Genomic DNA, 72,089 nt, shown 5'->3' on the forward strand with positions numbered 1-72,089 from the left:
TCGGAATAAAAAGAATTTGTTTGGATCCTTTTAAGGAGAGAAAGAGACAGGGAGAGGGAGGTGTTTGTTCCTTCATGCTTCTTGATGCACAGCATGTGTAGACCACTAGGTATGTGTTGCTGGTTTTGTCCTCTGCTTTGATAAGGAAGTGGAGATGTGCTGGTGAAGCATCTCCTCTTTTTCTGGGTTCCAGTTCACATCTCGTGTAGTGTGCCATGTAGAAAAGGAAGGGAAAAGAGAGAAAAATCTGAAAACATACATCCTTTGACTTATTTGAGCTGAGGAAGGTAGACACATGACTTTGCTCTATACCATGTTAGACTTGGCCACGTCACATGCTGTGCTTCACGTGCAGTCACCCCGTGCACACTGATGCAGTCACATCCTTGCTTTCCAGTCTAAAGTGTTCTGTCTTCTGGAACAGGCACTCCAAAGTTAAAATCACTCAGCTGCTTTAGGTAGCTTTGTTTTACAGAATGTAATACTAAAGAGTTTTGTTGCTCTCATCAAAGTTACACAGCTTAACCTAACTTCTGGGAGAAAACACAATGAAGCTGACAGCTTGTTTGCTAATCATGGAATAGAATATTGGTAAAAATGTAGAATGGGTTGTCTTTGATTAGTTCGCTTAAATATCTGCTAAGAACAACATCCAATGCAATGATCAGTCATTTTGTGCTTGACTGAGTCGTTTTGGAAGTGAAGTAAAACTGACTTTTATGAGAAGCAGTCATACCGGAGATAGCTCAATACGTGTGTTTTAATTGTTGCTGTTTCTCTCTTTTTATGAGGTTTCAGAATATTTTGTGTGTTTTTACAACAATTCACTGATGTGCTGGGGACTAAGGCTTTATGTACAAAGAAGAGTAATTGGATAAGAGCCAAAAAGAAAAGCAAATGCACATTGTTAAATTTTTACCCTACATGAAATACATAATTCTCTATTCTGCTTATTAACCTCTTCTACAATCTAGTTTGCATGCAGGAAATGGAATCCCTGACAAGTTAAAGTGCACTGTGCTTTGTAGTGTAGTAATATTAAAATACAAGATGTGTAGCTTGGTGGCAGGAAAAAAAAATACAATCTCTCAAACCCAGAGGAATAATTGACTTGTTGTAATAAACATATCAAGTGCGTGATTTGGTTTAAAGTTCTTCTCTGACAACTGGCAAGTCCTTTCATCCTGTCATCCCCTATGGGATGCATCCTCACTTGAAAAACTTAGGGCCGGGTCTGAAAATATACCTCACTACTCAAATGCAGTGGGATTCAGAGGAGTGAGTGGTAGTCCAGCACAGTGATAATAATTTGTGGTGGGGTTTTTTTGTTTTTTGTTTGTTGTTGTTTTTTTGTTTGTTTGGGTTTTTGCTTGTTTGTTTGTTTTTTCTTTTTTTTAAATTTCCTGAAGGCTAATAATTTTATTTTCATTTTGAGAAATGCATTCACACTTCTGTTCTAACTGTCATTTGTCTCCTAAACATATAATTTGTATGTCAGATAATATAATTAGTATAATATAAATGCCCAGATATCCAGCATGAACATACGGTAATCCTTGCCTCGCTGTTGGTAGATACGTTGATGCCTACAGCTCAAGCACTTGCAGCACAGATTGATGCCTTTGTATTTAAGAGAACTCACATATTTTTCTTTGCTGTGAGTTTCTCCCCAACGTTGTCTTCTCCTGGCATTCTCTCTTCTGGTCAATCAGTTTTGAGAGATGGGGAGTACAAGACCCAAAACATGCTTCCGTCTCTATGGTAGGACACTCACCTCATTACTATGTTCATGAAACAGTTTCGTTTAGAAATAGACTTGTAGCAGATCAGGAATAAACCTCTCTTATTCATTGTTATGTTTACTTAGGCTGTCATATAGGTGGCATTCATGTTTAGAAGAAGGGTTTATTGGGGGGAAAAATATAAAAGTTTACTGACTTCTTGGAGTATTAGAATTAGTTTTGGTTTGGTTTTTTTTTTTTCCCCCTCAGGAAAAATGAAGAACTGGCTGTATCCACATGCTCAATTAAAACACAGTCATTTCTTTTTTCCCTTTTATGAAAATATAAGGTGAACTTATAAAGGCGTTTGTGGGTTTTATGATTAGCTGATGTCAAATGCTCAAACAAAGGAGCTGGTGGCAGCAGAGCTTCTGTACTGGGCTTGGCTCCTCCTAGGGCAGGATGAGGGTGAGGATGAGGGTGAGGATGAGGGTGAGGATGAGGGTGAGGATGAGGATGAGGGTGAGGGTGAGGATGAGGGTGAGGGTGAGGATGAGGGTGAGGGTGAGGATGAGGGTGAGGATGAGGGTGAGGATGAGGGTGAGGGTGAGGGTGAGGATGAGGGTGAGGGTGAGGATGAGGGTGAGGGTGAGGATGAGAGTGAGGATGAGGATGAGGGTGAGGGTGAGGGTGAGGGTGAGGGTGAGGATGAGAGTGAGGATGAGGATGAGGGTGAGGGTGAGGAGGGGTGGCCTTCAGGGCACCAGCTCTGCTCTTTCCAGCTTCTCCTCCAGAGCTGCAGCCTTCTTTGTGAATGGCAGCATGGAAACACGTTCCGATTCTCCCTCGTTCCCCTCTTGAGAATAGATATCTGAGGACACCCAGGAAAGCAACCACTGCTGAAACAAAATGCTGTAGTTAGGAACGAGCTGTCTGAGGGAATTTTGTTTATTTTTTCTTCTGCTGTGGTGCATATATGGAAAGGGTTTGACAGCACTTATCACAGTAGAAAGAACAACACTGTAAAAATTACAAAAGAGGACTTGATAAACATGTAAAGTGATTTTTAATTTCAGACACCCTGGAGCATGATGCATTTGAAATTTTTTAATTGGGAGCTTGAAGTTTGATAGATTTAATTGCAGAAGATAGTGAAGTCCTGAGCCCAATGAGTACAAACAAGAATGTATAAAGTTTTTAAGCTTTCTTTTAATGTTAGAGAGCCACCAAGTGCATAACATGTTTCTTCTTTGTATCATCCATGCCGTGACCATCTCCTTCCACAAGTGACCAAGTTAATCTCTCATTTTCCGAGTCTGTATTTTTGTGTCTTGGAAGCTATAAAATGCACGTATTAAAAGAATATGACTGGGGGAGTTCAGAAACCTCAGGCTAGCCACGTAACCACAGGAGCCGCACGGGGCTTTTTTGTTTGCTGATATGAAGGCTGATCACACTCCAAGCAAGTACTATGTGTTGTCAGCTGTCTAGTTAAAATCACCCTGCTGCGTCCTCAACAGGGTTATAACACATTTCTTCAGAGAAAAAAAAAAATGGAGTTTATATCATCTGTTGGTTGGGATTTGTGGTTCTGGTTGTTTGGGGGTTTTTTTGAAGGGGGGGTTGGTAGCTTTTTTGTCCTTTGTCAGGCTTGCTTTAGAAATACATTTATTTCAGTAATTCTTTCAGATTTACTCAAATTTTCCAGCAAACAAATTGCATATATATGTCATCATCTTACTTAAATGCAGGGTTTGGGGTTTTTTGTTTGCTTGTTTGTTTTTATCATACTGGCACAGTATGTTCAGACACCATTCAGCTACACCCCTGCTTACTCGTTTAAAGAGATAAATGTATAGAATTAATCAGGTCCATCTGTGGGTTGGCAAACTGATGTATTCCTCTGGGAAATGATGTATGCTTTATTCAGAAGGTTTTTGGTTTTTTTTTTTTTTTTTTTAATTATTGTTAGGTACTGCTGTTGCCTGTACTGGTTAAAGCTCGGAGAGCTTAGTGCTGGTGATGATTCTGCCCACAAGCGCATCATATAGGAACGTTTCTCCTTCATCCTGGTCCCTGAAGGTGTCTCTGTTTAGCGGAACATTTTTAATTACTCTTTATAATGTTGCAAAACTTCCTTTGGGCTTTGTGGAGGCAGTTACAGATAAAGAGTCTTATCTGGAAGCCAGGAAAAATTATCAATTCAGGAACTGAGATGAGAGTTAGAAATCCTGATGTGAACTGAGCAGAAGGTGGACAGGATTCTTCCCATGGTAGAGATTGCGGGGCCAGTTGACCCAAGTAAAGAGCTGCTAAAATAAAAGTAGAAAAAATGTTATAATATTTCGTTTGTTTCTTCGTTTTGCTGGCTCTACAATTTTGTATTTTCCCATACTTGTTTGGTTTGGAGCTTAGAGATTGATTTGGTTTTTGTTCTTCTATTATCAAATGTCTCTTCTATTCAAAAAGTCAAAGTCAGGGAGATAGTTGGAAAAACAATTACACTTGTATAACAGAGATAGTTGGCTGTAAATCATGCTACATATAGACCTTCCTCCCGTTTTCCCACATAAATGCAGCCTTTACAGCAAAACTTCAGCGTAGTACTTCACCTTACTTTCGAGTAATTGAGGAGTGAAACATTGGTACTAGTATTCTGGCAATTTCTCGTTCACGATGGGATGCTGAACTCCATAATTTTATATATGCATCATTTTTTCTAATAAATATGCACTCTGGGTGGGTAAAAGTTTTCTCAAATGGTTTGAAAATAGCAATCATAATATTAATATCTAATTCATTTATCTGTTGTGCTTTTCAGAAGATCAAAGCTTTATAATTTGTTGGAAATATCTAAGAATTACGCGGTTAACATAATGAAGTGTTTTTGCTCTTACATTGAGTACAAACATCATTAGTATTGAAAGATTATTATGGAAATACAGGCTTCACTGAGTAACAAGACTTAGTGTAGCTATTTTGTACAATATCCCTTTCAAAATGCAATTAGTGAAATTATTTTTCTCATGAATAGGTCATGTAGGGCTAGTCAAAATAACAAACTGTTTTTTTCAAATAAATGAAATTGTTTCAGTCTACAGAATAGCTTTTGAAGGGTGGGGTGTAGGTTTTTTGGTTTTCTCTTTCTGTTGAAAAATCAAGGCAATGATGGGGGAGTACGTAAAAAGAAATAAGTGGAGAGAGGGGAAAATACTGAAACTAAATAACTGATTTGTTTTCACGTGTTCTTCTGTTAAACTACTGTCTAATTTTGAAAAAAACCCTGTTCACTATGACATGATACAATCTTGCTTCCATTACTTTGCCATTTTTATTGAAACAAGGGTACATATGTTTCACTGATTAGTTAATTCTTCTCTGTTGCCATACTGCCTTTCTTATTCCGTAATTTAATTTTCTTTTAAGTTGAATAGCCAATGAATGTGAAGTATCTATGAAAAAGTATTGTGTGGCTGGAAATGGTAGGAAGGAGAATTTGTCTTCCAGTCAACTGAACACTGAAAAATGCTGCAAGAATTCTCTAAAATTTTACTTAATTTGTTAGAGCAATTGGGTCATACTTTTTCCTTTTTATTCTGATATTCCATTCACTTTTCTGTGGTTTCACTGGACGTAATCAACTGCATAGAGTAAAGCTGCTGTTGAAAAGAAGTAGGTTAAGGATTTAGGTCAGTTTACATATCTCTACCTATATGATATATTTTATGCCCAGGAGGAGATGAGAGCTCAGGTTGCTGTCCTGAGATCCTGAGGACCTCGAGGGTGACCCTTTTGTGTGACAGGGATCTTTCTGAGTTGCTGGGCTCTTGCATTCAGGAGATACAATATCAGTGATGTTTTTTGGGATTCTGGCGTTTTTTTGCCTTTATAAATTTCCTCTTTTGACTGTGACAGCTCTTCCTTGCATCTCATGTTACATCCCTCTTCACACAAATGCAGAAAATTACATCATCTTAATGAAGATTTCGGGCCACTTTTTTAAGGTGTCTGGTTAAAAATTCCTCTAATAAAGAGTTCTATTTTCACACCTTATAAATAGCCATCAAACCCTGGCCATTAGGCACTTGTTATCTACTGGTGACAGTTGACTGTTTCCATTATCAAACTGGGTCATCACATGTCATTTCATTATTGTGACAGTTATGTTGCAGCAGGAATGATGTTTTCTTACTCTCTATTCCCTCTCAAAGGAGAGCGGCAGCTACTCAAGCAGGAAGCTGATGTTTCTGATTTCCTAGTTTCTTATTGTTGATAAGCTGGCACTAGTGGTATTTGGGGACCATGAACACTGCTACATTTCTGACTTCTTCTGTAGATCATTCTGCTATGACTGACATGAGCTAAAGACTGAACTTCCTGAGGTATGTTTGAAAAATTCAGAAAAGCTTATCGTATATTTTTGTTATGTTTGTCATTACTAGGATTAATCATATTCACTCGCACTATTTATATCTTTATGTTCCTTCAAGTAGTCAAGATCAAAGCCATTTCTAATCATTAAAAAGCCAACATACATATATCTCGAACATATGCAGAAAGGAATGCAAATTGTAAAGAAAACAAATCCTAAAAGAGCAGTACTGCAAAACTGTGCTTCCCACACATTCCTTTTTGATTGATTGTCACTTAGTATTTTATTAAGTAACAAAATCTAATCCCCCTTGTGAGACCTCCTAGTCCTCTCTCCCCCTGCCCCTCCTTCAGTACATATAACATGTAAATCCACCTCTCTCTGGTGAAAAAATCTATTTTTAACCTGTTCGCAGTACTAACCTCACTTAACCTGGTTTTAGTATGCATTGGGCAGAAACAACATAATTTAAGAATGATGAGATTTTGCATTGGGACTGGGAAGACAGTAATTGATTCCTATACTTCAGTAAACTATTATTGGGGAAAATATACATCACATATAAAAGAATGGTGCAGTAGGTGAAGCCCAGACTTAGCTTTTCGTGCCAAACATGGCATAAAACACAAAGTGCAAGAATCAGAGCAGTTCACTAGGGTTTATTTTAATTGTCTGCTTCACCTTTGGGCTACGGGCATTAGGGTATTATTATTCCCATGGTGATCATGAATATTTGGTTATAAATGGCACGCTTTTTTTTTATTGTTGGCTGAATGGCAGGAAGGGACCAAAGATCTGGGCAGTGTGGGCTTTGAGTCTATAATCAATCTGCTGTTTGCTGAATTTGCTCTGTATAACTCTTAAATTCATGGTGACTGCAGTACATTGCGAAAAAGATTTTAAAATGAAGATCGTTTTAGGAGGAATGTATCAAATGTATCTTAATTTTAAGAGCTAATCTGGATTATATTTGGTGTGAGAGAATCAAACTTTATCTTCAAAGACTAAAACAAAGGAGAGTTTCAATATGCACTGCCTGTGCTGATGCAGTTCATTTGTTGTCCCAGCATTTCTTTCTGAACATGCTCCCTTTTGGTGCCAAGAGAAGCCAATAGAAGAGCCAGAAGTTACCAAAACTTAAATTTAGTCATTTGAGGAAAACACTGCAGATGGTAGAGGCTTGCAAATAACCACTTGTTCGCATCCCAGGAAAGGTGATGTCAGTGGTATGCAGTTTCTGGTCTTACTTAAGCAGAACAAAGGAAATGACAAAGTTGAGGTGTGGCTAGCTTTTCTTTGAAACATATAATGTATCTTAATTAAAAATATTACAAATGTAGCTGTCCAGTTGTGAAGTAGCTATACAAAAGCATTGGGATACATACAGTGACGCAAACTGGAAGGAGGCGTTATTTCATACCTCCAGATTTAATTAGTCCATTTTCCCCACAAATTCGGATTTGAACACGTAAGAAATATTTTTCTGTCTCTCATTATTCTGCACATACTCACTTTCGCTACTTAATTCTGGGTTGTTTTACTAGGATGAGCTTCATAAAATAAATATTGAATCTCACATAATGAAAACTTTGCCCAAGACAATATGCCTGGATGGGCCAGTTTGATGAGTTTTCCAGCAAAAGAACACGACCAGGGCTATCAGCTACCCGGCGTGAGCTCTGAACTGAAGGAGGTTGTGGTTGGTTGTCCCCTGCCAGCAGCTGAGGACTCCACAGCCACTTCTTCACCCTGCTGGCCCTGCGTGGGTGGCTAGAGAGCAGAAGAGCAAGAAAACTCGTGTATCAAGTTAAATACAGTTTAGAAAGTGAAGGAAAGTGGAAGTAAAAAACAAAAACAAAACAAGTAATGGAAAGGTAATTGCCACCTCCCCCAGGCAGAGTGATGCCCAGCCAGTCTCTGAGCAGTGGTTATTTTGGAAGGACTAACCCCCAGCTGACTGCTGAGCCTGGCGGTGTCTGCTGTGGAACATCCCTTTGGTCAGCTGGGGCCAGATCTCCTGGCTGTGCCTCAGCCTCATCTCCGTCTGTCCCAAAATTAGACCCCTGTAGTGTTCAGAAGTATGCAAACAGTGCATGAAAGAAACGGTACCTTCAGATTTATTCCGTAAGTCCCAGGAAAGATTCTGGTTTGTTTCACACATTAAAAAGCATCTCTATATATATACATTTACTATTATGGGGAATACATAGTTCTTCAAGAAGTAATGGGGCAGGGTTTTGGAATTTTTGTAGTCAATATTTCCCTAAATAAGAAATCCACCTTAAGAGAAAACATTCAGTTGAAATGAAGACAGTATGTCAAATAAATTAGTAAAGGAATGTGACCTGTTTTTTTTTATTCTGCACCCATTGCTGTCTTGTTCCTTGGCTTTGTGTGAAGGTCCATGACTGTAGGGCAGAACTGTATTGGGCATTTAAGTATTTCGCAGCCATACATTCTGTTACAGACAGATGCTATTGTTCAGTCAGATTGTGGACACTGTTGAGTGTTGATAAATGGGATTTGTTCTCATTTGAGAAGTTGCCAGAAAATGTCATGCAAATGAACTGCAATCCACTGCATCTGGGTACAATTAATTGCAGTTTACTCGTTTAAAAGGCTAGGGTGGTTTGGATTCTTCCCATTGTATCTGTAGACAAAACCTAAGGTTTTGATTTTGTTTGTTAAGTTTCCAAAGGAACATTTTATATCAGACCACAAACGTTGTGATGTCGACCCTGTTTTCACTCACTACAATATTTTTACTTTCCAATATTTTCTCTCTTTTAAAGAAAGTCAAGTCTATCAAAACCCAAGCCCTCTCTTCAGTTTCTGTTCCCGTTTACTCTTTAGAATTGAACAATGAATCCGAAGGTTTCTTTTCTTCTAAATCTTTGAACTATGAGACAATTAAATTTTCTGTGGTAGGAGCAGGTAGCAGATTACATGTATAATGGTGCTTTGTTTTCTCAAGAGCTTGTTGAAACAGAGGCACTGTGTACACACTACCAAATGAAAACTTTAAGAAGAAACCATTACAGAAAAAAATATGTTGCTTTGGCTTTAATAACTTTTGCATTTGGTGGAATTAAGGTAAAATAAAATTATTAGGAATATCTTAATTCATAGACAGAAATGTATTTATTAAATGAGTAGCAGAAAAACTACATACAGATCCTTCCCACTTAAGGTCTGTTTCTTAGCTTCTGAATTAATGTGGTTGTAGAGCTTTAGATTTCTAATAGCTTTTTTACTCCTGTGAAGAGATGTAGCTTTTATACCAATGTGTGTTGATGGTTCATGTCCATTAATGCAGAATAATTCAGTGAAACATGAATCCTACACAAGCAATGAGGGTTGGACTTAAGAGTTCTGTGAGGCGTAGGACATCACAGTCATCTTTTTCAGTATAAATAAAGCCATTTGAACATGAAGCCCCCACTTTTCATCAAAACACTTGTTAGCATGCAGATCACAAAGTTTAAGGAGTCCCTGTAGTTGCTGACAAGGCAAGTGCCAGACCAGGTTTTGACCAAGCTCTTTTATTCCACGGCATTCTCCAGGTTGCAGTGTAAGTTGGGGAATGACCTATTAGAGAGCAGTGTAGGGGAAAGGGAGCTGGGGGTCCTGGTGGACAGCAGGATGACCATGAGCCAGCACTGTGCCCTTGTGGCCAAGAAGGCCAATGGCATCCTGGGGTGTATTAGAAGGGGGGTGGTTAGTAGGTCGAGAGAGGTTCTCCTTCCCCTCTACTCTGCCCTGGTGAGACCTCATCTGGAATATTGTGTCCAGTTCTGGGCCCCTCAGTTCAAGAAGAACAGGGAACTGCTGGAGAGAGTCCAGCGCAGGGCCACGAAGATGATGGAGTGGAGCATCTCCCTTATGAGGAAAGGCTGAGGGAGCTGGGTCTCTTTAGCTTGGAGAAGAGGAGACTGAGGGGTGACCTCATCAATGTTTATAAATATATAAAGGGTGGGTGTCACGAGGATGGAGCCAGGCTCTTCTTGGTGACAACCAATGATAAGACAAGGGGTAATGGGTTCAAACTGGAACACAAGAGGTTCCACTTAAATTTGAGAAGAAACTTCTTCTCAGTGAGGGTGACGGAACACTGGAACAGGCTGCCCAGGGAGGTTGTGGAGTCTCCTTCTCTGGAGACATTCAAAACCCGCCTGGACGCCTTCCTGTGTAACCTCATCTGGGTGTTCCTGCTCCGGCGGGGGGATTGCACTGGATGGTCTTTTGAGGTCCCTTCCAAACCCTAACATTCTGTGATTCTGTGTGATTCCTCCCGTGCAAGTTTTCAGGCTTCCTTTACACTTCTTAAACTGACTCCTCCTTTTTCTCAGGAGTCTTTGTAACTCAGTGGTGACTCTGTAATTGAAAGATGTGCTAGAAGTAAACCTCTCATTTCCTGCATCACATGAGAACCCTTATATACATGTTTCACGTGACATTCATATCTCACATGTATAAAAATAACATTAAACTTCTAACTTGCTGTGTTTTTTGAAATAAAGTTTCGTAGCAATTTCTTGTTGCTACTCTGAGCTATGATTTTATGTATTGTAATGACATATCATTGGTGTCATCAAAAAGAGTTTTCCCTTAACTTGATTTGAAAGTCCATTTATTTCCACATTGCTTTTCTTTTCCCTGTAGTCTTCTTGGAGATATTAAAAACTCTTTTTTTTTTTTTTTCCTGGCCTGCTCAAAAATTGCCTTTGTTAATTCAACAGAATTTCAGTACTACTACATGCATTGGTACTTCAGTATATGGTTACAATTTTAGGTTCTAAATTGCTTTGAAATTTTTTACACCACGTAGTGCCATTTAATGGCCTCAGCTTAATATATATCCCTCTGTATTTCACAGATGTGGAGTTACTTTTAAAATATGTTTGGCTTTTCTAAGTGGGCTGTGGAGACTACAGGAACCACAGAGTCTTCTTTTGTCTTTTGTCTTTTTCATTTTTCTTTTTAAATTGCAATATTAGTTTGTTTAATTTGACAAGTTCTGATGACCAAAATGATGTTGAAAGGCTTGAATAATAGCTCAGATGATTTTGTCCTTTTGGAAGAGAAATATTCCAGAGACAAGCTGTCCTCTCTGGCAATCTTATTATAAAGATTGAGAAATGAATGGAACTATTAGAAAACCCAGTTAGAATGTATATCTGAAGAATTATGGCTCTGCTCACAAGAGTGAAAAGCAATGACTCCATTTAGATTTTCAGAATTACAGTTTCTAGAAATGTCGCAGAGGACTAAAGAAGACTCCATCTTCATTGTTCATCACGTAATTGGCTGAAATACTGTCAAGGCTCACAGGACTCCCAACATTGTCATCATTAGTCTCCAGCTTCCAAGCCAAAGAAGATTTTTGCTACGGCATATAATAAAAAAGTTACTACTTTTAAAGGATAAATAGTTAATTCTATTCTCTGATCTGTATCTAATAAACTAAGATCAAAAGCAAGCCTTTTTTTTTCTGTGTCATGAAACGCTGCTTTGGGAACAGAAGTCAAAGCTTATTCTGTTTCTTTACTGCTGCAATTCTGCAAAACTGGCCCTTATCAAAGACTATCGGTCTTATTTCATGACTATGCTTTAGAATTATTAATTTCTGAGAAAAGCACTAAGCAGTTGCTGTCAAAAAATTCAGCACAGTTAGTTTTAAGAGTATGCTGACTTCTTAAGTCCTCATGTCTTTACGTAGATATATATAAAATGTAAATCTTCATTATAATTAAATAAAATAGAAATATATGGCAAGAAAAAAAGGCTTAAATAGACAGTAAATGCCAGTATACTTTTGGTTGGTTTACAGTCTGATAGGACTGTAGGGTGGGGTTATTTACTATCCTTTTTTCTCTTTACTGACCTAGCACTTACACTGAGCTGCTATTTTTTTTAATTTTCTGTTGTGGTTTTCTTTGTGTACTGTATTTATTAATCAGTAAATAACAGATGAACAAACAACATATAATGAATTAGTGGGTTAAATCTAAAACCAGGCGTATTCAAACAGGGAACAACACGGTTCAATGAATTTAATATTTATGATTTTTTTAGGTTTAATGTGTGTGATATATTTTCGTAGCGTGGTTGGAATTGTAGTTACTTTTCCTAATGGTTAACTGATAACAAAGGCTATTGTTCCATGAGGTTGGCGTTCAACCAAAGTGGTTCCAGTACCTTCACACTAGGGCACCGCAGAATCCATTATCTTAGTTAATACTACATCACTTGTTTGTCTTTTGTACCCTTTTTAGCTTCTGTTGAAGCCTGACTGATCCTGAGATTATGGCTCCATTTTTTTCTTTTGCTCTGATTGTCAGTTTCCGATGTCACATACAAAGCATGTTATTACATATCACCGTCGTAATTAATGGGTAAATGATAAGGTTTAATTTTATTCTGAGCCCACAGGGCCTGAATTAGACAATTTGTGAAGAATGCTAACATCTTTCACGTTTTCAAATATGATTTTCTTGATTACTGAAAGCAAATATTATTGAGGCCAGCCATAGAAATGTTTATAGTTCATGATACAGTTTGTAATAATCTTGGCAGTTTGTCTGTATCACTCAGTTTTGAAGTGCACTGGGTGTTCTCTTCTCTCTGCTCATGACATTATTTGTTATGACCAGCTTAAGTCTTGTTGCTAACCTAACTGGAATTTCTTTTGTACAAGGTAGGGAAGCTTATACCATCAATATTTTAGTGTTTAATATATTTAAAGTTTAAAATTGATATTTTAATTTATTTTGTTTCATACACTCAGTTTTAATTATGTTTTATATTTAGTTTTGGATTTCATCTGAGGATAGCTGTCCCAAGACAAATGTTCTCATGGACAAAAGGCATTTTGAATGGTACATTACTACAACAAGGAAGTGAAGGACAACTTCAGCCTAACTCCGGTGTGTAAGTATACTTAGCTTGTTTTGAAACTGTGAATAGGTTTTAGTAACAAGAGTTATGGAATTCATACAACTGCTGTTGAATGTATTGGTTTGGAAGGGCAGAATGGCAATTAAACTTAGATGATTGTTGATTATAATAGAGAGCTAAGTTGTTATAGCAACTAGAGCTCTCAACTTACCGCTGTGCACAGAGAAGCACATACTACAGAAAAAAAAGGGAAAAAAGACTGATCTTTTTCTTTCTCCCAATAGTCTGTAATCATAATTATCATAATTGATATTCAGAATTTTTCCTTTTGCAGTTTCTAGTGTTTAAACATTACTATGCAAATACAATTAATTCTGCAATCATCAGACTTACTTCACTGAAATAATTCTATTTGTTAATACTGGATTTCAGTTCTCTATCATTTTAACAATTTAAATAAAAAATATGTAATTATTTCAGTCCTTTTACAACTTATAGGGAGATCAGGTTTTGTTATTTTTCATTCCTTTTCAAGTGCTAAGGAGGCGTAATGCAGTACTCTGTCATACTGTTGTTAAGGCTTGGTATCTTCTGCTGATTATAAACCATAACAGTGCAATTAGTCAACAGTAGTTAATGGAAAAATTGAGGCAGAAATACTTTCTGTCTGCTCAATGTATTGGATTAGATTAAAACGTATTAGAAATGCAAGTCCAAGACTGCTCTTCCACTTTATGCTGGCTGATGATTTGGATTGGTATGATGTTGTGGTGGGTTGACCCTGGCTGGACACCAGATACCCACCAAAGCCACTCTCTCACTCCCCTCCTCAGCTGGACAGGGAAGAGAAAATATAACGAAAGGGTTGAGATAAGGACAGGGAGAGACTATTTGCTCATTACTGTCATGGGCAAAACAGACTCAACTTGGAGATAATTAATTTAATTTATTACCAATCAAATTAGACTTCTCCTGTGTGGTTCCCCCAGCGGGTCACAAGTCCTGCCAGCAAACCTGCTCCAGCCCAGCCTCCTCTCTCCATGGGGCCACAGGTCCTGCCAGGAGCCTGCTCCAGCGTGGGCTTCCCACAGGGTCCCAGCCTCCTGTGGGCGTCCCCTGCTCCGGCGTGGGGTCTTGCCCAGGCTGCAGGTGGATCTCTGCTCCATCGTGGACCTCCATGTGGACAGCCAGTGTCACCATGGGCTGCACCATGGGCTGCAGGGCAATCTCTGCTCCAGCACCTGTAGCACCTCCTGCCCTCCTTCTGCACTGACCTTGGTGTCTGCAGAGTTGTTTCTCTCCCATATTCTCATTCCTCTCTCTGGATGCAGTTGTGGAGTAACTTTTTCCCCTTCTTAGATATGTTATCGCATAGGTGCTACCACTGCTGGTGATGGACTTGGCCTTGGCCAGCAGCAGGTGCATCTTTGAGCCAGCTGGCGTTGGCTCTATCAGACATAAGAGAAGCTTCTAGCGGCTTCTTACAGAAACCACCCCTATAGCCCCCCCTGCTACCAAAACCTTACTACTCAAACCCAATACGGGTGTTTTTCACCAACTTATGGGTGTCTTGGGGAGTCTTTCAGAGAATATCATAATCAACTGGCAACACTTTGAATATTCTGTGTGTGTGACATAATTGAAAGTTAGGAAATCTTGAATTTATTTCCTGTTCTACCCCTGATCTGGGACTCTAGCTAAGTTATAGATGAGGAAGAGCCATGATTCACTATCCATGGGAACCTTGCATCCTGCCACATGTTTCTGTCCCTTTTTCTTTTTCTTTTTCTTTTTCTTTTTCTTTTTCTTTTTCTTTTTCTTTTTCTTTTTCTTTTTCTTTTTCTTTGTCCCTGCACTACAGCAGAACACTACCTCTGGGTTGCCTCGGATTTATTACCAATTCTTTGGCCTGTCCAAGATAGGAAGAATACAGTTCTATGTGGAATAAATAACAAGTTTTTAATAACATTTTCATAGAGTGATTTCTGAATTACTTCTTTCCTGGAATGAATGACACTATGGAATTAGCAGTATTTTCCTTCTAAGCTGGTTATCATAATATGTGAATACTGGAGTCTGTTAGGCACAGGAAATTGTATTTGGATTTCTGTCTTCATTTAGTTAAAAGCACAGGCACCTTTGTACTTCATTTTACAACTGCAAAAAAAGTGTTGTTTTAAACTTAGAGGTCAAGAGAAGTTAGTGTTATGGGAATGAAATAAAGAGCACTCAGAGTTTAGATTTTCTCAATAACTCACAATTATTTGTTTTGAATATGTTTACCATTTCTAAAGAGGACAATTTTAGGCTAGTTAGAGCTATTGAGAACTGAAATGTCAACTAATAGTTTTAATTACTTGCTCATGATCCTTTCAAAGGTAGTTTGAAAGAAAATGAACACATGCTCTCCATTAAAACAGATGAGATTTAAACGTATCCAGATAATGTCTCATTTCAAGTTGTAGAAATTTAGAGTTTATGTGAAGCGGGTGAATGGACTGTTTTGTGGAACCAGCTCTAACAAGGCCGGGCTGTGCCATTAGAATACCTAGCAGCAGGAGAGTATAGTTATGTCTGACCATTACAAACCCTTATCATTAGAGTTTGTTATTTAGCTATAAAAATTTGCTCCAGGCTAAAACTTAGACTTGGCAATTCCCACCATATGAGGCTTTAAATTACTTTTAAGATGTACACAAAAAGCAAGTTTGCTTACACATCCATTACGTCTACATCAATAGTTCTCTATTAGCTCAATATTTTATGTGCTACAAACTAAGTGCTCTGAAAGTAGATTGAGAGTGCTTACGGTCACTAGGTTAGAGCCTGTTTTTCTGTCTGCTCCAAGTTTGTTCCAGGTCCTTTATAGAGCCTTTAAATTACATCTGTGCAAAGTTGAAGTATTTTATTTCCTCAGATTTGACTTCATGGTTTCCATTTTCAATAATTTTCAAGTGTGATATCCTCATTCAAGGCCATCTGCTTCTTTTCCGGTTTCTTTTTAAGAGAACTTTTCTGGTTTGGGCAACTTGCCTTCGGCTGACCACAGGGTGAAATAATAGAATTGTCCTGGTTTGACTGGATGCCCAAGCCAAATCCCTCTGTAGTGCAGGTGTGTCTCTTTGGCAGGTGCAGCTTTGTTCAGCTTCATGTACATCATCTGTTTGCAGCCATAATACTATTTTGTAAGGAATCTTTCCAAAACACAATATTGTCTGATCTCGAAGATGGGAGAGAAGCATAATGCAAGGAAAGATTTAGAGCTGTGACAGTATGTAGGAAAACAGTTTCTGCATTTCAGAGGATTTTGGTGTGTGATTGGTTGGAACCCAAATGGCAGAAATTCTCTGGGCAAGAAAGCTCCACACTGGCTACTGCAGATCTGGGAAATGCAATATTTTGGCAGGCTGCCCGTTTGGCTGCTAATGAGCCAAGCTCATAACCTTGCAGGGAACTGTGTAGGTCTCGATAGCTTCTGAGCCAGCAGAGTCTCCTGTGCCTCGAGCATCAATCCCTATGTCACTTATCATAGGCAGATTACTGCCTCATTCCTGCATTTTCTCAGAGCTATTGCTTTTATGTACCACAAAGCTCTATTTTCAGTATCTACCTTAATCTCAGTTTCAGATCCCATCTCAAGTTACAAGCCAAGCATTTAAATTTAATACGGTGAGAGGTAGAGATTCAAAATAATGACACCTACTTCGCCTTTGAAGTACAGATTAGCCAGGACACATTGTGATGACAATCTGTAGAAACAGAATTTCACCTTGGTTTTTTCTTTTAGAAACTTTTAGAATAGTCACCTGTACAAACTGTCTCTGAAATAAATGAGGTTCCACATCGTGTACAATCTGCCTACTCACCGTATTCCTAGTACTGAGAGGTAAATATCTGGTTGTTGCACAAATAGCTTTCTCAATAAGTTACAAATAATTATTTTAGTTGATCTCATTTAGTCAAACAGCTGTCAACACAATAGCTGTCAACAGACATATAAAAGATGTTATCATATAACAGGTAGCATCCACATCTAATACCACAATTTCAGAGTTTTTCCCCTTTGGAGTTTTAGGTCTGCATTCACTTTGCTCTTGACATTCCTTTTTCATTTGCAGAAAACGTAAGAAAACATTTTTTGAGGAACTAGCTATTTCAATTTTTTGTCTTCTCAAATAAGTTAACTCTTTTTTTCTTTAAAGGATTTGACCGAAATTAGCACAGCCACTTTCACATCACACACATTTATAGGTGCGTAACATCTGCGTGTGCAGCTGTGGACCTGTGACAAGGAGTGATTTGAAATAAGGCACCACTAGGATGCCTCGTCTGCGAGGGATCTGTGGATGTTAAAAGTAGTCTAGCTGGGTTGCACACATGTACTGTAATCAAAGGAAGGGAAATATTTAAGAGAGTGTCTCTTAAAAGATTGTTTTATGGTATTTATTACCCTATATATTGCATGTTAAAGATCTCTCTCTGATGTCAGACATGAACTTCTTGTTAACCACTGTTAATCTAACAGCATATTATACCTGGAACAACTTATCAACACTTTATGAAATAGTCGTTGGCAAAGTCCAGCACAGAAGCCATAGATCCTGAATGCATAATTGCATCAGGCTGTTTAATTGTGCACCGTTCAGTAGGCCAGGAATCATTTAAGCATCTGGTTAAAACATTATTTCCTTTAAAAAGTGCTTAAGCATGTGTGTAACTGCTTGTTGAGCAAAGAGGTAGATGGACTGTTATATCTGGGTTTCTCCGACCTTGGTACTCTGTCAGAAAAATGTAGTTAAAACAGCATGCAGTTAAAGTGAAATAGGTTAAGTAATACAAAATAAAAATATAAAGCCTTATCTTACTGTATTGGTCCTGCTTTCCAATCTTGGTGCATTGTGGATAAGCAACAGTATCACTAGCCTATCAAAACTCAGTTAAGAATAGTATTTCCAGCAAGGGTTTAGGAATAAAATGGATTATTAAAATTTAAAAATGCCGTATTAGAATATTACAGTTTGATTCAGTCATTCTTGGCGTATTTTACACACCAAGAAAATGATTGCAAGTGAGATATCAAGACAATTTTCTTTATCCCTTTTAATTATTGCTTGATTAATATTTGATGCAGGGTTTGCAGAAAGAGATTTTTTTTAAGGCAGTAAAAATTAATTTTGGATAATATAGGTGTTTTATCTCTTATCAATCAATAAAATATAATTCTCTGTGTTAGTGTGTTATTCTGCCCGTTATTGTATCAGTGACAGTCTTTAACCTATATATCTCATATCTACATTGACCAGAGCAGAAATTACTGCATGCACCCTGCAATTTATAATCCACTCTGCCTAGCTCCTCATCAATTATTTTTGCTGCAAAATGTAGTGCCACTGATAGGCATTTTATCTTAGTGCTGCATTCCCACTGCCTGCGGACTGTTGCTTTGAAGAGTCTTAAAAGCATTTCTGTTTAATAGTGCTAGCCACTGCATCTGCTCTAAAATTTGTTCCAAGTTACGTTCTGTTTTTAACAATATACTTTCATACATAGATAATAAACACATTTTGTTTGGAACCAATTTAGGCTGAAGTGAGCCTTTCCTGAATTCTTAGGGAGACTATGTTAAAAAGGTCAGATTCAGTAAAAAAAAGTTCACCATACGAAAAAATAGTATTTTTTCTTTAGATTACTGTAATAGATTTTTATGTAAATAAAAAAGTAAACTAAATTTTGTCTGCTTTAAAGAGGACATTGTGACCGTTTTCATATTAGTGTATTTCTCTGTTACAGTAAAGTCTGTGTCGTTTTTTGGTGGAAATTACAAATTCTGATGTTTTTCTTTTCAACAAACCTAATTCCTTTCATTCAGGAAAATATTCTGTGTGGTTTTCTTATCTATTTGTGTCCATGCTACTATGCTGAGTGTGGCTTCCTTAAACATGTATGTCTTAAAAAAAAAGTTTCCTTAAAAATAAACTTTACACATGGACAGTAAGTGAACTCATTCTGATTTCTACACTCTTGAGGTGTGTGTCTATTCTGGAAGATTTTTTATTTGGCACTTAAGTATTGGTACGAGTGCAGCGGACATTTGGTGCCATCTAGTCCAGTTCTGCGTTCCTCTCACAGTGCTGTATTGTGGACAATACGGCTCTGCAAATAGTCCTACATAGTGATAAATCCAGATTTCTTGTGTCACTGCTTCTTTTGGTAAGTGAAGCCGTTAGCAGCCTTCGCATCCAAAGGCCTTGTTAGCTTTTTTTTTTTTTCCGCTTTTCCATATGCTCACCAGAGCATTTTGTATTGTAGCAGCTGTCTTCTTCTGATCATGCATTGTGCTTCAAATAGGAGGTTGACTTTATTCAAGGTTGCAGACTGTTTGGCATATGGCAGTAGCATCACAGTTTGTTGCTGCTCTCGGCTCTGCTAGAGCATCTAGAAATCATTTGGATATTGACCAACACAGGTTAAGTGTGTCAAGAAGATGATTTTTTCTATCTAGGGATATATCGGCTATTATAATTACTTGGCCAATCTACTTTCTGACTTTGGTAATGGCATAAACTAAAAGGAAAGACAGGCGGGTTTGGAACACTGGGCAGCTATTCTCTTGATTATGTAGGTCACTTCTTTTGTAATGCAATGCGAGATATAGCTTCAGTAGGGACTTTCACTTGGTTTATCCTTAAATGGCACGTGATAAAATAGTGGCATCCCACCTTTTTTCTTTTTGTGGTACTGAGAACATCTGCAGGGTTACAAGTCTGCACTGGGGCTATTTTATCTTTCAGATGCCATTATGTCACCAAATACGCACTGTAATGCATTGCTGACTTTGACTGGGTTTTCTTGAAGTGTAGGAAGCAAACTGGGATCAGCAAAACTTTGATGGATTTTAAATATCAATATCATTAGGAGAAATTAGGTCAGAATAGTGTATAATGGGGAGTGGTAAGGACAAGAACCATAAGAACAGGATTGCAAGGATGAAGAGACTGCTCGAAGAATGCACAGTTTGGAATCTAGAGCATGGACCAATGTGTGAAGGAGATTTGTTTTTTAAGTGGAAATTAATAACGTGGTGGTGTTACAGCACATAAATAGTCCTTATATAAAAATCTGATATGAAAATGTGCTGAAAGAAGCTACTTCCAGCAATTTCTGAAATGCCCAGGCATTGTACTATTTCCTGCAAACTGTCAGCTTTGTGACTTTGTTAATTACCAGTCAAAAGGTGCGTGGAATTCCTGAATGAACATGCAACAAATAACAATTTGTACTGAGTATCAAGTTCTCTTTTGGTTAAAAACCACCTTTATTCTTTCTCTAAGGAGGTGTCTGTGCAGGTCTCTTTATACTTTCCTTTTCTGTTTTATTCAGCATCAGATGTTGCACTAGCCGTAGCAAAACTAGGTGGGACATGAAAATCCCGGCTTTGGATTTTGGATTTTTTATTTTTTTAATGCCAACTTTGGGCTGCTACATTGCTTTCTGTGCCTCAAATGAGTTAGTTTTATGTGTGCCCATTTTTGGGAGGATGAATCCTGAGTATATGTGTGTGCAAATAATTTCAAGCACTGGAAAATTTTCACCATGGAAAAGTTCAACCACAGTAGTGATTTTATGGGACTACAAGCATGTCAGTGCTATGTTAATACACGAACATAATTACTCTGTCCTGTTCCTTTCTTTGTGAGCAACTGGTAGGTGGTAAGTAATCTCTTTTTAAGCTATTTTCTCCTCAATATGTCAGAGGAATTATTTGAAATAATTATGAAAGAGACATAGAATATAAATGTCAGAATAGATGTAGATGGGAAAATATTACTACAGAGGGGTTTTTTAATATGTTGGAAATGTCATTTATGGTTCTGTTCTAATGAATGGGTAATTAGTTGGCTGAACATCGGCTCACTTCTTAATGGAATCTTAGTGGATTAACTACATGCCTCATTCATATTATCCTACAGAATTTTTCTACCTTCTTATAATGAATAATCTTTTTGTAGGAGGCCAGTATGAAAAAGGAGGGTCTCCTCTAATGTAGGGAATTTCTGCTTTTGTTCACTGTTAAATTAATGTGGATCCTGTTTTAAAAATACTTAAAATACATATGTTGGTGTGGTTCCTATACTTGCTGCAGAAACAACCCATGTTGCTTTAGATACTAATCCCAACACCTGCATTTTCTCCATTTTTTCTTTGTTTTTATTTTCTTTTGTGTATGTGTTTTGGTTTTAGTATTCTTTTTTACATTTATTTTTATTTTATTGGATTTCATTCTCCTTTTTTTTTTTGCATGACCTTATTAGTTTGCAGTTTGACATAGCTTAAGAGATTTCACCTTTAGAAGTCCTAGTTCCTTTGCTGACAGGGTCATGCCTGTCCCCCATAGCTGTGCTTGCCAGGCGTGTCTCTCAGGATCTCCAAGCATTTTTCTAGTGCACACAGATGCTGTTTGGACAATATTGTTAGCTCATGGTTGCCAAACTACTTAGACCTGTCTCATATCTGTGCCATCAACCATCAACCAGGCTATACTGACAAGTTGCATTCCTGAGCTTTCATGTTCAGATTTTTTGGAGTTTGAGTTTGGAGGTTATGGCTACTGTATATACAATTATATACTTTAAAGTTGTCCAGGTTCAGACTGACAAGAGTAGGAGGTGTGTGGTGTTATGTGAAATCAAATACATCTTGCCTTAAAAATCTCCTAACATAAACACTTGCGCTGGTTTTGGCTGAGACAGAGTTAATTTTCTTCGTAGTAGATGGTATGGAGCTGGTTTTCAGATTCGTGCTGAAAACAGTGTTGATAATACAAGAATGTTTTAGTTATTGCTGAGCGGTGCTTGCACAGAGTCAAGGCCTTTTCTGCTTCTCACCCGACTCCACCAGAGAGTAGGCTGGGGGTGCACAGGAGTTTGAGAGGGGACAAAGGTGGGACAGCTGACCCCAGCTGACCAAAGGGATGTTGCACCCCATATGATGCCACGCTCGGCATTTAAAACTGAGGGAACAAGAAGGAAGTGAGGGGGATGTTTGGAGTGATGGTGTTTGTCTTCCCAAGTCACCATTACGTGTGACGGAGCCCTGCTTTCCTGGAGATGGCTGAACACCTGCTGCCGATGGGAAGTAGTGAATGAATTCCTTGGTTTGCTTTGCTTGCTTGTATGGCTTTTGCTTTACCTATTAAACTGTCTTTATATCAACCCATGAGTTTTCTCACTTCTACTCTTCTAATTCTCTCCATCCCACCAGGGGAACTGAGTGAGCAGCTGTGTGGTGCTTAGATGCTGGCTGGGGTTAAACCACAACAACATTTAAAGTTGTCGCTAGATTTAAACTTTGATTTCAAAGTATTTTTTAAAAATCTTGAATACAGATGTTGACTGCCTGAAAGTGCACAAACAAAACGCACTTCAACTGTTTGCTTTTCCTTATATATGAATGTGTTCCTGTAAGAAATTAGTTTATTTCCATAAAAGCTTTTAATATGGAACCTTTACATTTTCCCTTTCTTAGTGTGCATCACATCTTCATTATGTATATGCTTTATACTTACTGTTATGTGTTTTCCAAAACCTAGTTCTAATTCAGCAGAAGGCTGCACAGGCATTAAAAAAAGGATAAATTATAAAATCTGCTTAATGTTTAGCTCTGCTGTTTGCCCTAGAGCTATAATTACTCAGGTAATTTTTTCATATCACCTGCATGTAAACTCCTGCATTAGGTTATAGCTTACAACGAAACCTTGTCTGAGGCACTGCATTTTTGCTTGTGCTACATTCATATTTGTGTGTTGCTAGGATGTACTGGTACATTTCTGAAACACAGAGAAGACCGTATGATATACAGTTATGAATAAAGACAACATGTCTCTGTCTTTTCATTGATGCAGGAGTTAACCTACTTGCTGAAGTCTGTCTTGACAGGTCAGAATCCAGGTATTCAAAGAGAGAGAGAAGAATACATACCTCAGTTTTTTCTCAGTTGATGATTTTTTTTCTTGTTGCAATTTCAGAGAATCCTGGTACAGTTGGGAAGAAAAGAAAGTGAGTATAAATATTACACAATCTGTGTTAATATGAATAAACATATATGTGTTAGCTTTACTTTTTGTTTAATCTTCTTTTCTGAATCAGCACCAGAAGATATTATCTGCTACATTATACTTTTCAGTAGCATTATGTGCTTAGAAAAAACAAGGTTTCAGCTAAAATAACTTGGATTTATAATTTATTTTCATTTTATTTTATTTACTGTCTAGTAAAGTGGTATTTGCAGTGAAATTTGGTATCTCAGCTGAACCATTATACTCAGCTGTAATTAGAATAAACTGTCGGCATGAATTACTGTACATTGGTTTTAGAGATCTGTTTGGAGACAACCATTTCTTACCAAAGCAGAGACAGCAATTTGCTGTCTAATGTTGTACATTTGCAAAATACACTTAGTGTAAAATTAATTAGGTCATTAGGAACCTTTTATCTTGCCTCAAAGGAACTGATTTTAAAAGTAAGCAAGTTTTCTGTAAAATGTGACATCTCTGCATTCAAACCTAGTATAAACAGGTTATAAGTAATTCTCAGTATTGCGGTATGTGCTAGGGAAGAAAAAGTGATTCTTTGAAGGCCAACTTGTCGTTCGATGGCATTAATCGGATTGCGTCCAATAACTTACTTTCTGGGAAAAACAGCTTTTTTCCCTTCATTTTAAGAGTTGTCCACAAACACAGTAGAATTTTAATTAGCTGTTCAGTGTTCAGAACAATGTAATTATTATTGCATGTGGGCAAGTTTCATCCTATCAAATACTATTTGTTAGGACTGTCTCAACTATTGATAATTCTTGCCATCTTTGCAGCTCTGAGGGCTTCCCAGTATTTCACTGATGGTATGTAATTGGTTTTCTTACCTATCTGGATGATCGAGCAAATAATTGGGGATTTTACGCTCTATCTTTTCCTTTCTTTCGTTCCACAAAGAAAACTCTTATCTTTGACTAGGTACAGAACTACAGCTTTCCAGGAGTCTCCTGAGAAATGAAACAGAAAAGCCAAAGCCATAGTTACTTGTTCTTTAACAGGCTTTATGACACTTTTCTCCTGTCAGTTGCAAACAGTAATATTTGTATATAAGAGCAGAATCTTTTTTCTGTCTTTCTCTCTCAGTAGGCGAAAGCTCTATGGCTAACAAATACAAGTTTTATATTTTTCTTTTACAGCACCTAAGCTTGGTTTTGCACAGTGATCTGTTGGGAGACATTTTTAATATTTAGTGATGATGATGTAACATATTACAGGCCAAACATAAGAGTACAGAAGTCAGGTTAATAAGGAAAGGTACGGCTGTGAACTACACAAGCTAAGGTTCTGGGTCTTTTTAAAATGAAACTGGATACACCTGGTTACACCTGAATTGCAGGTCTAGCCTAAAGTTTTTCTTGTCTCCACAGTAGTGTCTCCATTCTGAAGAGATCGACCCTTTGTGAGTGTCATAGATTAAATTAGTAAATGGTTTCTAATACATGTTCAAGCATTACCTTTACTACATGATCTGTAATGAAATTTTGCAGGAAAAAAAGCAAATCTGGGAAGTTCAGTGGTCTGCTCTTAGCTATATTTTGTCTCATGCACTGTGTTCTAGGCATTTTTTATACCCTTTCTGTCTGTACTGTTGAATTGCCTAGAGATAAATCGGTCAGTTGATGCCTTACCCCAAGATTGACATTTTTATAGTGCCCAGAAGATAGAGTTTTAAAATTCTCGTATTTGAAAAATAGTCTTGATATTTGAGGGAAACAAATTGCAGTTCTGTGAAAAAGGAAGGCCATATTATGCTACTGAATAAGGAACAAGTTTGCCTGTTCGAAACACAGGCTGAGACCTTCCAAGCTGCTTAAGCAATTTGGGCTCCTTAGTTCCGTCTCTTTGGAAGGAACAAATGCCCTCAGATGGGCACTTGTGTTAAAACCTGGACTAGCAATCCGAGATAAGTGTCTGAGTAAATGCTGAGTTTTATTCACAGACAAACAGCTGTGTTTCAGAATGCATTACCTTTTTTTTTGTTATTGTAAAGAACAGCTGTTCATTTTCCTTCTGTTGCTATTTTTGAACTCTGCTTACTCCTCCCACCCCAAAATTATGAACTGCCTTTTAAGAATTCATAATTAATCCAATCTTGAATATTTTGAAGCTCCTGCTGACTAGTAATGAAGAAGCAGGAATGACTCCTGGCTATCAGGTAAACTCTCTTACAGGTATGTCATCCTTGCTTTCAGGACAATCAATGCTGTATCTACTGCCCCCAGGCAGTTTATTCTTCTTGTGCTCCTGGCTATCAGCTGACTTTTGTCCTGACTGATTCCTTCAAATACAGCCCTTCACTCTATCTCACTGATTTCTTTAGTGTGTCCCTCATTCTGTCCATTTCCAAACGAGAATATCTGTAAAGGAATTGTCCATAATGAACAAGTCTTCCATACATGCAGTGCTTTTCAAGCTCTGCAATGCTTTTCTCTCCACTCCTCAAAGTAGGAAAATCTGTGTAGAACCTTTTCCTTCACAGACATGCTGTAGGCAATTTAACCAATTTCACTTCTCAACCAGAATTTTTATTATGTTTTTCTGTGCTTTCTTTAAAGCCACCTGCCTAGTTTTCCCTCTCTTTTGGAGACTTCCCTGCCAGGAGTCTGAATGCTGCTGATCTTACAGGCAGGATTCAATTCAGAAAAACACAGCGAGCATAATTTACCTTTCAGCTCTCAGCCCCTCTGTTGTGTCAGGGTTTGTTTTTGCTTTCAGTGAATGCTCAAGCTTGCCACAAAGATTATTCTGGCTGTCTTTAAAACATGGGAAATTTTCTTTTCACCTTTTATATTCTAAATTTTTAGCACAAAACCCTAACAGACAACTCCAGTAGGAACTCTTAATGTGACGAAGAATTATTTTACAATTGGACTACAATATGTCAGGAGACTCTATCAGATGAAGGAGAAAAATGGCAATACCTCGTCTATTGACCTCTGTTCTGAGTCGATAAACTAGAGGAAGCAGCAAAAAACCATCAAGCTCTTTAGTAAGAACCGTCCTGACAGGCCTGCTTCAAGCACGGGTCCAAAGAGTACAGCTTTTCAGCTTGTGCATTACATGGAGTTATAAGCACAAAGCATCTTCCTTTTTAAGTAAACAGACTAGAAGTTTTTTAGAGAAACCTGGAGAAAGTTGGAATGATCACATCTTAGTCCTTAGCTATTCATTAAGTCATCTTAATAGGCACCTATATTTTAATGTTCTTGGTTTGAGACTACATTTGGTGTTCAAATACTGAAATACGTATAAACCCCAGTACATGTACGAATAGTTCCTATTGAGAATGTACATAATATGGGTATAATCAACATTTTGGCCTCTCCTGAGCATTTTAAGGGTAAGATGCAGCAGACTGACAGTTACTTTACAATTTTGCAGTGTAAGTTTATTTGGCCTTAATATGCATCTTACACTTTACAAGCTAAAATATCATTTTTGCAGAATAGTCAGAATACAGTTAATTAGCAAAGTGCTGACCAGGCACAAACCCAGATCTCTCTAAAATCTTAAAATGACAGTGAGCTGATCCTGCAACTTTGCTATGTTTTTAATTGTCTGCTTGTGGCAAGCTTGCCCAATATTGATGCATACGCATGGTGCAGGCAACCAGTAGGCATGCTAAATATCTCCTCACAAAAATCTGATGTAATCTTAACTTTGGTTTTGCAGACAAACTGCTGTAAATGCAGTTAAACCAATGTGGTGGGTTTGTTTTCTTTTTTTTTTTTTTTAAGGTAACCTTGGTAAAAGGTCTTAGATAGCTGAATTGATTCAGCTAATATCAGGAAGGCAGAAGACCATTGCAATTTTGCTTTGTCCTTTCAAAAAAACCATAGATTTTGCTGACCAGCTCCTGCTCTCAGCCAGCAGTAATTTGTGGCGAGCACAAAGCTAATTCCCTATTACACAGTATTTTCAGGGGGTTAATGGGTAAGCTGTTGAATACAAAATAGTAGGCCAATAAGGTGACACCTAGGAGGACAAAGATCTGTAATTCAGAGTCTCCACTGCCGCATTTTTGTTTTATGTCTCTTACCACTGTTCTCTTTAATGTAGATTCAGTTACATAAAGTAATGCATAACTCAAAGCTGCCCATAGTAGGTTGACACAGAACACCGTGAAGACTTGGTCATCCATACCCAAGTAGAAAGTTGTGTGTGTCCATTTGTATCTGTACCTGTTTGGAACTTACTAGGTAAGGAATTGGTAGAAGGGGGAGACCTGAGAAAAATTAATGATTTACAACAGTAGAATGGATATCTTTGTTAGAGAAGGATAATGTCATAAAGCGTAACACTTTTATTGAAGTCTTCTAGCTGCAATAGAATAAATTTTCACCCTTCTTACCATAGACGAGAGGAGACGAAAATATAAATGCAAAGCTCATTTATTGTTTCTTACTCTGATTTTATCCCATTTGTTTTTCCTTTTTATTGACAGCTTCATTTTCAAATTAGGATAATAGCATCAGATTCTTTCTCTAATTGTGTATATTTAACTGCCTTTGTCTTGGGGGCTTTGTGTTAGCATAAAGAAATCCATCTGAATTGGAATTTTTTCTTATATCATCATGGGCAAGCTTCGTAATCTGAAACTAATGTGTTCTTATTACAATGGTTCCCTCACCACCACTTGCATCCTTCCTTCTTCCTAAACACGATAACAAAAATAATAAAAACACAAAAACACAGCAAGAAGGTAACAAGTCTCTGAAGACTTAGGATCTTGAGTGAGTCTTGAATTTTCTGTTCATTCATTTAGAAGGTTGTGTCTGCTCTTGTAAAGAAGTAAGGTGATCTCCTTGGAGAACTCTAAGGGTGCTATCTCCCACTTGTTTGAGAAACTTGTTCCTGAGGCACCAAGTTCCCTTTGTTTTACATACAAAAAAGGCTACCAGTTCAAGTATGTGTCGCATATCAACTTTGCACAGTTCTCTGTTTCTAGAGTGAATAATCATATTTCACATTCTGGAGTGTAACTGGAGGTAGTTAACACATGGTTAATTATTCTACTACGGAGCTGTGTGCATTACATGGAAAGGACAATGAGAAGAGCTGGAGTGCAGTTTTTCTGTTGCATTTAGCTGAATCATATTTGGATTGGTTGATTTTGCATGGATATGGGAATTAGCAAGGAAGAGACAGCAACATCCATACATGTTGTCTTAAGACATGAATCAAAAGATATAAGGGTTTGGTTTCCTTTGCTTTACTGCTCAGTAGAAAGTGGTACTTGTATTTCCTCTGCCTTCTCCTGGTGTTTGGGGGCCCGTCTTTTCTCTTACATGGTATTAAAAAGAGAAAAAAAGATAAATCTTGTAGAATGTCAATGTAAACTACTCCTTCCTGCCTCGTAAGACAGTAAACAGCCAAAGACATGGGGACGTTCGTCCTATGTGATGAAAGAGCAGTTATGTAGGGAGCACGTGGGCAACTGCATTTCAGGTTTCTAGAATATAGGCAGTTGCAGGCACAATATTTTTAATTTTATGGGACATCTGAAGCTAGGGAAGTAGAATGGATATAGCTACATGTATAATAGCTGAGCCAAAACATTTAGACTGTGCGCTGCCATCTGTTTATTGTTTTATTTGTGGTGGTTTAGACAACTGTGTGAAAGAGATTGGTTTATTTATGAATAGCAATGCTAACAAATTAATAACATAACAAGCATGCTGCAAAGGTGCTGACCTTTAGAAAGGAAGAGCTGTAACACAAAGAAAGCTGACTTTATTAGAATCTATTAGATGGTTTTGCAACCGGTCCCAAGGGTGGAATTTCAGATAAGCCAGAACTGTGGAGCACCTGATGGCTCATTAGGAAGGTAAGCCCCATTTCATCAGAGAAATCCTACATCTGATATAAGATCATGTGCATGAAGGGTAGCTTCGCTGGTCTCAATGATTTATGTTTATTTAAGTAAAATCTTGGTGTGGTTTTTTTGGTGTTTTTTTGTTTGTTTGTTTGTTTTTGTGTGCAATAAATCTTTCCAACTACTGGTATGACTAGCTTGATGGCTAAAGTTAGGGAGAATTGCTGTTTTAAAATGAGTGTATTCTCCCAAAATGATTCTGGAGAGCTTCCCAACTGACTTCACTACGGCTCATTATTGTCAGCTGCCAGACCTCAGGCTAGTTTTGACACTTTTATCCTTATGACTTTTATTTTTACCAGTATAGAATGTGCAGATTGAAGGCGTTTTTATGAGCATTTTCCCTTAGTGTATTTACTGAGTGGAAAAGGAATGAAGGTGCCTAAGAGGTCTTAAGGCTATTTAATAGAACCCTTAAATACTTCTTTTTGAAGTTTCTGGTGATTTGGACTTAGATCTGTCAACTTTATTTAAAATTACTGCTTGTACTGTTTTCTGTTAGAAAATAACATACTCTGACATCCTACCGAATCATTTGTCATGTGTCCTGTTATGGATGTGTGATGAGTACTTCTAAGAACAGCCTTGTGTGTCACATTTCAATAGTGTCACATTTCAATAGTCCTTTTCTTCCCAATCTTGTTCCTAATGAAGTCAGTGAGAAATTATTAAATAACTGAGGAATACAGACTTGAATTTATGGCCTTACTAACATCAGTATCTTGTATTTCCATATGGAAATTGCTCTTCAGGGCTCCAGCTGAGCCATTGGGATGCCCCTTCTAGTTCTCTATGCATTTTTAAGTGAGGTGAAGCCTGCTTTTCATTTTAAGCATTTGTTTTGGGTAGCTGAAATGGGGAAGAGATCATGCAGATATAATATGCTTGAACAAACTTGACAATGAAGAAAGTGGAGGAATACCATCGGTGGCTCACTGCTGATTTAATTTGTTTTGTGGGTCTGTGTGAGGTACAACACTCCATGAGGTTGGTGATCTTGCTTGCATCCACCTCCGAAAAGATGACTGTGCCCTGGAAAGTGACATGCCTGTTGACCAAATAAATAACTTCTGCCACTGAATCAGTTAGTGGAAGTCATCAGGATGTCTATTTTGTGTGATGATAGCAGAAAATTCCCAATGCTGGACCAAAAAAAAAAAACCAAAACAACAAGTCTGCATTTCATTTACCGTACTGAAATGATAAGTGCTTTCAGAGAGTAAGGTTCACTTTCAATGCTCTTACGAATAATAATGTGCTTGAAATGTCCTAGAAATATTGAGGGAAAAAAAAATCCATAAAGATCAGTTTATTTCTGATTCTTTACTAAACAAAAGTCCATGTGCTTAAATTTAGCCAAATATGGTTCATTGAAAAGTTTATCTGCTTATACATATGATTCTTTTATGCAAGTTTAAGGCAATATGAGAGGGATGGCTTGTTAAGCCACTGGTGCAAGATGGATTAGAAGATTATCCATGGGAAAAGTATTGTTTGCAATTAATGTACTTTTTCAGAGTTTTGAAAATGCTTTCCCTTCAAATCTGACACATCAAAAGCTTAACAGCTTTTGTTCAATGCCTTGCAGTGTGTCTGAGGAATCTTTATGGGAAGGTGTACAAAACCACTAATGTTCCTTACACATGCCGTGAGCAAGACTTGCAAGATAAATGGTAAAGAAAGCATTAAGGACCTTTGACTTTAGTTTTCATGAGGAAAGAAGCCCACAAACCATGTGGGGGTAAATGAGGCAGAGCTACTTCATATTTTGTTTTTATTGTAGAGAGGGGCTTTTACTAAAAGAATATTTGTATTCAGGTTTTTAGAAATCACTTGAGGATAAAAAGTAAAAAATGTGTAACAAAAGTTTCTGATGGAATGTGTGAGAAAAAGTGAAATCTCACAGAAAAAATGAGGACAAAACTACGAAAGGTGAAAGACTGAAATGAGCCCTGAATACTATATTTCTTTATTCAGCGTGATGTTGTCCTCCAAAAGAATTAAAAAATTGACTCTAAAGGCACCACAAATGTGCCTAATCTGATGTTGGTTTTATCAGCTTGCACGATGGTGCATACACAGATCTGATGGTTCACGATAACCACACAGAAATACACACCGCCCTGCACAGGAGAACTCTTTGGTTTTGAGTCAATGGTAAATATTGTTTGAAGTAAAAGCACAGTTGAGACAAAGATAAAGGTTATAAACTTTCATATGAGGAATATTGCTGGTATTGTATATTATTGTCGAGAGAAGAGTGCCTTGAACAGAGACAAGGCAGCTTGATTTAACTTCATATTAAATTCTTACTCATATTAACTTCTTAGTGTATTGCACTCATTGGTCTTGGATGTTATCTCTAAAAATAGGATTTGAAAGTGCCTATGAATTAGATTTTATGACATGAAAATGTCATTTCTTTACAAATCAGATATGATACAAGATATGACAGTGCTCAGTGAACAAATTGGGAGCAAAACATTTCTGTCTTTCCCTTAGGTGTGGATTGAACTCAACTCGGGATACAGGTTAAGTTATGTAGACTTAATAGCTGGCTGGTTTTGGTTGAGTGATTATTTATTTATTTATGTTCACTGATTCTGAGGTCCATAAATTACCATTCAAAAGCTGTCTCCAATTTCAACTGCCCATTTTTGTACAACAGGTTAAATTCAAGAATGACAGAGATTGTAAATTAAGCAGGATTATAGTAAATGTGTATAATTTATAGTGTGGCAGAAAGGATAGAAAAGGTGTTCTGTAAAATGGCTTCTTGTGAGCATATGGTAAATTACCTTTTTTATTTTTTTAAACTGAGTACTTGTTTGTATTAAAATTTATAAAGAATGGTTAAATCATGATAAAAAGACACCTTTGTAATAATGTTACGACAGTAATGAGGATATCAAGCGCTGTACATTCAGTGAAAGCAAAACATTTGCTGAAACCAATCTAGATTGAATCCTTTATATAGTACAAATATCTTCAATAATGAATTAATTGCTTTAGTCTAGATAGCCTGTTGTTATATGAGTTCCATCTCAGAGATAAAGTCTTGTTTGATATAAAAAACCCTTTCTTTGTGCTGCTGAAATCACCATGTTTTAATTTTATTTATATCTGTATTGCCTTGAGGAAAGCATCGATAATTGACTCATGCAACTCTGGAGTAGAGCCTATATGGTTCCAAAAGTGGATGCTTTATTGTTTATCTCTTGGAAAGGACAGTGTGTCATTGCTACCTGGGTTTTAGTTACCGTGATGTTACTTCTTTTCTTCCACTGGTATGACAGCTATTCCTTTTTGTTTCATTGTTTTGGTTGGGTTTTATTTAAGGCAGTAAGAACTCCAGTAAACACAGTCCTGTGTTTCTGTCACTACCTGGGATTGTCCCTTTCTCTCATTGTCACTTTAATATTTTTGATTTCACATTAAAGAAAATTATTTTAAATGTCTCTTTAAGCCATGAAACAATTTTAAAATAGTCTTTCTGGGACAAACTAAACCGATTTAAAGGCAAGTTACAGTATAGCATCATGCTTTTTTTGATTCTTGTAGTTGAAAACCAGACTACAATAATCAAGCATGGTATTTAAAGGCTCTTCAACTTCATAGCTTAAAACACAAAAGACTTGGACTAGCAGAATTTGCCTAGATGGAGCAGGGCGTGAAATTTTGTTTATAATTAATGAATACTGCTCATTTATCAATAAATAGATTTATAATATCGGTTAGTGGTGAATATTGCATACATTGAACTACGGGTCATTGAAGGTACATAGAACTGGAGCAAAAAATACTGTCAGTGTCCTTGAGTATTACTGAGAATTTGATTTAACTGAAAAATAAATCTAGAATTGCAAATATCACTTAAGAACTGTCAGTTTACTTACACCCCTTGCATTCGGTGTTCAAGCGTATGTTTTGTGGTGGGAATTGAGCACCTAGAAGACCACGGTTGTTAGCAGCCCAGCAGGTTTGAACTAGCTCTGCTGAGAGATTAGTGCAAATAAATGCATTGATTCTCCTTGGTCAAGGTCTTTACAGGAGTTCATCTGTTTGCATTGAATACAGTGGTTAAAAAATACTAAATGCAGAGTAAAGAATACTTTATAATATTGACATTAAATCTTTTTTTCAGCTAAGTCATAACGTGAGAAAGTAACAGGATCATGTCTTTTTCTTGTCCGTGCTATAATTTCAACAGTACGATGTCTATCTCAGCTGTTCTCGACTTACGTGTCTTACATACAGCCCTTAATCTGAAGGACTTCTTTTTTTTTTCCTTTTTCCTTCTTCTTTCTTAAAGTTAACTAAATAAAACCAGAAATCTGTTCACCGAAGTTTTGGTATCAAGTACTTTTGCTTCTTTATTCTGTTCTTACACATATGCTGTAGGAGGAGGATTCTTCTGGCAAGTGAAAGAAGACAGAACTGAATTTCTAGTAGACTCTCGGTGTCTGATCCCAGGAGGGGTGCACCAGATGACTCACTACTGTCGGAGTCTCATTGCTGAAAGTGAAACTGCAGGTACCCAGCATCTCTGCACTCAGAGTCTCATTTTGTGATTTTCTTGGAGCCCAACTTTAGTACTTGGAAAAGTGACATTGCTATTGTAATACAAGAATTTATAGTGCTGTTCAGTCCAGTCTTTGCTTCAGCGTTTTGTGTGATCAGATTTAAAGCTGCAAAAGCTTGAAGAAAAGCTATCTGGCAAACTCTCACTGAGGATTTTTTTCAAAGCTTTTGTATCTACAGAGAGTTAAATTAGGGTCGGTGGAGAATTTAAAGGTAAGAATTAATTAGGGTAGGCTGAAGCAGTAAAAATGCTTGGTGGAAGAAATCATTGAGGACATCAGTGAAGGGCAGACAAGTCAAATATTTTTTAAAAAGTAGTAATCTATTGTAGAAAATATAATGAAAAGACTTACTGCGAGAGTCCCACCTACTCATTCTTAGCTGAAAAATGTGTTGTAATTACACCTGTCAAGTATATATGATTATGGTCACCTACTACTTGAAAGTAGTGGCAGAAATGTCTGTGTAGTGTGATCTGATAATATACACTTAATCATAAGAACTGAATTAAGGATAAGTTATTTTCCTAATAAGTCAGGAAGTGTTCTATAGAAATTAAAGGGAAATAGGCTTTAAAGATGTTACTTGACATAGAATAAGATAGCTAGTATTGTACCTTGCTGTTAGTTAATAACCCGATATCTGGACATCTGGCGCAATGTTGGCACCACTGAGATCAGTGGTAAACATTGTCTTGTCATACTAGGAGAATAATTTTATTGGGAGAATAATTTCATGCTTTTAAACATTTTTTGCCAGATATATGACGCCTTTGCCAGTGCCTTTGCATATATTTTTTTTTTCTCTCGAACTAATATATCACGCTAGAACATGTTTTCAATGTCAAAGGATATTGTATATCAGCATATATAGTGATACCAAAGGAACTGGAATATTCTCATGAAAGATAATAATGTTCTCTTAGGATGTCAGTCCTAGTATAGAGACATGTCAATGATGAATGACAGGAACTCACATTGCACTGGATAGGCAGATGTTATGAATAATGCTTTGCGTAGTGAGGGTAGACATTTCTGTGTCTCAGCTGGGCCTGCAGGTTTCAGAAGCAGGTCTCAAATGCTTGTTTTTCTTTCTATTGCATCTTGATGAGCTTCATGTAGACTAAATGTATCTGAGAGAGATATTATGGACTGTGCTAAAGAAACTGAAGATAATCAGTGAATGTAGTCTTTCAGCAGTTCCTCTCCCAAGTACTATTGTAAGTTATGAAACCAGTATATTTATGGCTAGATTTCTGAAATGGATTAGAATCCATCTGCACTCACACCTGAGCCCAAGTTGCACATACTTCTTTAAGTTCCTGTAGACTCAGTAATAAGTTGGTGGTAGATGACTACAGAGTGATCTGGGAAGGTCTTGGCATGCTTCCTTCAGTTTAAAAAAAAAAAAGAAAAAAATCAATATGTAGTGTCCATATGACTATTTATTTCCCATCCCTGTAGGACAGCTTTATGGGTTTCTCTTCCTTCCTTGTGAAACGGAAGAAACCATCACAAGAGAATCTCAAATGGAGTCTCTACTGAATCCTACTATCAAGAGGACAGTATGTTTTCTAACTTCTTCCAAGGCTCCCTCTTTAAGACTTTTTTTGCATTTGTAGAAAAGAGATTAAATAACATTCTGAGGCAAACTAGCTTTTGAGTGTCACAATGTTGCTTTTTAGTGTTTGATAAATGCTGATGTGTAAATAGACACCTGGACTTTAAAAAGAGAAAGTTTTCTTGTTTGCATTATTGTGGCTGCAGCTTACTGGATCAGGGGAACCCAGATGTGGGAGAGATAAACATAACTTTCAATAAAGAATACTTGTAGGAGAAAAAGGAGGAACAGGAATAGTGTCTGTAAAAAAATCTAGCGAGAAGAGAGCTTTTGGCACAGCAAGGTCTGTACAGAGCATGAAGAAGATGCAAAGGCAGTTCACGGAACTCATGGAAGGACTTTTTCAGTGCTTCTAAGTGAACTGTACAAAAAGTACTGCAACCAGAAAGACACTGAAAAATTATTTCATTGACTTCCTACAGGACAAGCCCCATCTTGCAAAGGGATGGTAATCTCCTATTTTAGTGTTTGTGTGTGTGTGTTTTTCTATCATATCCTTCATTTTCTTTAATTGACAACGGTCATTGTTCTCTCATCATATGAGAATAACATATATAACAAAACCTTGCTAGGGAGTTTCTAAAGTCCTTTTGGTGGACTTGTATGCTTGCTGTTTGAAAAAGGCAAAGTCAGTACCACCATTTCTGTACTGCTTTATGTCAAGCAAAATATTAATTAATATTTTGAATGTAATAAATTATCTTCTTACCTTTTCTGTCATCCACTCTCAAAATTAAAGATGCATTGCATCAGTGATTATCTTGAGAAAAAATGTTCTTTTTTGAAACCCTTTTGCTTTTTAAACAGGGGAATGGATTCAGCACAGAAGGAAAGCTTTAAATCTGTTTTCAATGTTTTTGCCGTTTTTACAACTCAACATTACAAAGCTAGTGGACAGACTAATAAAAGAACTCTGTATACTTGAAGTATTCTACCATCTCTTCTTGCAATTATCCAAGTGTAGCTTTATTTTCCTATTCACTTGTTGTCAAGTAATACATAGTTGTTAACAATTGGTGTCTAAGGTTGCCATCAGTCCAGTGACTTCACTTGATGTATCAGTAAAATTTGTACAAGGCATCAGTTCGTATCTCAGAAACTACCGTACAGCTTCAGTCTAAAAAATGTATTTTTATCTGAGATAGTTAAACAAGAACATTTAGAGAATTGTGCCAAAGAATTTGTAAAATGCTGAAGAAGTTTTATTTTCTAGAGTTAAAAATCTGGAGATAAGCAGAGACTAGCTCTTAGCTCGGGGAGTTCCTCACACAGGATTTTTATTGAGTGGTTCTTACTAACTGTGGTGGCAGAACTGGGTATAGGGTGTTTCTCAAGGCTTTGCCAACTCATGCTGCGTTGTGTTTCTTTGCCTGTGGCTAAGTTTATTGCTCACTCTATACCTAAAATAAATAAAAATAGACTGAATGTACTCTTAGAAGAAAAAGGAAACAAATCAGAATATGTAGTCTTCTAAGGTTTTGTGAATGAACATGAATCTAAACACTTGAATCTAAACAAAATGTTTTTCATTTTTCTTTAAATGATTAATCTTTATGACACAAAGAATTAAGAAATATTAACCTCTCTTTGTGAGAGCTCATACTGTGGGATTCCAGTGACCCCTAAAAGTTTTGTGACCTCAGAAAGCATTTGCTGTTCTTTTATAAAGAAAATTATTGAAACTTCAAGCAAGCTCTCTCATGCCTGTCTGCGTACAAGTCAAAATAAATCTTTGATCAGATGAATTTTGATCTAGGGCTATCAAAACCTTTCCATTTTAGATTAAAATCTTCAGTCCTGTGAATGAAATAACTTTAGTTCTTTAGGTGAAACTAGATAAACAAGAAACAGCCAACAGGCATTACAGGAATGTTTGGGTTTTCTTATATTTAGGAAAAGCTTCTTATCAATTCTTTGATTCCATTTGGCTTCAGGTTTAGCAGAACAGTATTGTTAAAACATGCTGTTTATCTCTGCTTCAGGCAGATTAGTAGATAAGACTAAGTATGGTTAAAATAAAAGATACTGTACTTGTGTGGTAGAGCGTGAAACCAGTAAGTGTAACTGACTTTGGAAATACGACCTGAGCTTTGTCTTTGAATTACATTGTCATAAAACCAAAACCAGACAAATAAAAAGTCCAGCCTTTTGAGGTATGATTACTTAAGCATTTTGCCAGAAGAAATATACAAATATTATAAAACTGAAAATGCAAATTTTGGAGAAATAGAACATCTGGTGCCAATTGCTTATAATTATTTTGCAAATGATGTTTTTTCCCAGTGGCGTTATGTTGTTTTCATTGATTTCCCAATATTTGACAAAAATATAAATGCCAATCATTAAAATAACACTAATAATAATCAAAACATTTCAGCATTCGCACTGTTAAGTGGTGATATTATTTGGCAGGATAGTTATCAAAGGAATGTCTTACTGAAGTTTATGTAGACATTCGTGCGCTGTTCTTGTTGGGACAGACAAGGGAACAACCTGTGTTTGGATTTGTTGTGCCAATGACATGGCGAAAGGTAGAAGAGGTGCTGGAGTTGGAATGTAAATGTACGGTTAGAAAGATACTTCTCTGAAATGTTCTCAGGGCCTGACAGAAAGATAGAGAAGCAGCATTTGAAGATGTAGCTGAGGAATATGCTTAGTGGAAAATGAATCAGCTTCATTAGGAAATTGAGAACTTTTTGAAATAAAGGAGTAGGCGTGGGACAAATAATCTTCATCTGAATCAAAATTGAATTGCTGGCATTAAAATTAAACGTAGACAGTAGAGTGAGGAGAAGCTGATGTACATGTAAGAGCACATTACTAAGCTTGCTACACCCTTTGAATGAAGTAAATATATATATATATATATAGAAGCAAATAAGTCTAAGGAAAGCTATTGGAAAACCTGGGTTTAAAGAAGCTTCTGAACAGAGTATACATGTTAGAAACTAGCCTGCTAGATATACACATGCTAGAAAGAACATAATAATGAAACTTTGCAGTACGATGACACAAAGTGTAAGGGAAGTACTGAGCAGGCTGCGGAAAAGCTGAAGTTGAATGCAAATGAAAACTAAGGATAACTGGATATGTAAGTGTGTTACTGAGTGACATAGACTTTTTGACATTTCAGGAAAAAGGTTTTGTCTGTAATACAGCCGCGAAACAGGACAGCAATAGCAATTTCAGTGCATTGAGGGGACTCAGCTTGTGAGAGAAGGAATCTCGGTAATAACAATAAGATTCAAGTAGCTAGAATAGGCAATATCATGGGAAGTTTGTATATTCTTCAATGAAAGTTCAGTCTGAACTGAGTGTATATACACAAATCACCTTGCTGATTAAAGGTCATGTTTTATTTGGCCTGAATGAAATATCAGTGTTTTGACTTTATAATGTTATTTACAATTTCAGTGTTGCATTTCTTGTTACTACTGTCATTACAGTGTTGACAGAAGTAGTCCTGATATATTTGCAGCAGAACTTCATACTGTAGTGAGCATTGTTTTGCAGGGTAGATGAGGTTTCAGTGAATCCATTCTCAAGATTTCAGCTCTAGGACTAAACAGGTTCTGCCCAATGCTTTCCATAACCGCAGTGCTTGCTGTGAATATTGTTGTTTGTGGTTCCTTAAAACTTTCACTGATTCCCCTGATGTCAATACATTTAATGAGTTGTAAATCAGCGCCAAATTTAACTTCTACCTGAAGCACTAAACCAACAAAAGCAAAGCAATTCTGAATTCACTAAATCTTAATGTTGTTTTAAAATAGTTTTTAATGGGGTTAATTTCTTTAGGTTTTTCTTTCTCTCAGGGTACTACAACTTGATTGATATAGTTTCTTTTCATTTTGACATTGTAACACAGTCTCATTAGGCCTGCAATGAAATTGAATTGCCGTCATAATATCACATCATAAAGGCATATTAACAAATCTCTGTAGACTTCTATTGGAATCATTTTTCCATCATAACCTTAATGTCATTGAAGGCTCTTTCTGAGTGTAGGAAGAAAGCATAGGAAGAAACAAACTGGCTCTGGGACTTTCATTTTTAAGATCTAGATTTATCTTACATTTCTTACCCGTTATTGCGCACTGACTGGTTTGAATATTACAAATAAATACTGTGTGGTAGGTCAGTTATAACTCCAGTCAATTCTGTTGCTTATTGTTCTTGTGATTTTCTGTGTTCATCCCTTAAAAGTCTTAATAGCCAGTTATGCTTCACTGTTTTGTAGAATGTTCTTCATAAACCCTACTCTTCTTACTTTGGCAAGCAAGATCAGTTTTATTCACTTATAAAGTGACAAGATGTCGCTGACATCTTTTGGTGGCATGCAGGAGTCGTCAGACTCCAGCTATCTTTTGAACCTTCCTTGTCTTATTAACCAGCTTCTATCCATAAGACGGATTTTAATCTTCTTAACTAATTGACTGTGTTTAAGTCTGGTTGGTTGGCTGCATTTTACAAAGCCGAACATTTTATAGAGCTGAACTGAAACTGGTTTTGCCAGTTGATTACAGGGCAGAGTTTAAAACGCAGGGAATGTATTTTGAAGGTTTTTTGAGACTATTGCTAAAATTTATCTTCTGGACTGAGCTACAGTGTTTTTGTTACCCTTATTTGTTTTAACGGTGTCTAAGTGGATTAATCAAGGAATAGAACTCAGTAGACAGTACCTAAAGTTATGTATATTAAAAGTTATTAATAGATATAACATTTGAATGTAAAAGAAAAGAGAACAGATAGTTTGTAAAAGATCTAAGTAGTTAGTTTAACTTTATAAAACTGTGATGTTTCTTCTACTGTATTCTGTCCTTTTCCAACTACTCTAATAAATGAGAGCTTTAAAGAAGGTTGGCTGTAACATCAAAATGTATGATCTAGATACAATTTTTTCCAACCATCCCAGAAATAGGAAAGAAGAAATGGTAGAAAATGTTTCTGTTCTGCTCAGAATGAAATAGGCTTTTCACTGAAAGATGGAATCCATGATTCACCTCATTCATTCATACTAAAATTTCCCTTCACACAGAAAGGAAGGTAGAAAAAAAGGATTACTCTGAGTAGTAAATGAGTCTCACATTTGGTGGAAGTTACCTATCTCCAAAACAAAAAGTGAGGAAGGTTCATTTAGGAACATCTTAACTTTCCTTGTGTGCAGTAGGCACAGGAAAGTCTTAATTCCATAAAGTATATGTCGTAAGCTTGAAATCTGTGCACAAGTAGCGAAATTGTGGGATGCATGTTTGGTATTGGAGCTATTCTGTATTCCTTACTCCCTCCTAATAGGAGCCAGTGGCCCCATACCTCCTACAATGGTGTAAAGTCTCTGGCAAATTTTGTATTCTTCTGATTAAAATTTTTAAATTGTATTACTTTATTTGCTTAATATTTGCTCATTAATAAGTATTTCCTATTGCCCAGTCACTGAACAGTTGCAGTTCACACTACAGAATACACGCTACAGAGTGCATGCTACAAAACACAGCTTTGCAAATTGAAATATCTGAAGACATTTGCATGATTAACTCCCTGACTATCCTGAGATGATTAGATCTGCCGAAGTCACATGTTTAAAGCATTCAGCCAATTTAATCAGTCTGAAAAGGCTTCATTTATTTCCAAGTATTTAGTGTGATTATTGGTCTAAATCATAAACAACAGTTAAAAAAAAAAAAAGTGGGTGGTACCTCACTTATTTTATGCAACAAGGCATACTGATAGTTCATGGCATATTCTATCACGGAATGAGAAGTATACGCATATTATTTTGTATTGGCAACTGTGCCTTATGTTGAAGTAAAATATGTTACAAAAGCAACATCTCCCTTTTTAAGACAGCCCCACTCCTCTTCCAGCCTGTACGATCACAGCCTCAATTTTCACAGCTCCTGAATCATTGAAGTACATTTTCAGTGCAGAGCTACAGAATACTGAGAAATGATGTGACAAGCAACTCTTTCTCTCTCACTTTCTTTCTCTCTTGAGTATTCTTCCCAGTTATTTTAAATGAGAAAGAAAATTAATTTAAGTGGTTCTAAAAATTGTTCACAAGAAGCATTGAAAACCAGGAAAATGTGTAATTATAATATTTTTATTGCTATTTGAAATAAAGCACAAAAGCAGTCTGTGCTTTTTTCAGAGGATATCCTTTATGAAGGTAGTATTATCTAAGGAACAGTAGCATCATCTGTTAACTTTGGCTGTGTCATCATACTAGGCTTTTGTGTTTTGGAAGTATCACTGAAACAGTAACCAACTAATACATGCAGCACCCCTATGAGGTAGGTGAATATGATTAAAACTGCTGAAATGTGTATCCACAAATAATCGTTTGATGGAAAATTGCCTGGTATTACTCAGGACATTTACTCAGATGACTTGGAAGGTGCTTCTCAGCTTTACATTGAGAAACTAGGAGTGCTGAAAGTGAGGAGTTTGCCTAGTCTCGAAGAGAAAGCCAGTTTGAGAGATCAGCTACAAATCATAGTTTTTATTGCTGCAGTGTGTCTTTAAACATACTGATCTTCCTTCTACAAGGACACTATAGGAAAATCCCAACAGGGCTTTTGTACAGCCCATTGTGGTGGCAGGGTTTTTAGCTGTAGTGGTGCATGTGCCTTTTTAGGAAATACATCTCATGGGTTGCTTCTTACTGAAAACTGGTTGGTTGGTTGGTTTGTTTCAGCATACCAGAAAGAAATACTTTTCCTCAACCTAGATTGCCAAATCAAGCAGGTTTATGTCTTATTTGCACACAAGGTGTCACTACTGTTTTGCATGGTTTTGTGCTCCTCTGGGCTGCTGGTGGAATGCAAGGGCAGTACTCCTGGTTGCATCAAAGCTTGGTCCCACCCTGCTCTGCAATGACTGGAGTGATTATGGGCACTCTGTGTGTTGCTGCTGATATTACTGAACATACCTTTACTTCCCGTTGACCTCTTCACTTCTATGTATTCAGTTTCACAAATATAACAAGTTGAGATTTTATTTAATCTCTCAGCTTAAGTGACCTTTCAAAGTTCATTTTCTTGGGCAATTCAGACTGAACGCATTCATGAAGTGCCACAAGCTGGGCTTTAGAAGGATAGGTGCTGCTGCGGCCATGTCACTCTTGTTGCTAAGTGTGACAGCATCTATGATATGAAAAATCAAGAGGAAAAAATAACCTTCAATAAACACCTCTCTAGAATGTTTCAGAGTAACACTTGAATTATTACAGTGCTGGGTAAGTAGAGTATAAATATGATCCTTACCTAATCTGTATAGCACTCTTTTATGTCAAAGTACTTGAACTATTTTGGAAACCACAACCTACCAGCATAAATTTAAAAGGTACTCTCTTTTGTCCTTAGTGTCCATTACACTTACTTCTTTTAACTCATTTGGAAAATAAACTGATAATGTTGACGTTCATTCCCAAGACTGATATAGTGCTTTTAGGCCTCTGGTAGGATAAAATTGTGAAAGGATCTTCAGAATTTGGAGAAGTATTTTGGAAAGGAATAGGATGTAGCTCAGTTGAGGAGAGGTTGAAAGTACTCCACATGATTAGTACCATGGGTAAAATGGCCTTTGACTTGGAGAATTCTTAATAAATTTATTGGCAATTAATACCAGCTTCTGATCAGTAATCTGGGTATTAGGGGGGAAAACCCATTAATATCTAAATAACCACCTTTCTTCCTCCTTTCCCAGGCTCAATTTAACCCAATCACAGCATGGTTGGGGTTGGAAGGGACCTCTGGAGATCACCTAGTCCAACCCACCTGCTAAAGCAGGTACCCCTAGAGTAGATTGCATGGGAATGTGTCCAGGTGGGTTTGAATGTCTCCAGAGAAGGAGACGCCACAACCTCTCTGGGCAGCCTGTTCCAGGACTCTGTCACTCTCAGGGTAAAGAAGTTTTTCCTCATATTCAAACAGAACCTCCTGTGCTTCAGTCTGTGCCTGGTGCCCCTCATCCTTTCGTTGGGCACCTACACCTATCCTCTGCCTTCCTAAAACCGTGCTTCTGACTGTGCCCAGGCTGGCGTGGGCCACCCATGGCCACAGTCCCTTGTGGGGGGCCAGCCATGGGCTGCGTCCCCTCAGCAATGGCACCGGGCACCTCCTGCTGCAGCCGCAGGTCTCCACGACTGTCCCTCCCTCCTCACCGCTCCTCAGGCATCTCCCTGCGTCTCTCCTTACGTGTTTCCTCACACATCTCCTCCCGTAGCTGCCAAGGCTCCTTCTGGGACATGTTTGAGGGATGGTGCCATGTCTCCTTTAGACTGGTGGTAGTTTTGGCGCCCAGCAAGTTGCCTCCATCAGGCTGCAGCACCAGGTACCAGGCCGCTCGTCGTCTCCTCCCACACAGGCACTGCTGCTGCCCCCGGCTACTGAAATCCCGCCATTTGTGCCCAGTATAGGTAGGAATACATCTTTTTTTGTGTTATTACGAGCCAGGGAATGTCTGGCTAGGTAGGGTGGAGGTTGTTTTAAGTGGCAGTTTGAGCATTAATCACCGGTGTCGTTACCTTGTGAAGAGGCAGCGTGATGCCTTGCTTGCAAGACTCACAAAATGAACTTTCTTCAAGTGTGGTTATGTTTCAGCTGGAATTCAGGAAAGAACTGAGAGGTGAGTGCAAAGATTGCAGGAGACTTAGGAAACCTGCCATGCTGAAACAGTGTTAATTGTTCTGTTTAAGCAAGGAGGGCAGGGGGAGCATGATGAGTCTCCAAGTGTCTCCAAATTGCTTCAAAGAGCAAAGGAATAATTTGTTTTCCATTGCTTCTAGGGACAGGATAAAGAATAATGGAATTAAATTGCAGTAAAGGAAATTTAGGCTAGACATCAGGAAAAAAATTCCAGTTGTAAAAATAGTTCCTTTCTAGAATATATTGCTTGGGGAAATCCTGGAGTCTCTGTCACTGCAGTACTTAAGAGCAGACTAAACGAGCATTTTCCAGGGATAATTTAAGCACAGTTGGTTCAGTTCTCCAGGCCCACCTTTCCATTCTGTGATGCAAGTTGATTCAAATCATGAAATAGACATAATTTTGCATTTGAATTGGTTGCTTTAGGACAACAGTCAAGTGATATCTCTCTCCTGTCCACTACAAGGGTGAAGATAGAAGAGAGACGGGTTAATCTTGTTTTATTTCCAACAGTTGTTCTCTGTTGTAGAAAGGCTTTTCTTTCCAGAAGACGACATTTCTTTTGCTATCTAATTCATTGGTGCAGACTACAAATTACAGCACTCTATTTTCCTTGTAGGCTTTTCCCTTTGTTTTAATCACAATGGAAGTAGATTGGGTGGAGGTTTTGAGCTACAGGATTCAGACTGCATGCCTGTGCATCTACGTAAATGCCTTGATAAACTAAGGAGAATGACCTATCACATTTAACTTGTCAAGTTCAGTAGAATAAATGAGTAATGCATTAAAATGAAACTTAATGATCCTTGCTGGAATTAATCTATAAAGAATGATGTCATTTCATGGTTGATTTTTTTTTTTTATTTTGATGCTAGCTCAAGGTAGGAATCATCGTGCAGTCTTGCTTTAACATATGCCAGGACAGCATGGTAAAAGACTACCTCTTTTAAAGCAGCACACCAAACTGAGCCTTCAAAATGTCACTACTGCTTTCTGCTCTCACTTGCTTATGGCAATCTTTTGACAATTTTATTGGAAATAGTTGATTCTGACTATATCTGAAGATATAAATGGCATGTAATTTTTGTTACTTAAGGAGAAGTTACTCTAAGGAGACACCATGGCAGACTTTTACTTTAAAACACAGTTATTCCATTGGTATACTTGGGTTATGCACCTGGGCCTTTTGCTCAGTGAAAGCAGAGTTCTTGTCTTTCACTCTTCTCTGACACAGGTGTGTTACATGACTGTCACTACGTTACGTGACTGTCACTACATCAACTGATCTGAATTCCATTTGTTCTCTGCCTTGATTACTCAGTTGCCACACGTTTGGTATTTCAACCCGGAAAACGTTTAGGTCTGAAAGTGTGCCATTTCAAAATGTTTTCAGGCAGTAGAGTTTAAACAACTAAGATTATTGTTTGAGAACAGAACTAGACTTAAACGGTTGGAAGGGAAAATTTTCACCATCTGAAAGTGATTAATCTTACTGGTTTTTTGAACTAATCCATGGTTTCTGTGCTTCTGCGATGACATAAATAGATGAAATTGTTTAATGTAGTTCCCTCTGCTGTTTGGTTTTAAGTTTTGTGGACGTTTTCACAAAAACTCTTTAATAATTCGCTGAGTTCAGCTATGTGCCATGCCTGTAATATTAATTGGCTGGGCTTGCTGTTTAGAAATTTGCATCAGTGATTAAGATATTTACTGACGTTTGTGTTTGACTATAATAGATTTAGTAGTAACAGAACAAGATATAAAGAACACCTAGGAAACAGTTTGGAAGAATCAAGAAGGACAGGTGGCATTATGTAAAATTTTCTAAAAAAACTATTTTTGGACTGTTCCTGCTAAAAGACTTGCTATATCTACAGATGCTTTATTTTAAGGATACTTGATGATTAAGAAGAGGAGAAAAATGGGTTTAATACTGTACTTGGAAAAAAAAATCCACTGTAGATTTCTATTAATACATATATATGCAAATTTAAAAGCATTTTTGTAAACTGCAAGTGTCTTCCAGTTTCAAACAAGAAAACCCTCATCTCCATCTCAACATGACTAGATTATGTATAGAGTTATGAACATAATGCATGCACAAAATTGTTCTCTTTTTACTTGCATGGTCTCTGTGTGAAATACTGATAGTAGTTATTGGACCGGGAAAATATTTTTGGTGAAATTTTAAGTCACATCACATTAAGGAATGAATGCATTCTGTCACGTACTATTGTTTATTGTTTCAATTTCTACATGTTTGATATGATGTAAAGTGATCTGAGATCCAGTAAGTGATGTAGAATAATGTATCATGCAGTGTGTCAAAAACATGTTTAATGTTCCTAAAGGTTCTTTAGCTTCATGTTCATTTTGCTCACCTGGAGTGGTAAGTAATGTTAGTAAAAGGGCAGGTATGGCAAATGTAGCAAAAATATCATGGGAAAAGTCCTGTGTAGTAGTCGCTGTGATGACTGGCTTCATTACGTTTGGATCAGACCTATAATCTTTACATTTATATTGTATGTAGTTTGCCTGATAACAGGCATTTACTTTATCAGGAAAGTTGAATATGTAGTTGCAAGGATTGCTTGAAATATACCAAACTTTTGTATTATGCTCTGTCCCGTGAATAGCTCAGCCCTTTCTTGAAATTCAGAACATGCATGTTTTGCATTTGTATGTAAATGTTTCTTGCTGATTGAAAACTGGAATTCCACATCTCAAACTGACTGCGAGGGAACATTAGGTCAACAGATGTGACCAGTTGTCCTACACGGTGCTTGGCTCTGTCTGGATCTTGAAAGCAGTCAAGTCCTAAGATTAAGATCTGACTTCGTTGTGTTCCAGTCACTTCTTAAAGTCTATTTAAACAAATGATTTAATACACATCATCTTTCTCCAGCTGCTTTCGTCAGCCATGTAACATCCCAGATTCTTAGCTTCTCTTCCAGAGACTTTTAATTATTTTAGACTGCTTGTTTGCTGCCAGCTGTTACCATCTTGCCCACTTGTCTTCAAAGGAAAAATTAAAATTTTAAACAATATCTATTTGCAAAATCTTCACTTAATAGCTGGGTTCACTGGTGACAACCAAGAAGTTGTCATTCTTTCTCCTTATGCTAGAATGCAAATCTATTGAGAATAACCGGGGGAACAAGGAATTTTCTGTACTTGTAAGCTACACAAAGGCATTGCAGGCTCCCTGTTATCTGTATATCACTGGAGCACTGTGCAAACAGAATATAAAAACAATGCATGGAAAAGGAAAAGTATACATTATGTAAATTTACTAAAAAGCCTTGAGAATGTTTTGCATGAAGTAATGTGGAAACTGAGAGCATAATAGATATGGAGACCTTTTTCTGGCTTTTTAGTGGTTGCTTGTGATTAGTATACCACTGCACATACCAAATAGATGTGAAACAGTTTTCAGTGGTCAGAAAATTCCTGCTGTGTACAGAGGTTCAGTTCACTGATGTATGGAGTAGACATAAAGTTTGTGTTGAAAAATGAAGAGAAACTTATGATCTATATAGCATGCTTTGAAAATATAGACAAAGTCATGCTAGACAGTGCTGGGTGTAATGAAAAGATTCTGATTAAGTGTTAATGCATGGAAAAATTGAGTGAAATCGGTATTTTGTGATTTTCCTTTGTTATCTCAGCAGCTGGTTGTATACCATTCTTTACCACTCACTTGAACCCCCAGGTATTTCTACTGGAGCAAAGGACAGCCTGGGATGTCAGCTTTTCTATTCATTACACCTGTTTTTCAAATAGATTTGTGCGCTTTTTTTCATATACCTGTTCTGCTTTATTTCTGTCCATATATTCTGTATCATATATTCCCATATAAGTAAACATGAGCTATCAGTCTCTGTTAGTTTGTCTTCCAATAGTAGGTAGGCTTTTGGTTTTTAGGCTCTTCCAAAATGATTTCCATTTGAATCAGTGGAGTAGAATGATTTTCCTGTCACATTAAATGTAATAAACAAGTAGGCAGTGATTGGTCTTTAGGGAGCTTTCTGTATATCTATTTAAATGCTAGAGTGCACAAAGGCCAAAAACTGTTGAGAGGGTTTCGATATGGTTCTCTACGGTTTTAATAGCTTTTCTGTTTCTTTTTTTTTTTTCTTTCAAGTGAACTTGACAGAAATTACTTTTTGGAATTCACTAAAACTGTTGTTCTCTGTTCTCCTTTTGAACTCTGCTAACATTTAACCGAACTCATCTTGACAGTTTACCAGATCTCTCTGGATTTACTGAAATCAACGTGACTCTCAGTCACTTGACAGAAATTGGTTTAATTTGCAAGTGTGAAATGGTTGTTGCCAGCTATAAGTACCTAATATATCCAGGAAAACACATTTTATTTTTAGGCCAATGGGAAAGATACTTTGCACTACACACGGCACATGCTTAGTAAGTTGAAAATAAAACAGAAGGCTATAAATCTTTAAATTTGGATAAGTACTCTAAGGATCACTCTATTCAGGGTACTAACTCATTGATTAAACATGTAGACCATTTACCAAGTATACTTGACAGTTAATCAATAGATCTTGCTCTAGTCACCAGCATTATCGATATTTAACATTCCAGATAAAACCTACCTAATTTTATCTGTGCTGTATTACTTCTGTAATTAAAAAAGAATTAACAATCTGCCCAAAATTACTTTATAGACTGTGGTGTTTAAGCAGCTCACTTAAACTGTGGACATTAAGATTCAGGTTTCAAGGAGCTTTGAAGTAGCAGTAATACCTCAATATCATACAAGTTGTGCTGTAATTCTATTAAATCTTAGTAGTATTTAATTCTGCTTTCTTGACATTCTCCATGGCTATTAACATAGATTCGATATTGAGCATATATTCTTTCCGTGAGAATGAGAATATTGTGTCGTCTCATCAAGTATAAAGTTTTTGTATACTATAGTATTTGTTAGAGAATTTGGATTAGGAAATAAGAAGCACAAGTGTATAACAGTGTAAATAGCATGCTGATGTCTAGAATTTGTCATTAGCTTCTTTTCATTTTTAAGAAATTATTTTCAGAATCTATCTAAAGCATTAAATGTGAAGTTCAAATGAAAGCACGCAACTCCTAAAACTTAATTAATACATGCATTAATAGTATATGCAATTTCCCAAATACAGTTTAAGAGCAGCTGTCTGCCAGACTGATGCATGACTGACAAAATATACAAAATAATACACTTGGGTCAGATATTTGTTTAAAAATGTTCAATATATTTGAATACATCTGAAATGTGATCATTCTGTAATCTGATTTTCTATAATAATAATAATACTCATACTAATCTTCACTCATTCTTGTGCTAGTTTTAAATTTTAAGATCTAAAAGTGCTTTGTAATACTGTATAAATGAGAATTCTGATGCAAAGAAATAATGAAGATTTTTGTGAGATTTTCACAGAATCACATGGTTATGTATTCATGCAGCTCAAGATACAACTTTCAAACCTGGGCTCTTCTTTCTGCAAATCCTAGAACTAAGTTGTCTTGTTGCATGAGTTGATGTTGTATTTAGAAAGGTTGGAAGGTGACTGGTTTTCAGTTTCACTAAGAAACAAGGACTTCAACAGATTTTTCATTGCGTTGAGACACTGTCAATAGAAGAAGGTTTTTTTCTTATTCCAGTCAGTCCATTTCATTCAATAATAGAATAGTACTATGTTTTGCAACAGTATAATGCCAAAGAGGGAGGACATGTTATCTGGAGTTCTCACCTCAGCCCTGACACATCAATATACACAAAGGTATGATTTGTCATATGTCATCTACAGTAGTGTAATAACTACCAAGGCTTAGCAGTACTGCTCGTGTGACTGCAGAGATCTTAGCAGGGCACACCCATTTGATATAGTCTTCGGTGGACTGTATTTCATTCTAGAAAATCATGGCTGACAAAAGTAATCCATGCAGGTGAGGTTAAAATTAGCTCCGATATGCCCAACATTGTTATGATCTACCTTGACTTGGTGGAGGAATGGCATAAATACCCCCAGATGAGCAACAGATTAGCGGATATGAGAGAGTGTCTTTGTTGGCTAAAAAGGTGCAAAATGGCTGCGCAGAGCTTGAGCAATAGGTAAGTGATTAGTATCACATTTGTGATACTTCTTGTTTATATATAACATGCAGATGTGTTTCATGTAAATGTCATGAGATTCCGTTTTATTTAACTGACTAATCTCAGAGTGCTATCTAAGAATATCTCAGGAAAAAAGGGTTACAGTATCATAAGCTTTAATTATAAACCTCAATTAGGATACTTCTGGGCCAGTGTCTGCCATTTTTGTAAATGCTTCCTTTTTCTGCATAAAAACGAAGGTTTTCATTGTGTTTTCCACTTTTTGTAACAGTATTTTAATTATAAGTTCAAGTGGAACTGCAGCTTAGAACAGCTAACAAGAGAGAGAGCTCACTGACGAATAAGATAAACATGGTGCAACTTTTTCTCAATTAGTCGAATTCTAGTATCAGAGCTCGTAACATTCTCCAGCCTGTTTTGGCTTTGTTCTTTTTCGATGGTAAAAGCAAAGCCACAGCCAAAATATGCATGTCATTCAGAGGAATGAATTATTAATAAAAACAGTGATAAAGCTTGGTCCTGCTACTGGCAATGGCAGAAATTCTGTTGACTTCAGTGGGGTCAGGGCTTGCCTTTCATGACTACAGACAACGCAGGGAGAAAAGGCAGCTGAAAGCTATTTTTGCATTTCACAGTCCTTGAGATGCTTTATATCCCTTTTTAATGCAGAGTTGCTTGAAAGAGGATCATGTTAAGTGCCAAGAACTGCCCCAGTGTCTGCTCGGAAACAATTTCTGGTCTCTGAATAAATTATTAGTTGCAAATAGTGCGGTCATATCTGTAGTCTTCATCACCCTTGTTTCCATCATGTGTAGGATTCTCTGTTTCTTTTCTACAGAGAAGGAGCTAAACTGACAGCTTTATATATGATTCGTGCTAGATAAAAATATATTAGAATTCACAATGTGGTTATTATCATTTGGGATATTATGTGCCTGCATAAGTCATTGTATAAAGGATTAAAAGCCTAAAAAATGTTAATAATAAAGCCCCCAGATCTAATAACTTTAGAGATTAAAATTAATTGAATTAGTCTTTGATCTTGGGTGTTACGTTTTAAAAGAAAGTTCAGTAGGCATTTGCCATTCTCTTTTCAAAGAGCCATTGCTAAGCATGGGGTTGGAATGCATCCGTACAATCACCTCTGTGACAAAAAATGGAAATCAAAACCAAAGCTGAACAGAACTTTTCCATCCTGTTCTGTGTCAAGGCAATCAGAACTGAAGTTACGGTTGCCCGGAATTTATAGATCTTTTAGCTTTTAATTTTAGTTTGAGGAATGTTTACTGAAATATCTTTCCTAGCTGATGAGGTGGCAGTAGTTAAAAATGGTGAAGCTTTTGTATATGGCTGTCTGAACATTATTATTACATGGGTTAGAGTAACACCTAAATTATTCAATATCCATCTCAACCAGTTAATATTAGCTGATGTACACTTATTCAAATTGCTCTGTTGTCATAAGCTTCAGGCAGGTAGAGAGATCAGAACCATTTATTCAAGATTATTAGTTTTATGTCAAATCTGTAAAGCTTATTTTATTTCACATTATTCTATCATCCTATTTGTGTCTAGTGCAAATGCCTTCGATTTTCTTTTTGAGTTACACAGTTGTGTAAGTAAGGCATTATGCTACTATAAATATCCTGGCATGATAGTCAAAGACGGCTCTATCTCCTGCTACTTTCCTTACTGTATCAGAAGTGCTAAACATGTATCTTCTCAGCTGCCTGCTTTGCTACAAGTCATGTTTTTACAGATAACTTTGTCTTTATATTTGTGTTGCTTTTTATTATTCAGAAAAGCTGTAAAAACTCAGTCATTGCTGAGCGGATATAGTGAATCCCAAACATAAATATTTCTTCCTGTCAGATGGCATATTTTATCTGAAGTGGTTTACAATTATGTGGAAAGTTAAAAAAGAAAAATGAAAGGAAAGGTAAAAGAAAGGCAGAAACAAAACAAAGCTACAGGAAATGAATATTTAGTACATAGTCTCAGATATTTGTGGCTGTCCGAGATGTGCTATGCTACCTGACGGTATCTTAGCAACTTTGAAAACCTATTAAAGCATCTTTAATTATATCCCTTACTATCCATGTTTACCTGGGGTGCATCTCCAAGCATGTCTTTGCATTTGTATGTGCCTGTATGTGACAGTGGAATTTACTAAATTCCTGCATTACGTTTGCTGTGATAATTAGTAAAGCACAGTGAGTATTTCAGAATGAATAATTAATCCCCTTAATTTATGCTGTTAAGTAATATACAAACAAGATTGGACAACTTTTTTTTTTTCCACTTTAAATTATGGATCAGTTGCAACTGTCTCTGTGGAACATCAGTTCCTTAGTCTGTTGAGCTGTGATCTTTACTTTTGTTTCTTCAGATGAATAGTATGACAGCAATTTAGTTCATTGTTTTTAATACCTACCTATTTATTAGGTTAAATATTTTGCTAAAAATAGGCAAATTTGAGGTATGCTTCAATAAGTGGTTGAAATGAAGCTTTCCAGTAGCAAAGAACTATGTCCTTGCATCAAGAAAGGACTTAATATTTCCTGTAGTCAAATCTATAAGGGAACTAATTTCTTCACTCTTCTTTCATTTCCCAGTTTTCTCTGCTCCCTATATGTTAATGTGCTCTCGGGCCTCATATTGCTGTACATCAGCCTGCTCCCTGAATGGGAAGTGCAGATTCTGGGAGGATAGGAGACTGCCATAGAGATACATGCTAACCAGATTATGTTTTATTAGGCTGACTATTAGTTCTTCAGAGGTATCCCGTTTAACCTCACCGTAGTTCTCGCCGCATTATTGCCTTGCACCAGATTGCAACACACCACAGATACCAACCTTCTGTGAAACAAAGCTAGGTACCCTCATACATGTACTTAATCAGCAATCTTGGTAAAGATCAGGTAAGTAAAAAGCAGTGAGATTTGCATCTGTCTGCTGACATGGAGTGTAGACACCGTGACTCGTTGTGCCATGAAACAATTATGACATGGGAAATTAGAAAAAGGTACAAACACTCAGGAGACTGCTTTATCTTTTGTGATGCATGAATATCCTAGAAGTGACTGCTGCTGGTGCTCTCTCTCTTTTTTACACTAAGATATTCCTTTGGGTTGCATACTGGAGTGTGAATTTGTCCTATGACTGTCAGCCACTGAAACATAGTCTTTTGTTATCTTCCTGGGAGAAGAAGAAGAAAAAAAATACCCTGTAAAATTGGAGGTCCTGACTCCCTTTGATCATAGCTGATAGAGGTAAAGTACTTAGGTCTGACAAAGTCCTTTAACTGATTGGCAAATATAATAGGAGTGCATTTAGTAGAACAGTCTGCAAAAATTGAGGTCAGCCATTGATGTCATCCCTTCAAGATCTGATAGGAAAACATATATTTTGGTCCTGAAAAAAAATGTGGTTACTGCCAATCTAATCCATGTTAAAATAATGAAAGAACTGAAAAAAATGTGCGCTAGTGAAACTGTTCAGTGTGGCTGGTGAAACTTTTACATTCAAGAGCAAGAAACCATCCAACAATAAAAATCTTATGCTTGTGCAGCTCCTTTACATTTTAGTCATTCAAGAAAAAGAAACTCCTATTGCAGTGGTGTAAAGTCTGTAGATTTTAATGTCTTCATCCAAATGAAATGACTGTGTATGGTACTCTATATATGATCATACATATATATGACTGCATATTAATAAAAGCAAGAAGACAATAAACACATTTTATATCTTGAAACACATTAAACAATCTACATGAAAACAGTTAATGCAAAATTAAATATGTAAACTAGTGAGACAAGAAGGCCTGCTGCTTAAGTTAGTTAGAAACCCTCAGGCTGGAAAGCAGTTTGCCAGAACCAAAGAATCTCAATTTTCCACATGACAGGCTACCATCTCATTTATAATGATGTTTTAATCATAAGACATCCTTTCTTTTTAAAGGAAAAAAAAAATCCGAGTTCTAATGAACAAGACTTACATTGAACAATTCTGTCATTTCTCCCTTTAGCTGACAGATATTGCCGTTGGATTGCGAAGTTTCATTTAAGAGAAAGTTCCATGATAAATGTTTCCAATGTGAACTAGTGAGTGGTAGTCAGCTGTGATTATCCTTCAGTTCATTACAGTCATGCTTCTAACTTACATTGCTGACATCCTATTTCTGAAATGTATTTGAACTTGATTGAATTGTTCCTTCTTGATCTGAAGGGCAACGTCAAACTAGAACTTTGAAAAGAGATACTACCAAAATAGGTTGCATGAAGTTTTATTATCTTTTTTATGAGCAAATATAATCAGAATTAAAGGAAACACCAATAATGTTCCATGTCATCCTTGTTATTTGAAGAAAATGAGGCATAAGTCAGATTGCTATAAATACCTTCTTCTCAAAGTTGGGTTCTTGAAAAAAAATCCATTGTCCATGAGGATGTGAAAGCAGTAAGCTACTTTGTGGGGTTTAGATAGCTTAAATATTTTGATTAACTGTGATAAAAGCAGTAGCACTAAAATCTTGAAAAATAATTTTGGAGTACTGTAATAAGAAAAATAGGTTGTATACTGTTGATAGAGTGAGTGTATCAAAGTAAATCAATTGACTAAGACACGTAGATATGTTTAAAACTCTTATCCCAAAGCTTTATGAATGGTGATATATGTGTATATTATTATCTTGAAAGCTAGCTAACTAATTACAAGAATATGCTTTAGCATTACCAGAGCTACTACATGAGTTTTTAAAAACGTCAGTGCTCGGAAGGTCAACCTGTGATCCTCTAGTGTTTTGAGTAAACTATTTGAAAATAGTATTTAAATAATGTTTCTCTAAAAAGACAGTAAGATAGCACCATCTGATTTCCTTCTTACTATTCTTACTTGTGGCACTCATTTTACACACATAAATTGTGTTACCACACCTAAATATTTTATTTTGAACCTGAGTGCTTGGCTAGCAGAGACCATGCTGCACCACTATCAAAGTATCTGGAAGGGTTTTGCGTAGCCCTAAGCGAAGCTTGCATAATACTATACCAGTAAAAAGAGCAGATTTTACTCAACAGTCACCTTGATTCAAAATAAGGATGGCAGTCACAGAAAAAGCATGACTGGGTTTATCAAACTGATTTTATTTAATACTTTCAATTTTGTATGATTGATCAAAAAAGCCACAGAGAATTGTATCTGTCCACAGATGGATGAATGTGGACAAAGCTGCAAAATTATTGTACATGGAAATGTAATAGTTTTTTTAATGTACAAAGCATTCATACAATTGTATGAACATTAATGATAAAAACAAACTTTGAAGGGTAAATCCATTGCTTATAAAAAACCTCATTATGATTCCTACGATAGTATACTTAATCTTTTTGTTTATTTCAAGTTGCCCCTTATCACATTGGGACACACACAGGCAAACAGACTTGCTGATATAAAGGGAAATATTGTTGCCCTAAATGTAAAAGTTCTTTTACGGAGCCCTCAGTTGAAAGAGAGCCCACATATTGTCCTCTAAGTTTACTTTCCTCTTCCTCTTGGAGCTAAGATGATACACTTCAGAAGACTTATGGCTATTGAGTTCTGCACTTCCGTTAATTCGGGAGCTGAAACTGCTGATTTGACCATGAATTGCTATGTTTAATTTAGATTTGGTCTAAAACTTAAGGCAGCATCTGTAGCTGTTAAACAGTGTCAAGGCTGGACAAACATGAATGTGGTACTGTCTTTGTCTTTCTCTTATCTTTGCTAAGTAATAGCAGGTTTTGACCCAAGATAGTAGGAAACAAAACACAGAAATATAATACACCAAGGTCTAAACTCTGTGAGACATATATAAGGAGTACTAATTCTTATGTGAATTCCTTTCATTTGTAATAATAGATAAGTATTTAGATATCTAAGTTAAAAAAAAGGGAGGTAAATAAACAGAATACATGATAAGTGGACGTTTAGCCTGATTGTTTGAAGTATGGTGTATGCTTTCCACTGACACAAACTGTGTGCTGGGTACCTCTCAAAAGATGATCTTCATTGTACCAGATGGGATTTAAATGGTTTGAAAAGAAAGCAATGTGTGAAACAGTAATAATTTTAACTGAGATGGGTTATCTGTCCAATGACAATCACCCGGTAAGTAGCTATTTAAGCTATTTTAGCATTCTAGTTCCTTTCATTGATAGGGAACATTGGCTGAGTTGAGAAAAGTCTATTTTCTATACTTCTGTATTTCTCTTTTTTCTATAACAGGCATCTGGGAATTCCTGTAATTGTTTTAAAGCAAAAAAAAAGAAGTGATACTTATGCTTGATTTCACAGGGTTTTTTTCCTTGGATTTGAGAGGTTTTTTAAAATTAAAATCGTGGGGAAAATGTATTTTACCTAATGATTGGCAGGGAATTACCAGTATTATGAGATAGATAATAGTCTAAAAATAAAAATTGGCAGTGGTGTAGAGAAGAAATTGTTCAGATCAACTGTATTTGCAAAAGTGATTTTTCATTTTAAAAGACTGCAAAAATACCAAAATTCAGTTGCTCTTCAGTAAAATAAAATTTGAAAGTGCTTCCATTAAAATTAATTAGAAAATGGTGCTTTGTCTTTCTACATCTGTCCTCAGGGTGTTTTTAAGTTTTTAAATTAAATTCTAAATATAACTAAATTCTGTAACTTTTAATCAATGTCAGTTTAATACATCCTTATAGAGCTTTGCTGAAAAAAAATGTTATGCAAACATAGACACAAGAACACTCCACCCCAGCTAGTTCTGTTTACAAGGTATTTATTCATAGTAACACAAATGGGCTTCCACTATCTCACAACTCATGACTCAGCTGGATTCAGTGGTAGACACACACTCGGAATAGGTGAAGTGATGAGTGAACTGGCTGTGCATTCTGTTCTCAGGCCAAAATCTTGCTGAATGAGTGGGAGCTGTTAAGGACTAGGCTCTCCATATTTTGCACTCAGTATGTTATTGATGCTCTGTATCTTATGATCCCAAAGTGCTTCATTGATGGTGTTCTTCTAAGAAAGTTGTGGATTTGGTGTTTTTTTCTTGTTTTTGTTGTTATGCGTGGTTCTTGTTTGTGGCGTTTATTTGTGTATTTGGTTTGGTTTTCTTTCCTTTTTTTTTAGATAGGGAAATAAAGCCATAGAAAGGCTAATAGACTTACCTGTAGTCATAAAGGGCTTAAGGGAAAAGCAGGAATAAGAGATGGAAGAGGTTTTATGCTTCCGAGAGGGCTGTCTCTGGACTAATGATGCTAGTGATGCTACCTAATTTTATCTGCACATGGTAACCTTACTGACTTCTCTTTGGATGCCACAGACAGAATTTCAGAAGCTCTGATAATGGTGTCAATATAAAACTACTTCTTAAAAATACTAGTTTACACGTGCTAGTTTGTGTCTACAGGGTGCCCTTCATTCAGTGTTTTGAACGGCATAGACAGCACCTCTTAAGAAACCTACCCAGCATGGCTGGGATTTATAAACTTCCCAAAGCTGAATAAAAGACACCTGAAATCCAAAGCTAAGGAGCTCATATACAATCAGAAAGGGAGGAGCAGCTTCCAAGGGCTTTGCTGATAGCCTGGGGATTCTGGTAGTTTGGGGTCAGTCTTCTACTCTTCACAGGTGTTCAGCTTTAGGAAAGGCTGATTGACCCAGGTGCATTCCACTTCAGCACTTACGTGAGGCAGCTTAGAAGTTGATTAACTCGTGAGATTGAGAAGCACATCCAGAAAGTATGTCAGATATTAGGTGTACTGAAATGCTTTGTGTGTGAACCTCTCTCTTTTGTGATGTGGAAGGAGCATTGAGCTTCCTTGTTTCTGCACCTCAGTGCTCAGGACCTGGAGGGCATCCTTCTTCTAGGAGTTTGGTTGTTTAAGTCAGAGTTTAGCTGATTGAGTCCCAGGTCAGCTCGTTTGCTGATGAACTGTGTTAAAGAAAGCAGCTGTGTAGCAGGTATGTCTGTGCCTGGTCTCGTTTTGACCCAGACCTGCTGGTTTGGTTTTCTGGCTTGACCTCACCTGTCTCTGTTATGACGGACTTTCTGGGTAATCTCTGGCCCTGAGCCTGACCTGAACTTGCAGCTCTGCTTCCTGGCTACTTGTTGGTAAGTTCACTGCTTTATTACTGCGTTCTGCTCCACATTTGCTTCCCTTTGTGCAGCAGCCAGCCCTCACTGCTCCTGGGCATGCTTGGAGTTTGGTGGGATGAATCTGGTCCTTCATTTCTTTGTCATTAGCTGTCCAGACAGAGGACATTGGGCAAGTGTAGCTAAGTTTGAGGCATTCGGGCTCCGTATCAGTACTTCGTTGTTATACAGCACTGTAATAGTACTACATAATAAAGCCTCACTGTTACACGGCATTGTAAGAGTACCATGATAATTTACAAGATGTAAATAGATACTGTAGCATAAGTAGTTTGTGGTTGATATTTTTTTCAAAGGAGCTAGAAGCAACATTCAGTGAAGTATGTGCAGAACTTAAATTTCTTACTTTCCTGCAGTTTTCTTTAACATACAAATTTCAGAGAGCCTGAATTAGCTATTTGCGTTTGAAAATCTGAGATTTAGAATACATTTGTATATATGCCCAGTATAAATTTCACATTTTAAACTGGTTTTTTTTTAGTGCAGGGATTTGTTCAAGGTCATGTACTAATTGCTGGCAGAGCTAAATAAAGAATCTAGAAGTATCTGCTCTAACCAATACATCATACTCATTACTGGTTATTTTTCTATTGACTGGCCCATGGCTCTGGGACACAGTGTCTGGCTGACTGAGTTATTACTTTTAGGTTTGCAGAAATTCATAAGCGTTGAATGCTTCAACAAATAACTACCCATCTAGAGAAATGAATGGCAAAGTAACCTTAACCTGTCCTTTCTTTATATAGAATCTCAGATTTATTGCTAATTTCTTGATCTTGGCCAAGCTTAGGCTTTTTTTTAGTGGATAAAACTATGACTTCATGGTAGTTTCTAAGACTTTGGGAGTTTGACTAGTGCAACATAGTGCTTCTAGTGCAGAACTTTTTTTTTTTTTACTTATTTTTTTTCTTTTTTTCCTTTTTTTTTTAAGAGAGTTCTGAGTAATGACTTGTGATTTACTGGCATACTTTAAAAAAAAAAAAAAGCTGTTTCATTACAGGGAACATGCCATGTGGAATGTGAAATTGTAGGTAGTTGATCTGACTTGGACGTGTTAGCTTTTTAAAAAAAAATCTGCTGGTGTTAGTGATCTTTTTTCCTACCTTTTTGTAGTTCCTTGAATGAACCGCTATCACAAGGTAGTTCTCTGATGTTACGTGAATATAAAGGGAATAGTGTTTTTGTAGATGTTTATCTGTTAATAAAAATGTAGTTGTATTTGCCTTAGCTAATCTCAATCTAAAATACAATGACTCAAATTTTGTTTGATCCTAATACAGTTAGGCAGCCAAAACTCCTGAGACTGAGCAGAGCTTTCAAACAGACTTGATGCAGATTATTTCTATGCTAATGTCTCTGTTAAATGAGAAGCAGCACCTATGGAAACAAGGAGCAGTTCAGAGGCAATGAAGAGAAAGACACTGTCATCTTTATGCTTCCTTCCCTGTGTTTCTAATTACTAAACTCCGTTCCAGTAGAAATTGTGATTTACATTCAAGCGCTTATAGAAACTGGCAACTAAATTACGTGACATTAATGCTGTTTCGTTCCAGGCTTTTGTGTCACAGGATTGTCTCTCTGTGTATTTTTCACTGTTGAATTCCTCAGTCTGGCATATTCTTGTCTAGCTCAACAGTACCTTGAGATAGACAGTATGGGGAGCAGTATTGGAAAGTTAAGAGACTATTCCCCCAAATATGGGAGAGATTAATGAAAACTGTAGAATATAATTTTAGTAGCACAGAAGGGAAAAATCTACTTTTATCCTGAAAACATGCTTTATGAGCTGAAAATAAGCTTTCCTATTGGCTATCCAGCCATTAATGGACTTTAAAAGTAACGCTCTTCCTTTCACTGTTGGGCAATACGGTAAGGGCTGAAATGGGTAGAGTAAAATAATGAAGAGATTTGCTTTTCTTCCTCTCTGCTGAGTATGGTTGTCACAATATGATTATCTTGTGTTTCTTTGTGACTGCAATTAAGACAAAGTGACTTCCCAGCTGTTAACAGGAGACTGACATTGCAGTAGATCTTTTACAGTCAATCAGTTTTCAGCAAAAGCAAAGAGAAAGAAAATAAGAAATGGCTAAAAAAATTGGGAGGAAAACCTGCAATTTCTGTCCATCACCAGAGGCCTCTTAACTGCATGTTTGCAAGCACTAGAAAGTTTCAGGAGATTGATTTTGCACAGCATCAATAGGATTAGATGCAGTCTGTCTTTGTTCTGACATGTTTCTTTTGTGGACCTTTGTAATAGGAAAGAAGTTTCTCAGGCTTTGGTCTCAACAATTCAGAGAGAGGCACATAAAACACCTCAAACTCAGAAAAGTTCATGCTTTTGCTATGAAAATACATCATCCGTGAGCAGATTGCTTATTTGGGTTATACTTTACGGTCTGAATAAGGTATATATGCCATGACTTACTCAAGTACAAGTATCAGCTATCTGATACCCTGTATTAAACCAGACAGGCCAGGTGATTACAACTGGGCAATATGTTGCTGGGGGTATCTGGAATATTACATTCAGGTTATGCCCCTTAGTTCAAGAAGGATATTGACAAACTGGATAGGAGCCTAGAGCCTGTGACCTGTGAGAAGAGCTTGAGGGATCTGGGCTTGTCAGTCTGGTAAAGATGAGACTTATTGGGGATCAGGCAGTTTACAACTATGTGAAGAAGAGTTGCCGGGTCAGTGAAGCCAACTATTTTACATAGAGGCAGAGAGTAAAGCAAGGCCCAGGAGCTACAAGATCGGGCTGGAGAGATTCATAGTGCAAGTTAAAGCCAACTTCCTCAGTAGGACCGTAGTGGAGTATAGTAATGGGTTTCTCAGAGAGTCTGGATGTTTGAAAGACTGAACCATACAAGGCTGATGTGATTTAGTACTGCTTCACCCAGAGGTTCCTTCCAATGAATGTTTCTATGATTCCTTAATTTTAACTTGTATTGTTAAAATATCAAAATGAGACGAAGAAAACCTAGAAGACATTATTAATATTAATTGCATTCTCTTCATTTTATTTTTACATAAGAGAATTTGTAGTAGACAGAGTCGTCTTAGTGGTTGTGTAAGAAAGAAGTCAGAAAGTAAAAATGTTGCAAAGACAAGGACACCATATGTCTAGGTTTACTTTCTTCCCTTCCCATCTCTGTTTTCTTCTTATGTGGTAAATTAAATGTGGTATTGTACTTACCCTTATGCGTATATATAAAAAAAAAAAGATAATAGGGTGCATCTGTGATAAGGTATTTACTAAATGGTGAGATCATAATTTCTTTGTTTACACAGAATGTCATAGTGTTAATCTAAATTTGAAGAAGATACTGCTTATTACAAACTTTCCGTCTCTATTATTAGTTAAAAAATTATTTCATACAGTAGATGTTAACCATTGCTGAAAGTTTCCTTTAGAAACAACCTGTAGAGTAGTGAGGACGTGAGGTTAAATTATAACCTCAGTCTATCATACAGCATGGCAGAATCTGAAGTACTGTATGTTGAACTGAAGAGACATTCTGGTCTTGACTGTGAATACAGAAAATATTTTAAGTCCTGCAACTGAGAAGTTTGCCAGACGTTGTTATCAATGGACATTTGCTTTTATCCACATCAAAGACCTACCTTTAGCAGATGAGAAGATATACAGTGTTCTTTTAACTTCTGAATCCAGCCTGATGATGCTAATCTCTAATTTATTAATCACTATTTTTAATCTGAAATCTCAGTTACTGACTCCCCAACTGGTGCAGCTTAGATTCTACTGGTTAAATGAGTAAAAGGTCCCATGTATTTTTAATGCGTTCTCGGTATTCACCAGTTTAGGCTTGTCCTAAACCAACCTGCACATACCTCGAAAGATAATCCTTTTAATGGCAACTTCCCCAGTGAATGACTTTTTAATCATTAAAATATAATTCAATAAATATAAAAACATTAGGTGGATCTATTTTCTAGATGTAATTTACTGTATTTGCGTGAATTTATTCTTTCTTGCAAGTGAAACAGGATTATGATATAGAAATCTCTTTGTGGGAACAAATACAATGTCAAACTCCCTCTCTCAACCGCAGCTCCACCTCTGCTGTCTGTTCAGGTAACACGCTCAGCACTTGCATCAGAATTACAGATGCATTGGTTAAATGATCTAAGCTAACTGGAAATCTAGGGTCTCCCATGTGTGAAGAGAAAATGGAAGCGTGTCATCTGTGTTAGACTCATCATAAATTTGATTTTTCAATTGGATTGCTGTAGATTTGACAGACGGCCTTGTTTTCTCATTTATTTAAACAGTAGCATCATGGTTAACATTTTTGAATATACATCTGTGATTATTTTTTTTTAAAGAAATAATTTCCTTTTTGTTCTCAATTTGACATCCTTTAGATCTATATTTAGCAGCATTTAACAATGTAAAAAATAATATATTATTTTAGAAATTATATGAGCTTTGGGTTGCAAGAAGTCATAGCTCTAACTAGAATATTATTTACTGGGTCACAAGCGTAAAAGTTAATGTACCAGAGCTTCTATCTTTCTCTTTCTCTGGATGGATTGTGACTGTAATGAACCTTAACTGATTTCTATTAATCTGGCTTTTAACTGCTGAGATTTGCAAAAATACTCCATAAAATTTGACTTCAGGCATCTGTATATCTGATTTTTCCCCGATCCCCCTCTATAAAACAAAAGCACAAATACAAAAATACAGCAAATAGCCCTGCATGTCTGAAATGGCAAATAACATTCTTGAAAAACAATTGTGAAAAGGATGTGCTTATATCTGGCTCCCCATCCTCCTTCCAGGGGAACAGGGAGAGGCACTTCTTGTCCAAATTAATGAGATGTAATGACTTCCTGTACCACTGCCACAATATAGACTCATCTGCAATAGTTTTCTTTAGGAGAGCAAAAGATTTTTTTTTTTTCTCTTTTTTAGATGTTAAGCTGAGAATGCTTAAAAAGATCTTTTGTTTCCAGCAACTTTTAGTAAGTTAAACTGGCTGTTTTTTGAGGTAGACCTGTTGCTGGAATCCCATAGTCCGTGCTGTAGAACTCACTTCTTTAAAAGGAAAATTTTATGGGACACTTAATTTGAATTGCTCTTAGGATCTATGGCTTAGAGCTATTATGCAAATAAATCGTTTGTTTATGCCTTGAAAAATCACTGTTTATCCCAACAAATTTTTAGTAGCCAAACTCCTGGCATTTGAAAGGGTAAATCTATTTGCAGTATAAGTTGCTATTGGCTCTAATTTTCTAAAATCCTTTGATATGATCAGTGTATCAGACTAAACTGTGTTTCCAGTTGTGTAAACAGAAATGTCTTTGTGTTAGTGAGCCTAATTCTTGGGCATATACTCACAGCTTTTGGTGTATGAGATATGTTGATTTTTTTTTAAGACTTTTTTTTCATAAGAATGCAGTTAGCTTCAGCCTTTATTAACGAGAGGCTGGTGGCTTTGTAGTGCATAACAGTTAAGCAATTCAGCAAACTCGTAGTATTTTTCTTTTTTGCCTATTTAAACAAATTGCCACCTGTGTAAATGTATTTCCCACTTCAGTTGCAGATCGCCTGGGCTGTGACCCTTGAACACGTTTCCAAGTTCCACCAAACACCAAGCAGTGGATCGCGTTACTACAGTGAGGAAACTGTACCTTGTAGAGAGAAAATCCTGTGAGCAGCCTCGCATAATGCCACAGCCGTGGTCATTTACAACAATCTATCCAGTGAGGAACCTGTCACAATGACTCATCAAGGTAAATAAAACGTAATTTCTTTCACTATACTTCTTCTTTGTCCAAGTACTATTTTGCCATATAAGCTATTGCTAAAGAGCTCTTGGCAGGGCACCGATGATGCTGTTTGAAATACTCTTGTCTGTAATGACGTTTGCATATATGCAATACAGTGAAATAAGCCAATAATTCTGAAAAGTTATTTTCCTTTAACGTACATTTCATCCAAGGAGAAGCACTTTGTGGTGGGGATATGGGTATTTTGGAGTGAGGAAATGTCTGTAAGTTTTTGGGAGCAATCTGTTTCGAACCTTTCCAGAGAAGAAAAGCTAACACTTAACGGCAGGTCTAGAATTTTAGAAAGCATCTGTACTCGAAGAATTTTTATAGTGGCATGTCTTCAACTGGCTGTTATGGTAGTGACTTTCAAATGTTAACAGCTATATCGTGATCTGAGCTCGCATGCTTTTTTAATGACAGTTTACAGAGGGTTCTCTTTCTACAATGTGTCTGTTGATTCCTGTATGGCATTCAAAACTTAGTGAGTTGGAGTGCAGTTACCTCTGCTAGTTGTCTAGAATTGGACTATTGCTGGTCTCGAGTAACAATGAAATTCTGGATTTCTACTTTTTCAGGGCTATCTGCGTAAAATTTTGCTGTTAGGAGTGAGTTACTTTAGCTGGTGGGAACCTCATACATTTAAATTTTCCTTGGTTAAAAATGGTTTTCACAATTCTGATAACTACTTTTTTCATTTTACCAGAAGGTTTTCTCAATTTGGAATTATTTAGCTAATCGGAAAAGGCATATTTCTATGTTTGATGGCTGCTGGCTGTTGTTTGTTGGGTTTTGGTTTTTTTCTAGAATATTTTCAGTCCTTTTTCTTTAAGCATAGGGAGTTGCCTCGAAACTGGAATTTCCTAATTGCAAGGTAATTAACTAGTCAATTAACTAGTTAAGTGGTTGACAGCACGCAACACTCCAGACAACTGTGGGAGAATTTTTGCGTCCTTTCCAAATATAAGAAAGCACTGTAGGACAGCATTAGAGAGCTGTCAATAGTTGGAGATCGTCACCTCTGTCTTTGCAGTCAGTAGGCTACTAAATTCTGTGTGTTATCATCTTTCAATTTTAGCTTCTGAGTCAGCTCAAGTGTAAAGAAATACCAAAGTGAGGTAAAAGGGTAGTGCTCAGAGCCGACATGTTAGGCACAATGCCAGAGTGATAGCACTGGATAGCACATGTCGAACAAAATAAAATTCATTATAAGGTCAGTGTGGTTATTAAGGTGTTTAAGTTATTGGAACAGACACTGTGAGTTGGTCCTTACTTCTGTCTGTCTTGGTCCCGGAAAGTTAAAGCAGCTGTTGCACGAGGAGAGTGTCTATTCATCCATTCCAGTCCTCATAATACTTCTGTGTGCTGCCACAGTTCAAGAGATATGTTAGGGAAAAGAAGTTACTACAGATTTAAGGATAATTTATTTTGAATCCTCTAAAATAAAATATCAAAATGCTTAGGCAGAGATGTTTGGAAAAAAATGAGAAGCAGAGACATTCAAAAAAATCATTTGAGCAGTCAGCATTATTATTTTTGAGCCAGTTTCTGAACACAGATAACTTTATTTTACATGCAATGCATGTGATAATTTAACATCATATTTCCTTTTTGATTGGTGTTCTTGTGACTGATTTTTATTGATATAATTCTTTTCAAATATCTTAGTTGGGTAGTTTTTGATTTCTTTGTGTCTGGTACTTGTTCTATTTTATCTTGTTAAGATATTGAAGAATTCTGCAGGAGTATATGCAAATTCATTTCTTTTATATGGACAGTGGTAAGGTCAAATGAGCAGTATTTAATCTGGAATTAGTGAAATGGTTAGTGTCTGTGAGTGCTAGGTAGTTGAGAGATTCATGTATTAGTACCAGTTTTTTCTTCATTTCATGATGTATTTGGACTTTCTACAAGCACTCGAGTCTACTATTCTGAAGATCTACATAATGTGAACTAACTAGAGCAACAAAACTACACCCAGTGCAGTCTTTACAACAGAAACTGGAGGGAAAGCGATCATCTGTGGCAGCTCACTTCTCCAGGTCTGGGCACTGAGATGAGTTCTTCCATGTCTCTGAAGATCAGCAGATTTAGATTGTTTCAGAGGGGGTGAAAGTGGAACATGGCTTCTGAGTTTTCTGGTTAGCATCCTCATATAGAGGCTATAGGTATTATTTATTACTGCGCTTAGTGACAGTGTATTACACAATGTCACTAAGAAGGTATCTTTTGTTGATAGTATAACCGGTTACTTCTGAGGTTTTTAATTTATTTTTTTTATTTTTTTGCACTGGAATTGTTTGCATTATTTATATCATTTTTGAGTACTGTCTTTTGAGGAATGCTGTAACACTGAACTATTGTGTCACATTGCCCTTTTAGTTTTAAGGAAAGAACTGATGGGCAATACTGAATCCATTTCCCAGGCAAATCTAACATTTTCAAGTTCATAAATATCTCACCTGCTCACTTCTCTAACAAAATCAAAGGTCCAGTTTTAAAGAATATTTGCAGGAGATAAATGTTTGAACAAAACATAGATGTTAACAGCTAATTACCAATCTGCATGTTTAAATATTCTGGGAAAAGTTATTATCATGAGCATTTTACCTATTTGCAAAGTTGTGTCACAGTGACAAAAATAAAATAAGATAGAGGCTGATGAATTTATCTCATCAAATAGGACACGCAGAATACAGTATTACTTAAGTGTGTTTGTATCACTCACCAATTAAAGCAAGATGCTGGGGATTTTAGGGAGGGCTTTGTTCTGTATTGAGGAAATAAACACCAAGCCAGATATTTAACAAGGAGAAATGGGCATGAGTCAATCAGTGGACTTTTGGTGATGCACTGAATGTCTGGGAATCGCCATCTGTACAAAGCAACTCGTCCCTCTAAAGTAACTTCTGTCTCTGCTTGAAAGCTGAGCAGACACTTGTGTTTGTTATTAGAATGTTAAGTCCAAACTCACCAGAGCTGCTGATTTTTGAAAAGACTGCTAGGAGACAAAAATACTCGCAGAAGTGATGAGCGTTGTCAGTAGGAAATAATATTTTTTCCTATATAAGCACAAAGTTGTATTTCAAAGGAATGTGGATGTTACACATCCCATATAGCAGGAGACGGGGGAAAAAATAGGCAACACTGGAACAACTTCTGGCGGCAAACTGACGTGTAAAAGCATAGATTTACCTCTGTGATCAAATAGACTACTAAGGGAACAAGGAATTAGGAAATGTAGTTTTTGTGTGAGTTCTCAGATTGCAGATTTGACCTGTAAAACATTCATATAACTCATCCACTCTTTTCGGCCATTGTTGAGCAACATTGATGGCTGAACAGTAATGCTGAAGGTGCATTTTTGGTACACTTGAAGCATGCCTGTATTTTTTCATCAGGGAACGGAAAAACTAATATCGGTGTAGGATTTGAAATCACGCTGAAGGCAGGGAATAAAAGACTGCCTGTAATTGCACGGGACAGTAGAATAGCCATTGCTGTTTCCCTTTGTATTGCTGAGTTTGGAGCAGGCCTTTTTCACAGGGATGCTTGATCTCCCAGTGAAAGAACATTCAGTGATGTGTGCCTGAGAGCAGCTGCCACAGGAGAGAGAACACTTAGTAGGGGTTAGAAGTGCTGGTGCCTAAAATCCATCCGGAATCATGACACTCTATGGAGCAAAAATATTCATATGTAGAATCAAAAATACTAGAATTTAATTGTGTGAATTGATAGCAAAAATACTTTCATTGATATTATAAAAAAAATTAGGGTAAAACTATCATCATATTTTTAAATATTTGTCAACATTCATTTGTGTTTGATCTCCTTATATTTACTATACTCTCATATAACCCATGCAACTTAACACCCTGGTATATTATTATTTTCTGTTGTACAGGGAATGCATAACAAACATTAAATTGACAATGGAAATGATGTCTGTTTAGTCCATCATGTTCCTTTCTTACTCAGCATTGTCTGTATGGTTTGAAAGTCTGGGAAACATACTCTTTTTTCTTTTTTTTTCTTTTTTTTTTTTTCTTCCCCATTGGATCTTGGGGTTGGAGTAAAGCAAGCAGCAATTAGCAGTTTTTCTCAGCAACAATGGCAGCATTCCTGCTAAATGACTTGTTATGTTTTTAATTACTGGATTATATCTGACATCAAGTATTCAACTTTGCATATTTCTAATTTGTTCAAATTATAGTCACATCATTATGTTCAAATCACAGTACCCAAAATGTGGTTTTGCTACAGGATAATTAACCAATGACTTTGAAATATGCAAGCAGGGAGTCTCATTTAGGTAGACAGCACAAGAAATAAGAGGAGCTAGTGATGCATTCCATTGCATTCTTATCTTTTGAAAACAAAGCTTCGATTTGCTTTGTTGTTGATTGCCTTATTCCATGACAGATTTTGTGATCTATAGTTATCTTACATTGTTGCAACACTGAAACTCTTCACCCTTTAACATGTGCTCCTGAACTAATTGCTTTGAAGTTCCCAAAAGAATTATTGCAGTGGGGGAAAAAAAAAAAAAACAACAAAAACCTAGGAAGATAAGTTTAGTGGTATGAATAGTAAGAATAGTGAGTTGTGTACACAATGATTCTTGCAATATTCCAGCCCAATTATTACATATTTATGATTTATATACAAGAGGTGCCATATTGTATCTCTATTTTTCCTTATCAATTGATTTCTTTGCACAAAGGGTAGAATATGGCTCACATTGAATTGTCAGATGATATTATTGCAATTGTGCAGTAGTAATGGACATGGTAAAACTGCTGGAGTTAAAAGAATGCTTTCCCTACTTTTATCTTCCGATCAATCCATCTTATTGATTTCTATGAATGTCCATCTTTTCCAAATGAATAACGGTTTTATGCCTTGCAAAGAAATGTGTAAAAGTGGGACAACTTTAAATGAATTTACTCTTTTTCACTAATTATTTTATCATACATAGTGTATCCAGGCTACACTACAACTTCCTAGCAAATATAACAATTACAATAATAGGAATGAAGTTGTAATCAAAAAACACAGCACCCTTAGCTGCTTCCTTAATCTCTCATCCTTCCAAATATCTATTGCATTTGATAAAACCAAAATAATTTTTCCATGCATTTAGAGATAAATGGCATCTGTCCTGGACTTCAGATGCCACATATGCTGTCCTCTATGTATATTAATTGCTCTACTGATAGAATTATATTTTGAAAATAGAAGCATGACCACATAGCTACATTACTTTAAATTCACTGTATTGTTTTCTCTTTTCTGACAGAGTGCAGATTTATAGATCAGATTCAAATTTGTTTTCACAACATGTTCCTGTCCATATGAGAGAAAAAAGCTTGGACCACAAAATGCATATGAGGAAATTATCTTGTTCTGTGCATAATTCTCATTTCATTTCCTTTACCTTATGGTCCACACACTTTTTTTTTTTTCTTCTCCCCACTCCCTGTCTTACCTTTCCTGCGTCACCACTGGGTGGGCTTACTGGCAATATTGCCAGAAATTTCCTTTAGAAGCCTGACATTGTTTGTGAGAAGCAGCCATGTAGCAAGGGAAGAGCTTACTGCTCAGGTGAACCTCCGAGACAAGTGAGCTGCTTCTGACTTTGGAAAACCAGTTTGCAGGACACCCTTGTCAGGTATTTGGACTATGTTATATATGGATACATTTTTAGGAAATGTTTGAATAGAAGACTGTATGTATGAATACTTTATGAATTCATGAGCTCTCTGTGATAACACTGGACTGTACGAAAGGGTAATTTATTGGCATTTCTCAATTAGATTACTGAATTTGTACTATAAATTTAGCTTCTCCTATTCTGTTCCTTCTTTTTAATCCTTACTCAGGTTGGAATGGTCATTTTTCTGTTGAAATGGTTTTTATACTACTACTTTTCAGTCTCATAACTCTCACCTAAGTCAATGGGAGAATGCAAGATAGAATGTTAATCCTCATTGAAAACATTTGAACAACTTTTCCCATTCTTGATGTGAACTCTGATTTGGAGTATGCTTACATAAATCTATGAAGGGAAGCTTATAACTTAGTGAATGTATTCTAAACCACTGATGGATTTAGAAACAGGGATTGGCAAGTGAACGTTAAAAATCTATAAATGTCTACCTGCTGCTCAAAGACTGTTAATGTCTGTGCAAAGTTTCCAAGATGATTGCTAGCACAACACCAATATTGCAACAGTATGTTTCGCTGGTGGATGGGTATAAATAATAGTGTTAGGTATGAATTGACCTTCTAACTGAATTTTCTTATGCATAATGTTTACTTATCAGATAAGGGTATGCTTGAACATGCTTGAAGGGTGCAGAGAATGTATTGCTTTTGTAATCTAGAACTAATTTCTTTTTATTTTAGTGTAAATGTAGTTGCACAAGTGATAAGGAAAGCATTCTATTAAACCCAAAAGAGAACTCAGGCACAGTCTTCATTAAAGTGGTACAAAGACCACACCATCTGCTACAACTAGTCCCAGCTCTCATTGGGTTTGTTTGCTCTGTAGTTCCTGCTGGCTGAAGCCACCTGTTCACTTAATTAGAAACACGTTCTTAAAATACTGTGTACTACAAGCACTGAGTGTCTCAGAGGTGGGGTTCTCAGGCAAAGAAGGAAGTTGCAAGTAAGGTAAAACTTTCTTCATATCTTAAGTCTGGGCAACTGAATAAATGACAGGAAATAATGTGTAACTTTCAGAAAATACTTCACCAAATTATGATTTCCTGTGGGTAGAAGTGTCTACCGCCTCTTCTTTTTCAGCAGAACTAGTTTTATTCAGCCCTACTAAACTCAGTTAAGACAGTCCTGCATTTCACTAGCTTGGAGAAAGTCGTCACTTTGCAAACACAAAATTAAAGGTAAAATAAGAGCAAGTACAACTCTTAGTATTTTACTGTCATCATAAATCAAGATAAAAAATGAAAGCAGGAGTTGCATTTGAAACTTGCATGTAACAAAAGGAAAGTGAAATTTCTCAAATCTGATATAAAACATTCTTTCTTGCCAATCAAAAGATGACTGTTTTCAGCAGACTGAAGTACACAGGGGAAGTACACCTCATTAGAATAATTCTAACTTACTACTATGCAAACCAAGTCTACATGAACTCTGAACTGCACATGCATTTCAATCTCCCCAGAGAAGATAAAATTGACTTGGTTTTCTTCTCCACTTGCTGACTGCCTGAAAGCAAATAATAGTGAGAATGTATCCACCTGTTTTACTGGGAAAACTGTGACTTGCCTGGGTCCCCTAAGAAGGAAAGGGAATGTAAGAAGGTGAAGGAGTATATTGAAATGAAATGCTAGGCATTGGAAACTAGTTTGTGTTCCAGTTGGGCTGTGTGTATACTTTGCAGCTGATTTTGTTACTTTCCTTCGTACGAGGGCTCTTGGTAATTATGTAATTGCTCTTGTTTTGTAACTGCATAACTGCAGGATTTATCCACTGAATTCAAAAAGTTTATCAGTTTTACTGGGGCTGCATATAATATATAGAAGAGTGTTCATCTCTGCTTTGTTTTATGAAATATATGGGATTTGCCATTGTTTTGTAGGGTTTGCAGGATAGGCTTTTATCTCCACCAAGCACACACATATCCCCGTGTAGTCTTTCCTGGCTGAAATTGTACGACCCAACAGCATCTTCTGAAAAGATAAGAACTTCAAAAAAATGTGTTCTTCAGATTTGTTTTGCATAACTATAGGACTAGATCATAATTATATTAAGTAATAAATGGGAGGGGGTTTGTTTTTGGTTTTGGTGTGGGTTTTTTTGGGGGTGGGGGGTGTTGTGGGGTTTTTTGTTTGGGTTTTTTTTTGTGGGTTGTGGTTTTTTTTGTTTTTGTTTGGGGTTTTTTTACTGTTGAAGTAGATTATTAAATGTTGGACCTGGAGGGTGTGTCTTTGTGTAACTTTATTTCTTGCTTTTAAGCTAGCAATTGTAATGGATTGGTTAATTACTTAGTGGGACTTGAAGATAATAAACCTTTACTAAGAGTTTAATATTAATTATGCCTATTATCATTATTAAGTATTACTCGTTTACTGCAGGAGGTACTGGATCATGGGTGCTGGTACAGAAGATATTGTAGAATTCACAGTGTCTCTTAATTTTGTCCTCTGTTTAACTCAGGGCAGTTTCTG

Source organism: Caloenas nicobarica, chromosome 12 (genome assembly GCF_036013445.1).
Source record: "Caloenas nicobarica isolate bCalNic1 chromosome 12, bCalNic1.hap1, whole genome shotgun sequence".
NCBI lineage: Eukaryota > Metazoa > Chordata > Aves > Columbiformes > Columbidae > Caloenas > Caloenas nicobarica.